This window comes from Leptosomus discolor, chromosome 9 (assembly GCF_034619465.1).
Source record: "Leptosomus discolor isolate bLepDis1 chromosome 9, bLepDis1.hap2, whole genome shotgun sequence".
In the NCBI taxonomy this organism is placed as follows: Eukaryota; Metazoa; Chordata; class Aves; order Leptosomiformes; family Leptosomidae; genus Leptosomus; species Leptosomus discolor.
The window spans coordinates 46,985,113-47,056,747 of NC_141399.1; the positions used below are offsets into that span (position 1 = coordinate 46,985,113).

The 71,635-nt window shown below is 45.2% G+C and overlaps 2 protein-coding genes across 2 annotated transcripts; one reads left to right on the forward strand and one right to left on the reverse strand.

Annotated features, from left to right (window-relative positions):
- Window positions 1–15,130: 15,130 nt before the first annotated feature.
- On the reverse strand, window positions 15,131–47,226 carry LOC104347290 (ubiquitin carboxyl-terminal hydrolase 12). Its single transcript, XM_086469929.1, has 9 exons — window positions 47,162–47,226; window positions 33,480–33,560; window positions 29,033–29,246; window positions 27,836–28,062; window positions 26,580–26,656; window positions 25,602–25,685; window positions 24,762–24,959; window positions 22,670–22,748; window positions 15,131–17,506 (listed from the first exon to the last, which is right to left on the reverse strand). Exons 1-9 carry the CDS (start codon window positions 47,207–47,209, stop codon window positions 17,405–17,407), a joined length of 1,110 nt encoding a protein of 369 aa, XP_086326055.1. The 5' UTR covers window positions 47,210–47,226; the 3' UTR covers window positions 15,131–17,404.
- A 6,305-nt stretch (window positions 47,227–53,531) lies between these two features.
- Window positions 53,532–62,304, forward strand: LOC104346926 (ras-like protein family member 11A-like). Its single transcript, XM_009951833.2, has 4 exons — window positions 53,532–53,676; window positions 55,087–55,143; window positions 57,552–57,634; window positions 61,837–62,304. The coding sequence occupies exons 1-4, from the start codon at window positions 53,532–53,534 to the stop codon at window positions 62,302–62,304; spliced, it is 753 nt and encodes a 250-aa protein (XP_009950135.1).
- The last annotated feature ends 9,331 nt before the right edge of the window (window positions 62,305–71,635 follow it).

Below are 71,635 nucleotides of genomic sequence, written 5' to 3' on the forward strand. Positions count from 1 at the left end.
CACATCGTAATTGTCATATTTGAGCACTGCACGTCGTATTTGTGATATCTGAGCATCTGCCTTTTATAGTTGCGTACGATGATCTGAGCTCCCGGGGTATCTGCAAGAGCATTTTGACAATGTATTAAATACGCTTCGTCTATATTCAAATTACAGGCTCAACAGTGAGGAGTAAAAATCAAAGGCACCGGCGAAAGCCTAACGGCGTAATTACACAGCGAGAGGCCACCAGCCTCACCTGGGAATGCCGTTGAGCAAGGAGAAGGCTTTCCCTTGTCACTTCCCATCTCCATCTCTCATCTTCTTCCCCTGCTTTTGGCCCTTGGGAGGAAGCTCAGCGCTAAACACCGCATGCAGTCCTCCCGGGGGGACGCTGGGTGCTGCCAGCCCCCAGCAGGGCTTGGCCTGGGTCTCACCCTGCCTTAGAAATTGCGCTTTTTTTGGTTAAAAAACAAGCAGCGGGCAACAGGGCTGCCGGGCAGGCAGGAGATGAACTTGGGAGCCGCTGAATCTCTATCCCTGTCTCTGACTTGCTTCGCTGCAGCTATTTCCATAGCCAGGTCTTCACGGCGATTAGGTGGCCCTAAGAGGGAGCCGACGAATGCCTGGGTGGGTTTCGGGGTGGCAACCACTAGTGACCTGGCTGTCCAAGGCAGAGCCCACCACCAACCAAAGTCTGCGCAGGGGCTGACGCTTAACAGACGTGAACGGGCGGCACAGAGCTCGCCGAGAGGAACAGCCGCGACGCCAGGAGTCTGCAAAAGCGGACGGACCGGCGGCATTTTCACCACCGTGGTGTTGGTTTTGCCAACAGCAGCGGAGACGCCCTGAAAACCACAGGCCACCGAGCCAGCGGGCAGCTGGGTTTAGTTGCCCCGGGCTACGTGGCGAGCTCCGCGCCGTCGCCGACGGCTGGTAACGCTGTGGGGCTTCGCGGGTGTCGTCCCGGCTCTGCAGCCATGCAGGGAGCCCATCTGGGCATCCTCCACTGTCCACCATGGGCTGTAATAAAACCGTGCTTGGGACACACATGATAAAACAGCTGTGATGCCATTCTCCATCATTTTTTTCCTGCTAAAACCATTAAAATCGGCTTTATTCCTTTTCCTTGCAGAAACATCATTACCTCCCTTGCAGCACATGAGCTTTTCCCACCCCAGCTCCCACTCCTGCCAGAGCATCCTGCAGCCAAGCAAACCCATGAGCTCACTGCCTTGAGACCCCCCCCCCCCTCCAAGACGGGCGTGCAAAGCTGCACCACTGGAAATTTCATCCCTGTATTTCTGCCGGCATCTTTCCCGCAGCGAGCGGACGCAGCCTTATTTCAGCGCCTCTGTTGTTCCCTGTTACTCCAACGGTGCTTGAAGAGCTATAAGAAGGAAAAGCGTGGCTATAATTAGCAGTGCTGACTAATCAGGGTGGCAAACAAGCCTGCTGCGCCCGCCAGCCTCCCCAAAACGGGGCCATCGGGGGCTGCGCGCTGCTGGAGAGCGCGTGAAGTCCTATATATTCAAAGGCTTTGCATAATCTTTGCGAATACGGGGTGGAAACGAGGCCATTTTCTCACTGGAGCGCAGGGACTTCTCCCAGTGCTGCTTTGGCTGCTGGGCTCCAGCTTCCCAGCCCAGCAGGAGGAAAGACTGGGGCTCCGTGGTGGGTTTGGGCGGTTGAGGTACCCAGCAGGCAGTGGAGGAGGTGGAGGCAGGCAGGCGGGAGCCTGGCTTATAAAATCAGCTGGTTCTGTTGAAAAACAAGTTGATTTGGCTGCAAAACCTCCAGGGAGCTGGAATGGGACAGTACGAGGCTTGCAGAAGCGACCTCTGCCATCCTGCCTGCGTCAGCACCGTTGCAACCCTCCTTTTACCTCTTGGAATGCTACGGGTGGATACAGCCGGCTTTTGCGGCACCGGGGAACACGGCTCCCAGCCTGCCCCACGCCACGGACACGTACGAGACCTTCCTGCACCAAAACGAGAGACCTCTGGGTTGTCCCGGCGTGGGGACGGGGGGGACATCGTGTCTTGCCGCACGGTTGCAATTTGACATCCAGTTGCTGTGAATGCTCCCCCCCCCCCCCCCCCCATTTAGCGGCAGCCTCGGAGGGCTGGGAGCACCGAGGGGACATGGGTGGGGGGTTCACGGCAGGGACGCTGAGCGCACCGCACCCCGGCTCGCACGAAACCTCTGCATTGGCAGGTCTGGCCCGGGAGGCTGTTGTTGGGGTTCCTCCTGTTGGGGTTCCCGCTGTTGGGGTTCCCGCTGCCGGGGTTCCCATCACTGGGGCCAGGCTCAGCCATGCTCCGGTGGCAGGTTTGGGCTCCCAGGGGCACCCCTGCTGGAGGACAGCCTGCATCCCTGCATCCCGCTGGCACCTGCACGGGGACAGGACCCAAATGGCATGAGCACAGGGACAGGCCCCCCAGGGTGGGTGAGCGGGGGCGATGCCAAGCCGTGCCAGGAGGGAAGGAGCATCCCTGTGGGATTTGAAGGCTCGCTCTCACTTCTCCTCCTCCCCGTTCCCACCAAACACTCAGGCCAAACCAGGGGGAGGATTTTTCCTCCTTCCTTCAGCGCTGTCATTCCCACCCAAATAATTTTGCTCCAAGCCCTTAAGCTCCACAGTTTGCCCGAGCCACAGGACCACGTGTTGAAGCACCTTTGCTGGCACACGCTGTGTCACCATATGTCAGCTGGCGAGCCGGGCTTCTGGGGCAGGGTGGTTTTTTCCGAAATAAAGGGCTTTTGCTCTGTGTTTTCCTTCTCCCAGGCTGTATTTGGTGCTCTGGCTGGCTGCCTCGTCAGGAGGGACTCTGTTTCCCCTGCGCCGCCATTCACCAAACCATAGGGAACACCGGGAGCGTGCAGGACGCCAGGCAAAATTTTAGGGCAAATGATTGTGGTAATTAATAATTAAGAATAACCTGATTTACCTGACGTGGTGCAGAGGTAAGGAAGGTTTTCTGTGGTTATGGAAGGGGCAAAATGAGAAAGAATCTTTAAAAAAAAAAAAGAAAGAAAATCTGGAGTCTTTTCGCAGCTGAGTGCAGGGCAGCCTTCCTTCCCTGCTGGTCTCCCGGCCACCCGCTGCCACCAACGTGAGCTTTCTAAAACCAGGCTTGGAGTGAGCTGCTCCGGAGGAGCCCGGTTGCTGCACCCACACTGGGACCACCACAACCCCCGAGCCCCGGTAGAGGCACAGCTCTGAGGACCAGGAAGGTCCCAGGTCCATGCAGAAAAGCCACCAGCTGCCCCAGACCCAGCGATACATCAGTGCTGAAAGAAACCTGCAGCCACCGGATTCGTGGCTCCATTGCAAGCGCTAAACCCCGGGGCTGATCCCTCCCAACGTGCCAGCACAGGGTGGGGGTGGTAGGCAGCCCACCCAGCAGGGAAAAGCCCCCCACGGCAGCACTCAAAGGACCTCCAGCCTCCCCAGTTCCTTTCCCGCTGGGCAGGAAGGACGCCAGGTTTCATAAAACCCGGGGAACAAGTTCTCAGCTTTGAAGTCGAGCAAAAGGCAGCTCTGACACCCCCTCGCCCAAGCACAGCCGGTCCTCTCTATTTATTGATTTTAACTCTGGCTTCTGACATTTAAACAGGATCCTACGTGGAGTCACGGCACCGGGCTCCCCTCTGAGCATCTCCCGAGCACGGGCACATTCCCTAGAATTAGGCTGGGGACCACATTGCCAGGATCCAGAGCCCTGGTCTGAAACATGGTGGGGGGCTAGGACTTTGTCAGAAAAAAGGTCACAGCTGCTTGCTGGTAAGTGAAATAATTCGTATAAATCGAGAGCTCGGCTCCGACTGGGTGTACGGTGGCGTTTTTTTCCCCTCTGGGCTTTGCGTTTTCTTCTTCAGCACCACTGCCCAGAGCTGTGTTTCAGTCGGGGGGAATTTCCCCAGGGTAAAAGAGAGGTTTCCAGGCGGGCAAACACCCAGCCGGAGCGGAGAGCTGCTAAATACACTGGGAATCTGCCTTCTCCATCCTCCAGGCTGGAGTTTAAACCAGGGAAATCCTCTGTTCCCGAAGACTTTCCCTCTTGCCCTGGGGACTTTACCCCAGAGCCGTGCCGTGCCTCTCCCCATGGTGATGCTGGAGGTGGCTTGGCTGGGAACCATCATCCCCCCGAGACTCCCACGGCCGACTTTACGGCAGATTCGGCAGAGGGAGTGAGAAAGTAGAAAACCAGCAGTGGGGGGGAAGACCCTCCAAATACTTTAAACCTGCCAAATTTGAAGGGATTGGGGACGTTTTGGTGGGAGTTTCTGGGAGCGGAGCAGCAGTTTCCCCACCATGTGCAGAAGAGCGATGCGTGGCCTTGGCAGAAACACGATGCCCGGCACGGGCAGAGGCAGGGTGCACGGCACGGGTCACGCCTGGCCCCAGGGACACGCCACCCCACGCTCAGCCACGACTGAGGTCCCGTACGCCGCACGGATCCTGCCTCCCACCCCGGATCCTGCCTCCCATCCCCGGCACGGAGCCACGGGGGATTTACACTTCGCAGCGCAGAGACGGTTTGCACCTGATCTGCCTTTATTTACCACCTGGGAGTCCCCAGGCAGGGCGAGGGCGGAGGGACAGATGGGGAGGATGAAACACGGGACTGGACCTTCCCATCCACTTTTGGGCTATTTCCCTTATTTTTCAAAATATTTTCCCCCTGAAAGGTCAGCTCTCTTGTCAGAGCTAGAAGTCGCAATCATCTTCCCTGATATCAGTGTAATCGTGTTTGATGAGTCACTTGTTTAACGGGAAGAGGCTGCTGGTTGCTATAGGGATGGCAGCCGAGGGGAGAAGATCCCTTCATTACCCTGATCACTGCCTGTGACGGAGAAAACACAATCCCCAACAACTCCAGGCCAAACTCCCCTTCGCTCCTAACTTTTTGACACAGTTTGATATGCTGGGCTCTTTCCCCAGCCATAGAGCTGCAGGGATGCGCAGGGATGCCCAGGCAGGTCCCTGAGTGTGGGACAAGCTCGAGTTTGGGGACATCACAGGGCTGGGAGGTGGCAGGGACCGGGGGGGATACGGAGGAGTGTGGGGCTCAATGTTGGGCTCAGGTACCATGGGGAAACCGAGAGCTGCAGGGGCTGCAGCAGTTTTGAGGTGATGGAAGGAGACATCGATGAGCTCCTCACCACCAGGTTGTGAAATACCCATCCGTCATTAAGCTGTTTCTTTATACCCTAGGATAAAACGTGGCTCCTCGAACGCAGGAGCCTTTGTAAAGCAGCCAGCGCCCGGATTTGCAAAGGTGAGATACTGTCAGCCCTGGGGAAGCCATGGCTGTTGGTCACCTTTGGAAACGAGGCCACTGGGTCACCAAACTCAGCCACTGAGGTCACCAAGACCCATCTCCTCCCAGCTTGGTGTTTGCCAGCCTTTTTCCCTGCAAGGTTTCATCACCACGGGGCATCCCCATCCCACCATCAGGCACCTCCAATGTCCTTCGCCCTTTGCTTCACCTTCTTCTCTCCTGTGCCAGACTGGGGGGATTTATTCCCCTGTTCGGTCCCGGAGGAGGCTCCTGGCCACTTCTACAGGGGACATGGGGAGGGATTTCTGCCAGGTCCATCCCTGCAGCCTCCCACCGTCATCGAAACACCCACCATCTGCGTGATGCTCATCAGAGGCACCGCTCTCCCCTGGGACACCCCTGCTTTCCCAGCTCTTCATTAGAGAACCGCTAATTACCACCGTAGTGTTCATTGATGCCGTTTCACCGCAACGCTCTCGTTTTGTGTAAATGGGCTATATTTAGCTCCGCTGCTCCTGCGGGGGATGCAGCTTGCCCACTCACACATTTTCCTCCGGATTGGGAGAATTTGGTGCCTCTTAATGCTGGGGAGGAGAGAGGGGAGAAACCTCCAGCCTTCAGCTGTGCTCTCCAAAAAGGTTTGTGCTTGTCCTCTCCCTCATGAGCGGGGTTTGAAGAGCTCCTTAATGGGCTCCCAGCAGCGCTGGGTTTAGCAAGGACCATCCTTGCCCCTTCACAAATCCCACTGTGAAAAATAAAAGGTGGGAAAATTAAGAGAAGGATGGCATCAGGAGAGATCTGAACCTCCTAGGTACTGGCCAGTCTGTTGCCTCTTTGGCCGGCAGTGCTTGAGGTATTGCAGAAGAGCAGGTTTTTGGGTGCTCCGATGGCACAGTTGCATTGACAGCCCTGGGGAAGGGTCTCTCCTGTCACATCTCTCCTCTCCAAGTGGCTGTGGCCCCACCGAGCCCAACCTCGTAAGTAACTGTCCCCCCAAGTGTTTTGGGAGTTATTTATGATGGCAACACCACGCCCTTGGATGGGGAATTACTGGGCTGTTGTGCCCTCTGCTCCATCCGCAGCATCCCACGGCTTTCCTCCATGCAAGAAAACCTCTAACAGAGCTGGTCCCAGAGCAGCTCCGGGGATGGGGACATCACAGGGAGTGGCTGTCACCAGAGGAGGTGCAACAGGGAGAAAAACTGCATTTGGACAAGCGATGGCCCCACGGGCTCGGTGATGTGGCTCTGCACATCGAGCACCCCGGCCCTGTCTGCCCAACCCATCTCACCCCCGGCTGCAACATGGGGACTGGCACAGTCACCCACATTTTGCTGCCACCCTCAGCGCATCAATCCACGGCGGTGCTGGCTCTGGCTTTGGGCAGAGCCCCCAAACCCTGCTGAGGGGGCTTGCTGGGTGGCCCGCCCTCACCGGGTCCCACCCAAGCGGTGGCTCTCCGCCTTTCTTGTCTGTTTGCAAACAGGCTGACGGGGATGGCAGCGTGTGCTGAGCTGCAGCATGACTCACGCGTGGCTCGGTGCCTCGGGGACCCGGTGGTGCCGCTGGTGCTGGGTCCGGCTGTCCCTGCCCGCAATGACCAGACCCAGCGCGACCGCCCCGCACGGGGGGACACCCGTCCCACCTGCACCAAGTGATGGGAAGCACGAGGGGCAAACCTGGGACATCCCCTTTGCTGGGGAGATGCCCCTTTCCTCCCACACTTGCTGCCTCCGACCCAGCAGAGACAACCGGGCGGTGTTAAGGAGGTAGGAAGAGGCTCAGCCATCACCACCGCTGTGCAGCAGCCCGGAGCCCATGATTTATTTCCAGGCACGGTTTACGCGGGTGAAAACTGCTGCAGAGATGACAGCAGAGATCCAGGGCTGGGGGTGAGCTGTGGAGCTGCGCGCAGCAGCGCCGGGCATCCTGCAGCACCCAGTGCTGGGAGCTCCAGTGGGGTTTGTCCTCATGAAACCCACGCTGGGCATGGCAAGGTGGTCACCTGCCAGAGCAGCTACCTGCTGTCTCAACTGCAGAGACCAGTGCCAAGGTCATTTTTATGTTTTATGCACTGTACGTGCCTTAGTGCTACACACAACCCCCCCGAAATGTTTTCAGACACCTCGGGGAGGAGGATGCAGGTGAATCGCCTCAACTCAGCCCTGTGCGGTGCTGCTCCTGCATCCGTGCTCCTCCTCTGCAGACCCCACTGTCCCCAGGGCCGGCAGGGCTGCTGTGGCCAAAACTGCCCTGGAGAACTCAAAACTCTGTCCTTTGGGCAGTTCCCCATCTGCTTCATGGAGAATCTGTTCCCAAACTGGCCTTGTTGAGTGCCTGAGCCCCCCCAAATCCTGCTCTGTTGGGTTTCTGAAGCCCAAATTCTGCCTCGTTGAGTCTCTACCCCCCAAATTCCACCTCGTTGAGTCTCTACCCCCCAAACCCCACCTTGGTGAGCCCAAACTCCGCAGATCCTGCCTCAGCGAATCCCTGACCTTCAAATCCTGTCTCGCTGGGTCCCTGCACCCCAAAGCCCATGACCCCAGAGGGGACAGCCATGCCCGCAACCTCCTCTGTCCTGTGGGGAGGGGGAGATGCCTCATGGCCACGCAACTAAATGATCATTAAAGCCCGGTGCGTAATTAAATCTGATCCAAAATCCTCGAGCTTGGGATCATCTGTGGCCAGGTGGCTATTTCGGCAAGGAGAACAAACCAACCCCAGCCTGCTTTCCCCATCAGGGGTTTCTTGAGACACACGAGAGGCAAACCAGGTTCTTTAAATAGCCGAGCACAAGTGGCAGCTCGCAGAGGTGGAAGCAGGAGGTAGCCGTGCTCCGGCGGGCTGGAGCTGCGGCTCTGAAGGTCGGCTCCGCACAAGGCCTGCGCCGGCTTCACGCCGGGATAGCGTCGGCGAGCGAGCGGAGAGCTATTTTTAGCTGCTTGGCTTTTGAAGAAAACAAAACCCCATCCAGGAAAAACACCGCTGATACCTCGGGAAAAATAAACCCAGCCCCGAAGCCGGTCCTCGGGAGCATCCTGTGCCCTCCGGGGAGCATCCCCGCGTCCTCCTGCGCTCGCAGGCGCTGCGCTGGGGTTGGGGGACTGGAACCCCAGCCCTGCCTCACTGCAAAGGTAGAAAAATATAGAGGGTTTTGCCCCAAGGCGTAGACTGTTTGGATTGCCTGTCTCTAAGTGGAAAGAGGGAGGTGAAGGCTCTGACCAGGGTCAGAGCTGCTGCTCGGTGCACCATGACAGGTGGGGCCAAGGCTGCCCCGTGAGTGCCCCAGGAGCCCCACCACGGCAGCCTGGCTCAGCCCTTTGGGGCTGGTTTGGATTTGGAGCCGTCCCTCGAGGGCTGGACACCCATCCAGCAGCTCGAGCCCGTCCCCGTGCCAGTCTGGCAGCCACGGCAGAGGCACCCCAAGGTGTTCCACCACCAGGCTGCCCATGAGCGCCTGCCTCCCTGCCGCCGCACTGACACCCCCAGGCAAAATCAGGGGCCTAATTTTTTTCCCCGAATTACAGTATTTTCATCCTCGAAACCTTTCAAGGTGAACGTGACCCTGGTGCCCACAGAAGCACGTGGAGAGTGACAAAGTCCCGGTGCCAAATCCTCACCTTCCCCACGCCCTGCAGCGGGATGAGCGCTGGCCCCTGGCCCCTGCTGCCAGGAGGGAACGTCTTAGGAGAAATGTCCCCCAAAACGGGGCGTTTTGGCTACATCTGATGCACCGGCAAGGGACAAAACCCTGGCGGGGAACAGGGCTGCGTCTGGGCAGCACAACCCGCTCAGCAGGATAAATAAAAGAAAGTTAATATACAATGAGAGCTGGCTGGACCTCCCTCAGCCAGACCATCCAGCTCATCCCTCCGTCCGCTGCTCCCGACTTACCGGCCGCTGACAGCTTTTGAGTCGCTGCAGCGAGGGCAACAGGAGAAAAAGAAAATGCCCGGCTTCTCCCAGCACACAAGGAAGAAGTGATGCTGCCCGGGCGGCACCGGGGAAGGCAGCAGCTGACGGTGCCAACACGGGGAGCGTTGGCTGCCGAGGGGGCGAGCGGCAGTTTGAATCCATCAAAGAGGTACAAGTCAAAGGGAGAACTCCCTGAACGCTCCCCACTACGCTGGGAGGAAAATCAGGGTGGAAACGGAGCCCAAAGCAAGACGGCGTTAATCATCCCTAAACCAGCAGAGAGATGGAGAAGGGGTCTGCGGGCCAGGAGAGCGGCTGCTGGGTGATTTTGGGGCACCCTAGCTGCTCGCATGAGCGCTCGGCGGGGAGCTGGCGCCCTCCCAGCAAGATTTGCCAGCCCGGTGTGTTATACTTTTCAGTGCCGAGATATAATTAGTGCCAGTTCTTCAGAAGCTGTCACTCACCATCACGCAACGTTTGCTTTTCTTAGGAATATGACTAACTGGCAAATGATTAAACACGCTCAGGGAAGGAGGAGGGGGAAGTGAGTTTTTTCTTTTTCATTTTTTTTTTTTCCTTCCTGGGAAAAAAATAATAAAACCCCTTCAGGAGCCACTTTGCAGTCCTAGAGAGAGGAACACACTTCGACGGCGCTCGAGGAGGGATGTGTGAGCCACCCTCCAGTCACACCGGGTGGCCCGCGGCTCCTCCCAGCACGAGGATGCTCAGAGCCACGGCCGGGGCGGTGGGAGTCACCAAGATGCTCGTAACCTGCTCTGCAGGGACGCGACCCCAACGTTGAAGTCAAGGCACGCTCCTGCCAACCTCCTGGTTTTCCCTTCTCGTTTCCCCCATCGCTCGCCCCCACGCACGGTGCTGCAGGGGATGATCTCGTTCGCCCTCCCTCCCAGCAGAGCCCTTTGAACACGGTGGGTTTCTCGAAGCTCATCTCCTCGCCAGCGTGGCTTCGAGGAAGGACGCGTCTCCCGGGGGCCGAGGGCAGCACCGCTCTCATTACTGCCCTTTCGCTGGGACCTGCACCCCGTGCTGCAGCCTCCGGAGAGCCCAAAATTGGACCCCACTCTTTCCGACGGGTCGTTTTGGAGAGGTTTTGTGTTTTCTTGGAAGGTATTTTTAGAAGAAGATAACGCGGTTGCCAGCTCCCAGGGGAATCCTTCTGTCCCCGAGTCATTGCTGTTGAAGCGCTTGGCTCAAACTGGGGAGAGACAGCGCTGAGAAACTGGTTTTCCCAAATCCAGTAACCTTCAACCTGCTGGGGGATGAATGGGAAGCTTGGGCAAAACCAAAGCCTGGCCTTTCTGCTGGGTCTGAGGCTCCAGAAACTGAGGCCCCAAAAATTTACTTAGGTTATATTCACTTTTATACCACCTATGAGAAACCAGGCAAATAAGGGTAAAAATCTCCGTTCAACTCTTCACTTAAATGCACCTGAAGGATACGTTAATGAAAACATTTCCATCTTGCTCTGTCTGGTGGCTTCACATTCCCTTTAGCGCTCCTTCCTGGCCTGAAGACTCACTCTCTGATCCATCCTCCCTACCCCACCCTTGTCCCCACTTCTCAGGGGACACCCCGAGCGCCTGGCAGGAGGCTTTGGAAGGCGCCAGTGCCAGGTACCAGTGGTTTGGCTCTTTTATGCTAAAGTGATGGCAAAGAAAGAATAAACAGGAATTTTTCCAAACTCGTGGCCTTTCGCTTGGAGAAATATTGTGACTCAAAACCTGAAAATGAAGAGTTTAACATTAAAAAAAAAAAAAAATTAAAAAAAAAACAACTTGGAAAGGATTGCCAGGAATAACACCTTTTCCCCACCACCACCCCGTGCTCTCTCATGCAATTTGCTGTGCCCTTGCCAGGAGGAGTGCTGGCGCAAGGGTGGAAGCAAAGGGACCTGGAGGAGTTTCGTAACAGAGTGATTTTTGGGCACTATGACAGGGAAGGAGGGCCTACAAGTGTGGCTCCATCTTGAAAAACACACGGCATTGGTGCCCCAGCTACAGCCAAACACCCCCTCTGCCATGGGTCTTGTTGCCCAGGGACCGTCTGCGATGCAGCGACGCGCTGCTGAGATGAGACTTTCCCCCAGCCCCCTGAACACGTGGAGTCCCCACGACCTGCAAAGACGCCGGCGCAGACCCGATGCTCTCAAAACGTCAAGTGTATTTCAGATGGTCCATCGCCAAGAGAAAAAGGAACAACAGACCCGGACCGTGGGAGATGCAAATGAGTCAAGACAAGGAGGTCTCGCAAGGTCTGAAATCCGCGCTGACATCGGCGTGAGGTTCCTGGCCAAAGACATCTTTGCTGCTGGCTTTGACCGGGGTCTAGCACACAAAAGACCTCTGAGATACCAACCTTCTGCTCCCAGCCGCCTCTGGGCACAGACAGCCCCGCACCACAGAGCTTCCAGATGTGGTTTCCCTCCCTTCGGGCCATCCCTTCCCTCCCTCCGCTTCTTCACAGCACAGTCCCTGCTTTCTGCTTTGCAGCGCTGCAGCGACTTGTTGCAGCAGATGCAGGCTGCTTCTCACGGAAGGAAGCAAATGCCCTATCGGAGTGCTAATTAGGATGCTTAATTACAAAGTTATTCAGCTCCTGCTGAAGACCCCCTGCTATTTTCTTTTGGGTCTACACCTAGGAGTAGACCGAAGAAAGAGCTAGAGCTGCATTTGACCTTATCTTCACCCATGGCTATGGGCTGGTGGTCAGTAGCCGTCTGAGGCTCACTCTAGCTGGTCAGTGGGAGCTCCTGTTGGCTTGTCCCTTCCAAGTCCAGGCCTTAAAGCCAAGTAAACATCTCTTTCCACCTCTACACTCCTCACATGGTATATTTTGCTAAAGCAGCTACACTCCAGATCAAAAACATCCCGAAAAGCAAATGAACTCTGGGCAGATCTGGGGACATTCCCAACTCCAAAGGCAGCTCTCAGCCCCCATTCCTGCCCTTCTCCCCTTCCTTTGCAGGCTTCTCTTGTGTACGGACCATGACTTGGAAACCACCAGGGAAGACCCAGCTGGGACTATCTGATTTTTTTTTTTTTTTCCCACACGACTTGCAGTGTCCTCTGTCCCTCCACACACACGCCCCGGCTTCGGTGCAGCTCCCTGGGGGTGGATCCCAGTGCAGAGGACGCATCTCAGCAGCGCGGCCCCAAAAGCACGTTGCCCTCAAAAAATCTGGGCCAATGTATCTAGAGTAGTACTTTAGGGGCTCTGATATTTTAAGGCCTTCATAAATCCTTTCTTAGTTTTGCCCTCCAGGTCCAACTCCTTCTCCTGGGATTTCTAAGCTACCCTCTATTTCAAGGCCCCGTCCCAGCCGACACTGGCTCACGGATCCAGTCCCCACCATGCCACGTGGGTCTCAGAGAGCATCAGTTCTCCTCCTCTTCCTCTCCCACGTTCCAGATTCACCTCCCCAGGCCAACATATCCCGGCACGGCATGAGGTGCCCTGACGAAGGGACGAGTCACCAACCCCAGCTGCTGGAGACTCCGTTTTCATCCAGAACTGGCACGTCCCACATCAAGGCAGCACAGCAGCGGCACGCTCTGCCTCATCCGAGTCCCCCCGCAGCTCAGCCTTCATCTCCTTCGGGAGGCAGCTAACACTGACCGGGCATTCGGCAATTCTGCCGCTCCCTCCGTCACCCCGTTCCTTTCGGGGACCGCAGCGGGAAACGGGGCTGGTCATGGCCATCCCTCACCTTCTCAGATGCCACACTCCGCCTCTCCAGGCCCAGCTGATCGCATCACGCTTTCTTTTCAAGACAAAGCTTTGCAGGAGGCAACCAGTTCTCCTACCACAAAGTCCTAAAGTCAGATTTTCATAATCTTACGCAGTTTTTAGTAGTTTCTGGACGAAAATCCAGAAGATTGTCCCATTTCAGGTAAAGATGAAGGGGGAAAACAGTCAAGTACATTGCTGAAGTGGTTTGTATTTGTGTTATAAAGAGTTTCTGCAACCACTGAACATGCTCCTTCTTCGCAACTCAAACAACGTGCTGCCCCTGTCGTTCCCCCTTCCCTTTCAGGGCATCCTCTCTCCCGCCGGGGGCGGCGCAGAACCATCGCCCCCACTGCAGCACGTTCAAACGAGTCCCATCCTGGGTGGGGAGGTGGGAGCTCAGGCTGCCCAGGGACCTAACAACGCTCTGCAGGTCCAGGCCGTGAGGTCCAACGCCGCTCCAGGCTCCGGTGGCCCTCGAGGGTCCCAGCAGCGGGGTCCTCGCCCTGCCCTAGGGCTGCTGGGTTCCGCTTTAACACAAAAGCAGCTTCCCAGAGGCAGCACGGGTCCCCTCGGAGCACAGGCCGCCACCGAGGCGGGGTCGTTAAAATGGTAGGAAGGATCAAACCATTTTCCTTGGCAAAGCCTCGTCTTCCGAACAAAAGGATAGGATGGCCCTCACGCTGTCCCACCGAGGCTGCTTCATTTTTAACCTTTCCTACCCCGAGCCGTCGCTTACAGACATCGAACCCCAGGCGGCCGCTGCTTTCAGGAACCAAACGAAGCGGGCTGGCTGGGGAGGTGGAAACCAACCACTGTAGACAGGACTGGTTTTGCCGGAGCGGGAGGGAAGCAGACAGAAGTAGCCCGAAGGTTAATTAGTGCAACAGCAGCCAGCGCTAGCAGGACTTTACATGTTGAGAATTAATGACGTTTCAGGGGATTGTTTCCTTTTGATGAACGCCGAGGACTACAATGGGAAGGTTTGACTTGTCTCAGGGGCTTTTGTTAGTCTATTTTCTTTCTTGTACCAATCAAATATGATTTGTTTTAAACACGTCCTAAACCGAGCTGGCACGGTGACTTTAAAAGCTCCTGCTGGTAACTAGAACATGCCAAGCACAAACACCAATTCATAAACAACCTCTGCTTCTGAAGTCTTCAGGGCAGAGCCTCTCCACAAACAAACTGTAGGATCTGCTGAATTAGAAGCAAAATACCAACGTGGGGTGCATTTTGCTTCAGCCGCTGGTTAGCGGAGACAAATAATCACCATGGGATGGCCTTCACCCTCGCTCCAGCGCTTAGGGGTCTGGAGAAGACCAGAAGTGACAAGACCAGCCCCCAAATCCCAGTACCAATCCTGCCTTACTGGTACTCAAAGCTAAAACCACATCGCTTTCAGACACTGTGATTTGGGTTGTTTGCCCTCAAGAAAACGAATTCTGGGTAAGATTCTTTCCAAAGCGGCTGAAAGTCAAGCCCACGTTCACCAGAGTTAAAATTAGCTCCGTTTATTTATTGCTAATGTGTGACCCAGCAGGACAAGGACCAGACAGCATTTTGATTTAAAACGTGTTTTACAAAGCAGCTGTCACTTCCCAGTCACTCCCAATCAATTCCCAATCCCAACTGCGTTCTGACCTAGTCCCATGAATTCCCACTCACGGGAGCAGCCTCTGATCAAATTTTCCCAGCAAACTCCAGTGAGCCACACAGAAACAAAGGCCCTGTCCCACAATGAACCTGAAAAGCTCCAAGGATACGGTACTATTTTTGCTTTTAAATCTCTCTGTTCCAGATCAGTCAGATAATATTTGCCACAAAGTCTCACGGAGTCCGACAGCGAGGGGTGAAAGAGGGAGAAGGAAAAAGGAAATCACAGGGAAAGGCAACGGCAGAGCTCCAGGGGATGAGGAGGGGATGCCAGCAGCAGGGTGGGTGTCAGGGGAAAAGGGCCCTGGCTAACCCCTCCTATATCAAGTATAATCCACGACACAGAATTACTCATGTCTCTTGGTTTAAACCGCTTATGCACAGGTTATACACATGCGGGGTCGGAATCCCTCAGCCAGCCAGCATGGAGGGAGAAGCACTACTCCTCCACGAGGGAGAAGCTAAGGCGAGCGAGCGACTAACCAGTTACTTCCATTTCTGTTGGGACTGGGACTGGGGTTCAAGGAAGAGCACTGGGGGCCATGTGCGTTTGATCATACATGACCTTTATTGGAGACAGGTGGGGTCATTTATTATACAGAAGCAACATCACACCATTCTCTTCCAATTTAATTCCTTTTAGTCTCCTTATAAATCTGTAGCAAAAGTGCACTTTTAAGAGTTCTTAATCTATAGTATATATCTTTCAATATTATCTCTCAGTCAGGTATTTTATTTGTAAAAATGTATCACCAGATATACAAAATACATGTCTAGCGTACTACATTAACTTTTGTACTTACTGTTTAGATTATTTTTAAATCAGTGCTCTCTTTTTTTTTTCATTTTTTTGCAAGACTTAGCGATGACAGTCTTCTGGTAGCGCCACCAGGAAAGGACTCACAGCTTGTGTGAACAAGGGGAGAAGGCTCTTAGCCAGGAACAATCTTCACACAATAGGAACAAGATGACAAGAACGTTTGCTGTTATTTGCCACGTCTCTTACGATGACAGTACTCTGTATAATAAAAAATAATTAAAAAAAACCCAATGTCCATATTTTATCTTCTGGAAGAGGAGACGTGGCGGGAGAATGGAACCTGTACCCAGTTGGAATACAATGGTAATGATTAATTTGCATTTTGAAGACAGGAGTTAATTGCTAACATTACGTTTCTGGTCATGGTAAGAAGAAACAGATACATACAGCCACCACGAGGAACTGTGAAATGCTGTTTTCCTGAGGACAATATTTTGGTAAAACATTTTATATCCTGTACAAGCCCCAGAATTGCATAAGTTACACGTCCTCAAGAACAACAATCACCGGTACACACCGTGAACGGCTGTGCTGGGAACAACCACACAGAGGACAGCTCTTGTGTCACCTAACAAGATGAAGAAAGGAAAATACTCATTTCCACTGGTAGTTTAGAGCCAGCTGCGACACGCTTTGGCACGGCAACAGGACTTTTCAAAAAGAGAATTACAGAAGACTTTCTGAGATTTCCTACAAACTTCCTTAGTCTTTTCTTCCTAGTTATCCTTGAGATTATAATATATACACACGTGACGGATAATTAATTTCAGTCTTCAAAAGACTAACGATTTCCCCTGTTAAGCAAGGCCTGTAGAGGTAAAACAATCAGAAGCATTTTGAGGGGGGTGTTACGATTCCCAGATCGATAGGAACATCACCCACAGATGACGAGGAACACTTAGCAAGGCAATGCCTGGGTTGGTTGGTTGGTTTTCCTTCTTACACGTTCACTCTCTTGAAGACAAAGAACAACTGGATTAGTTACAGAAATAATGCTTCCCTTGGTTAACCCTTCACAATTAGTGCTGTTTCTGTGTATTAGCATAGATTCGAGACGCTAGTTGCATCAGTTTACCAGGTATTGAATGAAACATCGAACAGATCCCGTTTCAGAATGAGGGCACTTTTGGTTTACGCAAGAGCTCCGAGAAAGGCTGTAACTTCAAGCTTTCTACAGCAACCGGTTGCCAGACATATTCTTCAAAAGGTAATTGTTTTTCTGCTCCCCTTAAATCTGCAGCGATGTGGCTTGGAGTCAAAACCTCTGCTTCAAAAGAAAAACGCACAATAGACTAGGCCGAATGTGGATAAAGTTCTATACCTTCTGAAGAAGAAACAGAAGAGTAAAAATAAAAAATATAAAAAGAAGCAGTGTTGTTAGTGTTATCTAAAACCAAGATAATCCATAATGGGGAAATTTACAATGCTGCAGAGAGTTTTTTTGTCTGTTTTTTTTTTTTTTTTTATAAAAATTACAGACTTGACATTTCCAATATGTCTTAGCTTTGTACTGCTTCTCAAGTCTGAGTCACCAAAAATATCCAGCAACCAGCTGCTGTTCATATCCTAAAATATGCCTTCAGCTGACACTGAATATTGAAATCATTCTGCTAAAATACAGAAAAACGACGATGGTAGAAACCAAGGTATAGCCTCAGGCCAACATTACATGGTAAAAATTCTACAACGCTACTTTTAAATCTCTTCTTCAGTTCATGAACAAATAAGCAGCCAGGTTTCAAGTAGAGGTAACACAGATTTTGGAAGATAGCACGTAAAAAAAAAAGCCCAGAAAGAAAACTGGAACAAAAGCTCTTCTTGTTACGGCAGTCAGCACTACTCCTCCACGAAATGGCAGGGAGAAACCTTTATTCGCCCTGCTGGATCTGTCCTGGTCCTACAGCAACAACGAGGAACTGCTTCTGCTGTCACAAATATGTTCCATTTGGACACATCTTGATCCCTTTTTTCTTTTATTTGCACACATGTATCTTTTGTCCTAGTCTCTTGACTGGTAGAAGAGGATATATCCAGATTCTGAGTTTTTGGAAATGTCTGATGTTAACCCATAGAATTCTTCAATGGCCTGGGCATCAATTTTCTGAAAATTAATGGGAGTTATAATTAGCCTCAGTGAAAACACCACCCTCTAAGAATCCCTTTCCCAGATAAAGCGTTATTTGCAGTTCTTGGAGGCGATGCTGGAAAGCCGCGCAGCATTAATGCAGCGGTATTTCAGTATCGTTGATTCCAACCAAATACAAAAAAAAAAAACCAAAAAACAAAACCCACTTTTTCCACTTAATACCTTATTCACTATTGAAAAAGAGGAAATCAAGATGAAATAATAAACCACTCAGAAGTGGTGCACTCTTAAGCCGGACTATTAAAAAAGGGATCCACGAAAATCTACCCGTAAAAGAGCACATGACATTTTGATTTTTGCTTTCTCATTCAGACTGGTGTTACCTTTCCTGACTACAGGTTTATAATGTAAATGAAAAAAAAAAAAACAAACCACCAGTCACTGATCAGCAAAGAAGATTTTCGTACAGTTGGGAGCACATACAGACCATCTTGAACAGATTTAACATTCAGCTAAAAGAACTCCAGATTTTAAAGGTCTTGTGACCCTCCTGCGCAGAGAAGTCCTGCAAGTGCTACTGGTAATTATACTACAAAATCTGTGGATCTCATCTCATTACGATCTTCTGGTCTCATGAGAGCTTTCCTTCCTTAGGATTTGCTGGTACAATGCCTACTGGAATATTATCACAAGGTTTGTGATGGCAGAGAAATAACTGATTTGCCATATTAATAGAATTAAACGGTCTGCTTATATCTAAAGTTGTGAACCATGTGCAGAACAGCAGTTTTTCATTTTCCACTCCAACCAGCAAGGCCTGTGGGGCATTTGAAAGGGCTTTTGAAAATGCAAGTTCTAAAGTCTTGATCCCGCTCTTGAGAACGAGTGGGTTCACGTTACTGAACTCGATCCTGCAGGCAGCGGAGAGCAAGCGCAGAGCCCAAAACACCCAAACAAAACGCTCCCAATGACCTGCGCTGCTCAGCCCTCCGCTGTGCTTTAGCATTTTAAAATACCTTTAGGACTCTGGGTCCACAGGGGTGAGAGGCTGAAGTGGCCTGAATTTGTTGCGGAGGACTGAAGGCTGACTAGCCTAAAGTATTCTTTGGGGAATAAAGGCAAAAAGTTGAGGAAGCAAAGAGATGTTCAGAATAGAGGCTTTGGGTTGAGCACCTGCTTTGATCGGGAGAGGGAGCAGCAGAGACCAACTTGTGCTCAGGTCTTAAAGGAAAGGGACCACGCCAGGACTCCATCGAGAAGCCCCCTCAGCTACAGAACCTATCTGGCAGCGCGCTGAACCACTGCTCACTGAACACACTTTAGCATCACCAGCGAACACAAACGCAGTGGTTTCTCTACGTGGCCCTGCCAAACCACCTGCAGGTTTAGGCCATCCTTTTCGCAGCCTCTTTGGAGCGCCAGAAAAACCAGACCTAGTCAGTAAGTTTCCAGAAGATGCATCAACTGCAGGACAGAGCTGCTGCAATTCTCCCTTGAATGGTTTTGTTAAACATTCTGCTAAAAAAAAAAAAAAACAAATCCCAAACAGATGTTTGGTGTCTGTCTCTTCTCCATTCAAGGACTTCAGAGAAGCTGAAATACCGTTCTGAGGGCTTTTACATTTTCACACAATTTATTAACATAATGTCTACTACAAACTGCTAGATACATATTTTAACAGAAAAACAGCAAAAGAACATTCTTCAATCCTTGTAATATATTTAGCAGACAACTCAAACATGTTTTATTTTAAGTGCCAACTAACTTGCCATGCAATCAAATCTACTTCCACTGCTCATTTTGAATGTAACTCAAACATTTGATACAGATTAATTCATCCTACAGATATTTTTAGTTTTACCACAGCAAAACTGACTTCCTTCTTTAATTTCACTATCCACAGAAAACAAAGTGGAACTGAAAGAGGATTGTGTAGTCTCTATTCTTCCCATCCTTGGCTGACCACATACATTGTGGCCAGCAAGGTTTTACCCAGTTGTGGCTCTAGAGTAATAACCCGTTGATGGTTTCATAACTCCTTCTAGGATTCTGCAGCCTCACCTGGCATTAAGACGATTTTTCCTGTTAACTGAGCTGAAATATCTTTTGCACATTTCCAGACAACTATTCTGGTTCCCCAAACCAAGCCCTTGTCTCGCATACCATTCATAGCGCTCAACTGAATGCTGCAAATCTCTGAACAAATATTTAAGTGAAGATATACAATCATTCTCCCTCTTTTCTCAATCTGGAGAACTCCCTGGATGGACGTTTTTCCCCTCTCTGTTTCACACAAACATTGTCATTGTGATGGATCACTTAGCTGCTCTAATGACAACGTGTCAAATTAGCCAGAGATCATTTACTCAGGTTTCTCAATTAATTTTGCTTGGCGCAGTTTCCCATTTGGACTGATTTGCCTCCTGGATTTGATGCAGTTGCTTTTCACATATGCTGTAGTATGTTTGGTTATCATCTATCTCCAATTTAATTGAAAGTTGGCCTTCCAACTGAATCCAAACAGACAAATAAATATGACTTCACCACTTCTGACATTTAGTGGGTAATAAGGACAAACTACTTCCTATTGACAGTTCAGAGCTATTAATTCATATCACTTGCCAAAAATGCAACAAAGCTTTCTAACCGTATTCAAGGGGGAAAAGCTTTCTCCTGTGACTTCTTTCAGTTGCAATATCTGTAGACAGCTACAAGGGCTTTGGATTCCTCTTCTGAAGCCTGCTGACTAATACCTGTTTTGTTACATAGCCAGTTCACACCTAGAATGTGAAGTCTCTGAAGCATAAAACCCCCACAAATCAAAAGAAAAAAAGCTCCTTTCAGGTTCTTAAGAGTCTCTGAAGAGTAGAAAGCTCCTGTGGTTAGCCCTAAACCCAGAAACTTATGCAGAATTCACGTTCTAGGGGAGTTGGGACTTTGGGCGTTTTTTGCCACTCCATTTTTGAGGACAACCTCTGTCACGCCATCCATAGCAATATATTTCCTATAGTGTCCCCTTCTGGCCAATCACCAGCAGCCTGATAACAGCACTCGGGCAAGCGCAGAGTAGATATTTAAACCTCTTTAGGCAGCAGATGGAACTGACAAAAGCAGTTGTGGCTTTACTTCACTTTTTCAGTGAATAGCCTACAGCACTAGTCAGGAACTAATTCTCAAGAGCTGATGACTAAGTGGGGAGAGAGAACAGATGAGTAAAACTGCAGCTACTTCTTTCCAGCAGCCTGTAGCATCAGGAGCAGAAGCGCAGTCGCCACTATCCTGTTCTCCTTCACTGAATCACCAGAAATTCAGGTGAGTTCTGGAAGGCTGAGGAAAGAGAAAGGGTGGCACTTGCTAGGCAGAGGGAGGTGAGAGGTAAGCTTCGTGCTCATCACACACTTGGAAGGCAGGAGAGGCCCAGTGGGTAGTGAAGAGATCCTCTGGGACCAACCCAGCAGGAATCCTTACGCTACACCCTTCGAAGCAGGTCGAGGAGCAACTGTTTATCAATGATCTCAGGTGACTCACGCGAATCTCTCACGTGCAGTTTTTCATGTCCTCCACTGGTAGGAAAAACAAAGCCTGTATCTCACAGAAAGCAAACACCCCATGCAAACGCCAGCCACAGAGAATCTTCTAGCAGGAAAGGGGATCTTAAACTTCTGGATCTGCTGCTGGGGCAGAGGCAGTGCTACAGGATAGGGCTGCGTTGCCAATCCTAATCAAGACACCGAAAACTCAAAGAACCACGGAAAACACAGAATGTAGAAAATTCAGATCAAAGAGCTTTATTTTTACAGCGTTTTAGATAAAACTCTGCAAAAGAAGATGAACTTAAAAAAGGAAAGCCATGATTAAAGTTACAAAAGCAACTTAAAGGAAAAAAAAAATAAAGCATCCCTCCAGGAGAGAGGAACTACATTCTAGCTTACTTGTGTCAGCCCCTTGAATTTATTGTCCAATAACAGACAGTGCATATTTAAAAGCTACTTTTTGGCACAGCTATAAAAGTGCCAACAGAGCCTGCAGATAAAAAGAAATTCTGGTTTGACCTAAAAGCTAAGCTACAACACAGAAGTGACTGATAGAAAATAAACACAGAACAACAAGATGGTTATTTTACATGTACTTTTAAAACGTAAAGTACTTTTTAAATGTCTTTTCTCCTGGGTAGAAAAGACAGTGAATACTTGCATTTTAAAATGTTGAAGTGAACACTATTTCCAAAATTAGCTGACACAATTACGTACTTCATCCATGACAGAAAAAAAAAAAAGAGGAAAATAACCCTCAAAATATAATAGCGGGAGAAAGGCAACTGTTCAGTCATACAAGCTATCCAAATCACCAGGAAGTCACTCCTGATGCTCGAAGCTAAGCAAAGATTTTAAAAAAAAACCACCCCAAACTGGAGAATGTACTACATCATCTTTCTTTCCACACAAGGAAGGATTTTGCTGTACCAATTTAGACACTTAGCATCAGGCCTTAACCTTGACCAAGAGATCTCAGAAGCAAACAGCACATTTTCATCTCTACAAGAAGCTGTTCTGCTGGGGTATTTGCTCTACTGATTGATATTAGCTCAGTAACTAGGTGAAAAACATGGCTATATAAATATTTTGGGTATTAGTCCTCACAGATATGTTAGTAGAAAAGGAAAAATTTAAGGAAAAACTTGCATGAGCAGACTGTTTAAACGTTACCACAAACAGCCCAAACATCTTTTTATACTCTCAGGGTCTTACTAGAGTCTCCCAAATTTTTATTTTTTTTTTTAATGTTTTTTCTATACTTCAATTTGTAGGGGAAAACTGCCTACAGAAAAAGGTCAGAAGTTCTTCCACACAGCAACGAAATGCAACTAGCGCAAAGCCAGTCAGCAACAAAAAGGAGCCCAAAAGGTGGGTTGAAAGAAGAATAAGTTGTGGTATTTCAGCCTGCACAGATGCACAACACCCCACTTCAAAACAGCCCTCGTGTTCCTTCGCCCTTTGGGACTTCTGTCACAAAGATGCACCAAAATGCTGAGGTTTACTTTTGAGACATCCCGAATTCTCCAGTGCACAGGTTCTGCTGAAACACTTTCACAGGTGCAAAAGCTAACCCCAGCCAGAAGGAGAGCGCTGGGCAGCGATGCCATCTACACTCGTTTGCACTATGTAATAGCATACCTACCTCTACAATGTCATCATCAAACAGCAACCAAAAGCCATGGCTCTTCACAATGGTGATATAATGTCCACGATTTGGACCACTGCCAGAAAAAAAAAAGGATTGAAGTCTTATTACTCACGTTGCCTACAAGGACCGCTGCTCTCCCACGGGATTCTCGCTACTACTGGCAGAGTTAAGATTTCCCAGCTCTTAACGTTGTCTAATACTACTCATAACGTTGTCCAGGTTCTTAGACTTGGCCAAATTACTTGAATTAAAATTTCCATCTTTGCTACTCACCCAATAAAACATATTTGAAATACACAGTTTTGTAAATATTTCATATAGTCATTCCTACATTCCAAAAAACAAAATGAAAAGCCTGTTATTTCAATCACTGTTTTGTTGCATTCACCACTGCTGAGTATTTCGACCACTGTTCAAAAATTTTAATAACTGTCTGAAATATCCGATTTACACAGGAGATTTTTTTTTAAATTCTTAGTGTGGTTCAGCCTACGGCTGACTGCAGACAGGCATCCTGTAACCGCTGTTCCCACTGTTCTGGTCGCAGTTTCCCAGTCTGACTCTACTGCCTATATCCTGAATGCTGACCTTGAAGGGAAGGGACAACGAAATGACCTGACTCAAAAGGAGATGGATCTGCAGAGTAAAGGCAGGCAGACCGCCCTGAAAAGGTAGTGGGTTGAGTAATAAACTACACGGATAGAAAACCACGAGCTATCAATCTACTAACCTCAAATTCTGAGAGAACAGTCCAGGGACACAGTGAGAAAAGAAAAAAAAAAAATCCAACCCCTTGGCTTTACTTTTTACTGAGGATCTACACAAGGCTTTAAAACAATCTATATTCATATCAGCTTTAGGCAAAAGAAAGTCCTTCTCTAGCCCTTCCAGAATTATTGATATACTTAAACACGTTACCTGTCACAGAATGAAACTTCTTTGTTTAGAGCAACTAAAGGAAAAATAAAACTACAAGGGCAAAATATTTAAAACTAGTTCTGAGACCTCAAATATTTAGAAAACACAGTTTCTCTTAAGTCTTTGGTAAGTTCCTAGTAAGAACTGAAACTAGAGTCACAGGATGCCTAGAAGCCTCACATAAGACAACAGGTTTGAGAAGAAAAAGCAAAGCTATTTAATTGATCTGAATTGTTAATCACCACTGTTAGAACATCTAAGAGCAGCTACAGGTACAGCAAAGTAAGCATCTACAGAAAAAACTGCCTAGGAAGAGATCTTAAAATGATAAAAATACATCAAAACCAGCACAACTGTACCACAACAGAAATCACCTAGAATTACAAGTAGGTAATTTATGTACCAAACCTATGCAATATTAGTGGGTTGATTATATTGTCTTGCTCCTCACAAAGAGGTTTCAAAACATTTGCGTGCTGTAATAACTTACTACTTCAAAACTCACACTTCCAGAAGGCAGTTATAAATATTTTTTTTTGCCCTCCATGACTGCTTTTTCCCCAAAAGTGCTAAAAATTTTTCCTCTTTGCTTTTAAAACCAGAATTCAAGCCCTAACAACAACAAAAATTAATAAAGAGAATAAGGGTAGTCTAAAAAAGGAGTACACAGTTTATTCCACATGGTGGCACCAGCTTCTAAAAAACCTTCAAATGGTTTAGCAAGTAGCAACATCACAACTGCAACTTAATTCTATTTTAGTAAGCGGTTTTCCAAGATCTGTTTTTATTTCATTTAGCTTTCCTGGAAAGTACGGTGAGGGGTGGGGTGTTTTTTTGCTGGTTTTGGGTTTTGTTGGGTTTTTTTTAAAGACTGCCCTTACTTTGCTACAGCCCAACTTGTCTGAACTGCTACCATATTTGAAAGGTGATTGAAGAGCAAACCTTAGACTCTGTGTACTCAGAAAGCAAAATTTAAAAGAGTAAAAAGGCCAAAACACTTTAAAAAAACCCAATAAATTTTCGGACAACTAGCTCTGACGCTGCTCAGCATGCTCCCATACTGCCAGCTGCTGTACTGTTATAAAAATGGCACATGACTGACAGACTCCTTTCAAATTTCTAAGAAAAGCACTCAAAGAAAGGTCCAGAAAGCACAAACCCAACATACCTGCCACAGTGAACGACTACAGCCACAAGGTCATACATTCTGTCAGGATTTGTAGCATCTCCTGAAGTGTTAAAGAGCCGGAGCTCCAAGGGAAAGACTACACGGTAGGAGAGTTTGGTGTATCGATGCAGCTGGTCCATGTATTTGAACCTTTTTAAGTGCAGAGCTAGAATCATGGGCAACTTTTTCACTCTCATTCTGCATCACAAAAATATGTTAAACAAAGAACAAGGTATCAGCTGATCACCTGAAACAAAGCTTTGTTAAAGAACAGTTTCAACAAGAAGCTACTTAAAAGGCATCCAAAATGATGATGAAGATTTTCAAAAGGCTGCTTTTCTCACGTGTATTCCAGTGAGAAAAGGCGATATTTATTCTGAAAGATTAACTACGCAACTGACATCTGTCTATGTTGAAAACACCAATTTTTCGTCGCATCAATGGGAAGAAAGAGATGGAATTAATCTGTCTTGCTGCTCTGTCTGGGACCAAGTATGAGGTGAGAAATAAGATTTTTTGTAGACAGTATTCACAGTGAAAGCAGATGGGATGATTTTCAGCGGCTTTAAGCTGATTAACGCTAACTGGGGAAAATGTGAATGTCTGGAAGCAGCAGATATAAGCTCTTCTGGGAGGAATACAAAATTAATCTCCTCATTTCTCTCCAATAAGGTTGCCAGAGCTACTTGGTCTCTCCACTCTTCCTTACTCCCTTCCCCACCAAACACAGACCTAAACAGTCTTACATTTTCTTTTTTACTGAATTCACAAGGCGTTTTTTCCCCAACAGCTGCCCGTTTTCAGAGAACACTTGTATTAGCCTGAATATTTGAACCTTACCTCTTCTGTGCTTCCTGTTTACTGCGGCACTGCTCACAATAGTATTTATATTCACTGCATAGAGTTTCAGTATTACTAAATCCTCTGTGGAAATGAAAGAAAAGCCAGATAAGCAGGGATATTCAGTCAGACTACCCAGTTAAAAGTTACCACTACTAATACCGAAAAAACCCCAAAGTACACACAGAAGATGAAATTCCTCTTATTCCACTTGAACCTCCCGAACACATTTCCAGTGTATTTGTCCCAGTCTTGGGATCTAGCACCAACGTTCAGCTGAAAAAATGTGGAAATTGCACCTTCAAGCATTAACTGCATTCTTTCTGGGCAGAAGTCAAACATGATCGGTAACAAACAGCAATAAGGTGACTGTGGTGTTTCCAGAGGTAGCCACTCCACGTTTTGCTCGGTGGCAGACACTGAAGGTTAAGACCTATAGCCACCAGCCATTGACTAGCCAAAGTCCGGATTATCTTCCAGCTCCTAGCAATTACAGATCCGTGATCAGCTATGAAGAAGCCAGAAGCAGTATCCTAGCAGCTGCCAAGCCTTGGAGCTAGCAGTCAAATACTTGGAGCAAATTTCTGTCAGAAAAAAAAAAAAAATCTGACCACAAACATCAGGACCAGAGAACTGACATGCAGTAACAATATCAAAATAAACAAGACTTTATTATGAAACCAAACATACCATGTTTAGTTTTCATAAAACCTGACTATACGATGTAACAAATCCCCATAAAAGAAAGTGAAAAAAATCATACTGCTAAGAAATCATCATACTCATTAACTACTAAAAACCACTAAGAAACCAGCAGCTTCAAAAACTCACGGTAAAGATAAAACGAACAGCACTGAACAGAACATATTTCGCCATAAGTCACAGCCTACAAGTGCTGCCCAACAGAGCAACAAAGCTGGGCTCTTTCCTTCTGACCAAGGGCAGGTATTTCTCCCATTCCCAAGTATTTTCGTTTACCTTAGACAGTGCGTAATTGATGTATTTTGTTCCACATCAACTGACAGATCCAGAAAGTCCTCGTCTTTGCTACTAACCTTGAAAAAAATAAGAAGAAATATTTCATAACTGTTTAGAACTGGCAGATTTCTTTTAATTGTTTCTGGTGCAATGTCCTCGTTGCAAATAGAGAGCTTCATGATAAAAAATAAATATACACACACAGAGGCCCTTTCTCGAAGTAAATGAAAACTGAAGAAATAATCTGATGTGTTGTCACGATCCAGAGAGGAATATTAAAAACAAACAAACAAAAAACCCCAACAAACCCAAAAATCTTTTTCGGAAAACATCTCTCCCCCTTGAGACTTCAAAACACATCTGCTTACTTCACTGGCAAAACCCAGTTTTTAACCACTCAGAGCTCTCAGAGCTGGAGAAGCTTTAACTGTGTTCCACTCTGCAGCTTCCCGCTGCATCTCAGAGTTTAGCAGTAAATACTTAGAGGAAACGCAGAAAAAGCAGATGGGTTTTCAATTAAACGGGTTAGCAGTTAGGAAAACCATCGTTCCGTTTGTGGAACAGTCCCATTTAATTTCAAAATTCTTGAGACAGAATCTTATTAATGTCATTTTTAGAGCTTCTCTTTACCACATAGCCGTAACTTTTGATTTAAAATGCCAAGAACAGCCATTTCAGTTGTGATCTTCTCTTTTTTTTCTCTCCCCATCTGGGTTTTAATTTTTTTTTAGAAGTGTTAAATCAGACATAGCACTTGACTAACTACAAATTCCTGGTCTGAAGGTGGTGTGGTTCTTCTAATTCTAGACTTCGTAGCACTTCTTTCGCTCTCAAATAGTGGCTACGGACCAGCACCAAGCAGCACAGGCCTCCAGTTCAAGAAATTCAGTTAATCCCAGAGTTAAATAAATAGCGAGCAACTCTCATGTAGAAACACAACATAAAACTATCAGTCACTGACACAGGGAATAACAAGACGACAAAAAGGCAGCTTGTATCAGCCAGGTGCAGACTGCCTTGATGGAAACAGGGAGGAGAAACAGAAAAAACACTACGCTTTTTCTGAGAAACATACCTTAATGAGTATTGGTTTGAACATAGAGGTGATACAGTCATAAAATAGGCTATGCTCCATATTTTAATAGAGAGAGCGCAATTTCATCTATCCTAATAAATGAAAAAGTGTGCTTAGTATTAGGGAAAATGATCCAGAACCTGTGAAAAGTCTAAGAGGTTTGGTTTTGTTTTAAACGTACAGCCTCACAGTTAAGACATCTGGTTTCATTGGTTAGTGTTCCTTGGAAGATTTCATGGACCCACGTCAGATCAGTCTTGTCTCCTTCTTCACTCTCAATGCTGCCGTTCTGGAGTTTGCCATTCTGCTTCTCCTGCTTTTTCTCCTCTTGTAGTAAGTCAGCAATAGTGTTAAGTAGGTAGTTTAGGAATTCGTGTGCATCCTGCTGCATATAATTATCAAATAATTCTGGAAAGGAAGAGATCAAGGAGAATGAAAAAATACAGATACTTCACAGTGCCAAGTTACGACGCTTTTAGCAATCAGTGCGTGCCCTTCCCCCTTCTCTACCCTGTTATACAATTGTGGGTTACACTGTTAAGAGTCTTTGAAGAATTGAACATTGCTGTTCTCACAACAGATGTTAGGTTACCCTCACCTACTCCTCAGGTTGCAAGAAACAGCCTGCTGAAAAATAACATAAAGGAAACTTAGTTTGGGCATTTCTTGGAACTGAAGAAAAACCGTGATTGGTTTTGGGACTTCTGTTGTTGTTGGCTTTTCCTTTTTTTCTTTGGGGAGGGAGAGAAATAAAGCAATTCAGATGTATTGCCTTGAGCCATTTGTTCATTAAGTCCAGCATCGAGGGGCAAAAATCCCCTACTACACGTTTGTTATCTTTTCAAGTTCAAGCAGAGATGATAAATCAACATACTGAACTTTTCCTCACAAAGTAGCCCTGGGAAATAACCACTAGTTCTCACCATAAGGAATTTATCCTCCCGCAAATGTAAGAAAGGAGGCTACGAGTGGTTAAGTCTCCTTGGAGAGTTCAACTTTGGCCAACTCCATGAGGTCTGTTCAGCCCACGACAACCTCTAGCAACGACCCGAAGCGTGCTGACTTGCAGCAGACCTCTACGGAACACGATGCCAATGTGAAATAACTGGAGTACTGAGACTTGTGCACGCCCTCTGTGCTTGGTCTAAGCAAGTTCAGAAACAACAGATACCTCGATAACCCTCTTAACAGCACAGCACGCTTCTGATACAATCTCTGCTCCTATGCTACAGAGGTGGTGAAACTCACACCGCAAACAGGAGCTCAAAAATCTTCCAGAAATCTGTTAAAACTTGACATTTTGGACTCACTTAAAAAGGAAGTTGTGTTTACGTTTTATATGCTTAAATCTGCATAAAAATTTCATTTATTCATTTACCATTTTCTTTCCTCAATCTGGAAATAAATTTCTTGGGTGGGATGACTCCCACCTTCTTCTTTTGCGTAGCAATACTGTTGAAGAGATCAGAGAGGCATGTCAGGAGGCTTTCCTTCTTTCGAGGCTGCACTTTGTATGCCAAAACTTTTTCCCGAAATGGACGACAAAAATAAAGTGCCTGTAAGACTGAGTTGCAGTAGCAGGTATTGCCGAACTGGTTAAAACAGAACAAAAGGAAAACAAACGTTTTCATATTAGGTCTGTTAAAAAGTAACAACAGAAAGAGGTTGCTCATTAAGAATGTCACACACTGAAAATGGAAAAGCTGTGCGTCAGAGTTCACTTACTGGGGAAATACTAGGAGCCATGGTGTAAAAGACTCACCCTTGTATCATCACAGTTGCTAACGGCAAGAAAAGGAAGAGAAGACAACAGTCACAGTAATTCTGGGCACACACACACAAAAAAAAAAAAAAAGGCAGGAGGCCACTGACCAAAAAACCCAACAACTGAGGGCTCATCACAAAAATCAAAATTTCTGGAGACACAGCATGAGCCTAATCCCGCTAGGGGAGATCCTGCTGATCCTGACGTGGAGGGGTGCCAACGGTACAGCAGAACAGAGGGAAAGAGAACAGAAAAAGGGAGAGAGAGCATCTGGCAGCATCGCCGCGTCTCAACTGCATTGTACTCACAAGAGGTCAACGCACGAGCTCGTATGTCAGATTTGCCCGTGTCAGACACACAAAGTACATTTCAGAGATAGTTAGCAAGGTACATGTTAAATATTTCCTGTTTATAATGAAATATTATGAGAAGTACATGATGCAGGCAAATGCAAAGAGCAGCTGGTTTACATCTGCCATATCTGAAGGCAGTGTCATTTCAGAGAAAGGAGGACAGCGACAACAACTTCCAGAGGCAGTGTTCCACTTTGCTTAACAAGAAGGAACACTTGGACCGCTGACATATTAGCTTATCATCCACAAGAAATACACCATGGGTTGTTTTGAGCCGTCTCCTCGCAATTTATTGTGCAACCGTGTTGTACCACGCTGTTGCTTCAAAAAAGCAAAACAAATTCTGGGTTTGCCAGTCCCCAGATATTCTGGTAATGAGATTCTGCATCTCAAGAGCGTTCAGAGCAAAGTATTTTAAATAAACAAAACGAGCATGCAAATCTGACTCCAGAACACAGGCTATTTTGTTAAGTGGTACTCAGAGAATATGGCCACTACTGATTACCAAAATTTGGGGTGATCACTGCAGCAGAATGCTGTCAAGTTAATAATCAGTTTGCCAACTGAAACAGAAAATTAACAGTTTAATTCCTACAGCTAAAAAGGTTACAGCATTATAGCTACATTAACATTAATTTATACCACATGTGACCAACATAGAACAACAGTTAAAACTTACTGACATGAGGAAAACAAACATGCAAGCTGAACAAACACGTGAATTAGGGTAGAGCCTAACTCATATGCCTGTTAGTGACCTAGGAAAACAGAGGAGCGTCGTGCTAACTACATTTGCATACAAGACAAAATAGGCAAGAAAACTACCAAAAGCCTGACTAAATATTCCTGTTTTCAGATGAGGTATCTATTTCTCTATAATAATCCCAGAAAATTAAGAGGCAGAAGAAACTAGAAATTAGCCACCTTAAAAAAGGAAGGTCATGGTGCATCTTAAGTCAAAAAAATTTACAGAGCAAGCAGTTAATGAGATTTCAGGACTGTACTAACGGAGAAATCATGTCAAAAAGCATTAATTCAACTGGTTATACATGTCCTGCTTTGATCCTACCCACACAGAGAGAAATTATTAAGAGCCAAACTAGATGGAAGAGTTAAAGAATTAAAATTCCACCCAAATAGCTTTCAAAATTCCTGCCAGTAAGTAGCAAGATGCTTTGCAGTAGTCAAACTGATACGGTGAAAAATCCACTTGCTGGCATGCTTTAGTTAGTTTTAAAAGTGTCCTTATAAATAGTATTTCAGCTCTCTGTGTTTGCTACCTCCTTTACATAAATTAATGTGGAAGAACTTTTATTCCTGCAATCAGAATCTTGCATGTTAGTATTTTAGATATTTTCCTGCATGCCAAGTACTTTACAAGAAGACCGTGTGATGCATTTTATTTCAGCAATTCTGACTACTTTTCATGTTAGAACAAAATCCTTCCAACTTTGAACAACTCAGGGCCTTGGGAAACTTCTGAATATCTCAATTATTGACCGACACTTCTCTGTAGTGGAGTTCTCCACAAATAAACAGTATTACATAGAAGTGTCGCACTTTAAAACTGCAACTAGTTTGCATTTAGAAGTACAAAGCGGACAGGTCTTTCCAATCACGACCTTAACTCTGCTAGAAATTCTGCCTGAAAAAAAAAAAGAGAGGGCTCTAAGCATTCGTCTTCAACAAAACCCCAAAAACCAGGCTGGCAAGACAGCTCTCAATGGGCTGGTGAATATCTGCAAACCTGGAGCTACATGTACAGATCAAATACACCAACAGTGTATAAAGTCTAATATGACCTAAACCAGAAAGGAAAACCAGCTACAAACATGTAGGTTTTAAAACCTTTTTGTCATGGTTTCTCTGGTATAAATCGGTATTTTAAATAGACGCAAAAACATTGGGTTTTTTGCTTAAAACTGACTGTATTTGGAGTCACCATTACCTAACTTTGTAAGAACTTGCAAAAAGTTACACTTTCAATGTAAAAACAAAGTTCGAAGGCTTATTTTAAGATAAAAACTTTTTAGAATGAAAACGGAGATGAAATTCTGGCATGAAAGCATTGTTCCATCCCTCTTGCACTTCAGTTAAAATAAATTATGGGGTAATGTTCAACAGGCTGTCAGAAGGAGCAGTCAGACCCTTCTCCCATACACTCTGCCGTGGCTTTAGCAACACTCTGACTGCAGGCAAGCTGGTTCAGCTCACTGATCCAAAGAGAAAATAACCATTAAAATAGAATTTTTAAGCTTCTCTTGTCCACAGGTTCAACACCTGATCCTGCTTGCAGCGCAACCCCACAGGTACTAGTATTGATGCTGAAGCCATGCAACTGCCCTCCTTAAAGTGCTCCAATTAACTTCCAATCACAGCAGAACTAGAAATAACTTAGGAAAAAGCGCCGCAGGACAGCACCATGAAAACAATCATCCTAAAGTAATTGGTTGCAAGGAATAAAGCACCACAGTATTTGTCATATTTTGTCCTTCAAAACAGAGAATGGATGTGGTTATACTAATTCTGGTTATTTTTAGAATGCTATTTTTCCTCTTCACACTATTCACTGCTCTGCTATTTATGTTACAATTGGAGATGCCTTCCATTTTTCTCATTATGGCGCAAACCTCAGCAGCTTTGGAATGGCCATTAACGCCATACTTAAGGAATACAACTCAATGTGTTGAGATAGTTTGGTGCCTGAGAACACAAACTGGTAGAAACCCACACAGAAGTCAATTAAATGAATTTGTAACGAGCTGTGACAAGTAACACACTAGTAGCTATGTTAACCTTATTTGGGGTGTCAAAAGATGGATCATCTTTCCGTTTTCCACAAAATGTACCTAGATGACCAGCACACAGAAGTACTCTTATGTTTCTAGAGAGTTTTGCCAAAATTGTATTTTCACATCATAGCTATGATGCCGCAGAACCACCGTTTCTATTAACTAACTTCCCGTATTCATCGGGAAAAGCTGTCACAGGCGCCACAGCTGCCTTACTGCTCCAGAAGCACTGGCAAGGTCAACATCAACGCTCCACTCTCTCCATAGTTAATTGAGGTAGCCAATTCTTATTGCCCCACAGATCCCAGTCAAGTCAGATCCATACAAACCGACAGATACCAAAACCACATCTTTTTACAAGGATTCACTGTTACACAAGGCTGTCAAAAACAAAAAAAGGAGTATTACTACATGCAAGAAAATTACCAATCAAGTCAATGCCATTCATCTCCCGGCTATGTCCTCGCCTAGAAGAACTTCCACTAATCCCACGAGTAGTATGTTTTTAGAAAAGTAACACATTTTCATGTTAAAACCTCAAGGCTCCCATACACTGCAGCATCAGTGTAAAATCAAATTTCTCTTCTCTGGAGGAGCATATGAACAACATACACGCTCTATTAGTTTATGTCTTTTCCAGCTAAATACTGAAATCCTGTAACTAGAAATGTACGTAAGTAGGAAGGTTTCTCTCAAAAGACTTTAAAATAGAGATAGCTATTTTTCTGTATTTAAGATGAAAATTATATCTTTGTTAACAAGGCATAGCACCATATTGCAGGATGCAGTGTCTATGCAGAGTCCCACTTGAAGTCAGAAGTGCTCATAGATAAAGTTCTCACAGAGAATCCTGACGAAGTCAAAATTAGGAAATAAATTTAAAACCAGCATTTAAACCACAGAAAGTTCACTTACATTGACCAAGCCAAAATAATGCTCATTCACAGGGAACTGTTCAGGACCAATCTCTTTCTCCAAAGCAGAGGCATTGGCGCCCTACAAAGAAACAGTGTCAGACTGTTAGACCAAAAAAAAAAAAAAAATTCCTACAAAAATCCAACAGAATTCCTACTACTCCTATAAAAACAAAGCTGCTGAGAAAATAAGTTACTTCCTTTGAGAATTAGCACCTCGTGTTCCCCATGTTCTTCAAAATGAAATCAATATGACATTTTATTATTATAAAAGGTACCACAGTTTCACTTAAAAACTCAACCTCATCAGCAGGAATCAGAGCTACCTCATCTAAGAGAAGGGTTTTGCATCTGAATTTATTTGAAAGTTAACAACAAGAAATTTATTCTCACTTAAGACTTCAGGTTAGTCACAGTGACCTAGAAACACCAATTTAAATTTAGCCAAGAATGCATTGTAAAAATAAAGAAACTTCTAACACACAGAGAACTTTCAAACCCAGAAGACAGAAACCATGTGGGCTACAAATCCCATGAAAGAAAAACCGACTTTTTGTGATTTAGACTGCACAAAAGGTTTGATGTGGCTGTTTACTATTTGCATCTCATATAAAGAATTCTCGAAAAAAATCTTGCTTTCACTGACATTAGAAATACAAACATTTTCTAAATTTATTTCTGGAAAGTACTACAGAGAAGCGAAGCATGATTACAAAACCAAAAAGAAGAGAAAGAAGAATTTTATCAGCCACTCCTCAAACTCAGATCACTAAAAGTGCTTTGGCTTTGCTGCCTGTAATTAAGGACAATGTATTAAGCTTACGGTGCGTTTTGATACAGCCTTGAGTCCCCAGCAATATAATAAGGATAGAACTTGCTATTTCATATACAGCTGAAAAATACCGCTCCACATCCATATGGTCTTACCTCTCACATAAAACAAGAACTAAAGCACATCAACATTTTGGTTCCAATTTTAAACTTGTGCACATCAAATTCAAAGGGGTTTATGCATCTCATTCCATTTTTCTCCTTTTATTTAATCCCCCAATACCTTACAGCTAAGCTACCACCTGGGGTTTGGTACCTTCCCTTGTAACACTCCATCTTGTTCTCTAACGTTTCTTGCTGGTCTTCCAACAGTCCTTAGCTGCATCTATGTTGTTATTTGAGGAGTTAACATCATTCAATATAGAATCCAAGCACTTTGGATTCTTGACTTGTTTTAAATATCCAAGTCATTCCCATCTATAACCTCCTGCAACCAGCAAACAGAAAACCTTCTGCACAGGTGAGCCATCTTAAAACACCTCAGAAAAGCACTAAACAAACAAAAATTAGAGTTGAGCAAAATTCAAGTCATCTACTTCCCTGAAGCTCATAATGTTTGTTACTTGCTGAGCAAATATTTCAATCATTTCCCTTAGCATTCTGCTATTCAGTATAAACCACGGACAAGCAGAAACCGTACAGACAGTTCCATCTAGACTGTCTTTAACAAAGAAATAACTACCGTTTTTCTAAAAACCAGGAAAGAAACCAAGAAGCAGGAGGAATAGAAACTCTATAGTTGGAGCTCCCACATCTCCCACATTTACAGTGAATCATATATATCAAAAAAGGCAGAAAATGAGGAAGGCTCAAAGTTGGGTACTATAAAAAACACAAAAACTTTCACTAGGTGCTGACAGATTTACAAGCAAAGACTCTTTGCAAGCAGCAATTACACAGAAATTTCTTGAGGCATCAATGCCAGTTCAAGCAGCTCCTCTCATTCGTTTCCCCACATCCATTCCCTGCTTCCAAGTACTTCTTTTTCCCTCCACTATATCCCCACAAAAAAAAAAACAACAAAAAAACCTAGAGACAGAATTGCTGTCTGCAAGGAAGAACTGCTGATACAGCTCTCTCCAAATGCTCCTTCAGCTCTTTGCTTACATCGTTCTGATCAACACTGACTTCAGGTAATGGCGTAATGGGAGACTGTAACCTACGTGCCAGTAAATGCACAAGAAGGTGATGCTGGTTTTGAAAAATTTTCAGTCTGGGAATCAGAACTGACTGCCGAGTGAGGCCCCTTTACCCTTACAGGCTGCTCACTCTGCGATTAAGGAAGGGCTAGGTGTAAAGTCTGCAAGCTTGGGAAGTTCAGTTTCTATTTCTCTCAACAGCCTTCTCACCTCCTCCGTGATCTCCCATATTGTATTAGAGAAACACGGGAGAATGAGACAACTAAAGCAGGTCCCACAACCTACAGAACCAGGGAAACTAGACAACCTGAATACTCCAGTCTGTAAAGCAACACATGGAATAAACATCTGAACAAAGAAATACAAGCATAAGAATTATAATTTTTAATAAAAAGAATAAAGAATGTAATAACCTACCATAAACCAGCGTTGCACTTCAACTAAAACCACTAAGCTGTATTCCCCACACATCTACCCAGCTAATCTAACAGGTTACATGTGCCTTTTTTTCAAGTTCTGCCTTGTACCTACCGCCCAAGCTTTGTAAATCAGGTAAGTTAACTGCAGGGGCAGATAAAAAAGTAAGGTTTCTTTAACCAGTTAAATGCTAAAGCAAAGTCAATCAGCCACAGAAGCATTTTATGATGACAGCGCAAATTGGCCTTGGTCATGTTTCAGGATGGAAATACGTGACACGTTTGGGAGCAAGGCTGCGTAACTGGAGTCAAAGTTCAGCTACTCACAATCCACAATCTTTGCTACTAATTTTGCAAACAGAAAATTAACCAACTGGAGATCAAACCTAGTGCAGCATGAACCGTGTCTTGCTGTAATGAAGCCTGATAAGCAGCTTTGTTTTCAGACCGGTAGGTGTTATACACATTTTCCTACTTCCACTGAACAATTTTTCCATCTTTCTGCCTCAGATCACGTAAACATTTGCTCTTAAGAAACAATACACACGTCACAATTTTGGAAACATAAAAGTCACTTTTCTCATCTAGAAACAAAATCCAATCAAAGCGGCAAGTGTCCAAAGTATGAAAATTTCTATTTGGTTATTTGAGGAATCAAGAGAGATGCATCTCTCCTGGGGTGCCACAGACAAGCTATTCTGCATCTTACAGTACTTTATACATCAAAAAACATAAGAGAAATCAACACTGTTTCGCTAAACTATGACATGCATTGTGGGAGCAATAAAAAATGACAAGAAAAACCATCACTAATACATACCAATTGAGTTTGCGTGGCATATAAAAGCTAAGCAAGTAACGTACACTAAAGTACAGCTAAATATAAAGCTTAATGCATGAGATTAGATCTGACTTCTCATTGCCAGCGCAAGACAAAGAAATACAGCCTATAAAACCCCCGCAAGTACATCCTTGAGGCTTCTAGGAGGTCCAAGAAAATGTTCTGCTACGCCAGTTCAGGAAGAGATGATAAAACTTTCTGTACGCAGCTCTGTGAGCAGGAACAAAACTCAAATTTATACAGTCAACACATAATTACCCAAGGAGGAAAACATGCCCCTAGTTTAACTAAACTGGTAATACTGTTTTACTTACATAATTACACTCTCAGAGAGATGCAAATTTAACACTTCCATATTGGTGGGGGAGGTGACAACTAAAGTTTCGGCACCTTGTAATTTTCTAGAAAATCACTGCGACTTAAAAATGTTGTCTCAGAGGTTGGTTGCACTTTTCCAGAGCTCCCCTGTTCTGCTCACACCCGCGCTAGCAGAACGGGCTTTGGATCCAGAGAGCGAGCAAGCTTAGCCCAGCAGGTTTCCGCAGTTCCAGCATTACCAGTCAACTAGAAACATGGGAAGCTGCCTGGCCCACCTGAACGGTCACCGTTTTAACAGTTCAGAATAACAGATCCAGCTAAGAATGGCCAAGATGACCCGAACAGACCAACAAGAAATATTTTGTCATAGCTGCAGCAATTTTACTTTATGCGTATTAGCTGATGAAAAAAGGGGACCTATCCAAGAACATTTATGCTCACTGATTTCCATCAGAAAAGACAAAGAACATCCTTAAGAAAAATCCTATATGCTGAATTTTAAAGTATGAAACAAAAGCAAAGGGAATTGCTAATATTCAAGTTTTCCTCCATTTTTCATACCAACTGAGGGACATCACACCAACATCAGATACATACAAGATACAGGGATGACGGGATTAACTGAGTAAAACTAGTATTTACCCCAAGAACAGCAAAAGGTCTCTAAGGCAGGTTTTGTTGAGTTTGGTAAAACAAAAAGCGATGGTAAAGTACAAAGGGGTGTGAAAAGACCAGTTCCAACGACTCTTACCTGAGGCTGCTGTCTAACCAGGTCATTGCAGATGAAGTGATCCCACAGCGCAGCTGAAATTTTAACTAACAAGTCTTTCAACTTGTAAGCTGTGAGTACTTTTTGCTCAGTAGAGATGTCTTAAAGATTTATTTCGAGTTCAATATACCATGCAAGTGGAAAAAAAATAATAGCAGACTTGATTTCTTAGCCAGATTACACTGCTAACTCATTGCATCACCAAAATGAGCTATGAAATAAGAACACTTAGGCATTACGGTCTCTTGTAAGCTCTACAGTTTATGGCTATTCCTGCAAAGAAAATTAGCATTTTGCCTGGTGTAGATTTAATTGATTTCAGAAACTGGAAATGTATCAAGAGTTTCCAAGGGCTTAAATACTTCTATGCTCTTAAACTTGTTTGAATTTGTAATTATTCTTACAGATAAATGGCTTATAGATTGCGTTCACCTATCTGACAAGAATCATAAGAAGAAATTATTGTCGGAAGATGAAGAAAAGTTATCACTTTTCTCTCCACTATATATAAGTAGCTTTACGGTAGAAATTACAAAAAGGCCCAGCACTGAAGAGCTCTTCTGAAGCTACCCATGAACCGAGGAACGGCTGGGAGTGATTAGTAACAAACTACACAGCTCAGAACATAAACTACGGGCAACTGATGAGAGAAATCCACTGATGAGAGAAATCCACACGTCCGGCATCCACGCGGTTCTTGCTCCAAGTTATCACTTTTTCCCTTTTTAGTACTACGAGTTTTACCAAGTTTCAGCAAAACCCTGATCCTCTGCAAAACCTGGCTGAGAATAAGTGGACTATTATTACAGACTAACCAACGCTACCAGTCAAAATTTTTATCCTGAACTAGCACTTTCACACTTCAAAGGAATTCACACTTCCATTTACAAGGATCTACTTTTTGCTGCTATGAAGGTGACTTTGCAGACGTGGGAACGGTTATAAAAGCAACGTTGTTCTATCTTGATAAGCACGCAAGCAGACCCTACGAGCACGAAGCAGCTGCTGCTATCGCTTCAGTAAGAAAAGGACCAAAATTAGCACAACATTGGGTCAGTATCCTTGCTGTTATTCAGAGCTCTTGTCAAAAATAATCAGGTCAATGCCATACTGCTGCCGGAGCAAACAGTGAGCAGAGAGGCACTGAAGCTACGAAATGAGAGGAAAAAAACCCACAGAGCAGATGATGGGAAAGGGTTATGATGGGAAGATCCCAGTGTCCTCTTTGCACCAGCCTGGAGATGCGGTGAGGGGAAGCAGAGCAGTTATGGCATTTACCGTTGCTAAGCCGCAATTCTATCGAGGATTAAGACAGCGCACGAGGAGGGCTCAGGCAGCTGTCCTGCACGTTTTGGAGGGTGCTGGTTTCATATCTGCTTTGCCTGAATGGTGGAGGGTCTCACATTAGCACAATCCACCGGCTATTAGCAACTGGGTGTGTTTTCTAAACTGCAGAGGTGGACGTGTGACACATTTATGGGATCGGCTGGAAGAGAGAAAGAAGTACAATAAGAAAATGAGAAGAAACTACAGTGAAAGAAGAGGGACAGTAAGTGAAGGTGCAAAAAAATAGAACCATTAAAGCAGTTATTAAAGGTGGCTCCCCATGCAAGCAGCATTTCTGACATGCTCTAATTATACAGTGTTTTTGAAATTATGCAGGAAAATCCCTGCAACAGCAGATGGTCAATGGATTTAGTACCATTCCATAATCATTTATCACTAGTTCAACATAATGAGATAAAAAACTAAAGATTTGTTTGGTTTCTCAGAAGGGCACAGAAATTCAGATACACCTGAACAGACAGAACATTTGTCAAACAAATGCCATTAGAGTTTTTTAAATGCTAACAAGGATGAAGCAGTTGTGTAAAGTACAAGAAAAGAGAGTAACTAAAATCGTGAAGCCCTTCTCATCTTTTCAAAAAATACAACCCCAAACTTGCAGGTTTTTTCTTTATTTTATACTAATGATCCTGACAAAATCTACAAGAAGACCGAGTAAGTCATTGCTGTGATTATTTTGGGGCACTCTGCCATTTTAGATGCTCCATTTACAGTTCATTTGTAGACAGCAGCAGATTTTCAGAAGACAACTCTTAAAATCTGGACGAATATGTATTACTGCTCCCAAAGTTCCACCAAAAATTCCTATCTGAACATTGTTTAATGTTTAAACTGCAGTTTCCTATGCTTGCTTATATTCTTCAGCTGCTTTAGCCCTATCTAAAATACACACAAGACTAATCTCATCAGCAGATTACTTTTAATGAGCTAGAGAGACTCAGTTATTTTAAAACACTCTCCACACAGTCCAAGGAAATCTGAAGATACCAACCTTCTTCACGGATAAATTACTATTTTTTTGGCTCAGTGCAAAATATTAATTTCCACATTAGACGCTTCTTACACAAGCCTTTTACCCTTCTCCCACTGCAATTAATATCACTCAGTTCAAATGAAGTAATTAAAGCACTGCAACTTAGGATATCTCTTAGCTTTTATTACAGCTGCGTAGCACGGTTGGCATAGCAGCCTGTTGAAATAAAAATCCCTTATGATATACTAGCTTGGGCTCAACACCACACTAACTCAGCTTCTGGGCTGGAACCAGCTTATTCCCTCTGAGCACACAGCACACACCTGAGACATTTCCCTTAAAGAATGGCAAAAAAGGGAAAAATACGTAGGAGATGGTTCAGCATCCAGGACGTATCTGGTACACAAGTCTTGCTGAAGTCTCTAATCATTCCTTTGACTCTTTCAGAGTCAAATCAGAGTGGGGTAAGATTCAGCATTTGAAAAGAGCTGGGAAGCAGCTTTCAAGTTGGGCAGAAAGGCTCCAAGGGACACCACCACGAGGCCCTCAAGAGTAGAAATGCTGGTTAAATAACTGCATGACTGAGGAGAGATTTTCAAAGAGTGAACAAACCAACCAAACCAAAAAGGAAAAAAAAAGGCCGGGGGGGGGGGGGGGGGGGGACGACACACAGGGAGAATAAGTAGGAAAGAAAAGAAATCTGAATAAGACAATGCATTTCATGAAGTTTGCCTGCTGTATTAGCTGTGATAATAGTTCCAGCTTCAGGACTCTTAAAATTACCACGTGGGGGAGCGCAGACAGGAGCAGAACTGGGGTTGTATGTCTGAAAGGTTACAGAACATACCGTCATGATTTCCTAAACACAGAATTAAATGTTGCTTGCCCGGCTTTTAAACCTCCCTGGCTGTGTAGCACTGAAGTCAAATAAAAAAGAGCTGTCAGCTCAGCTATCACTCACTATGATTTAGGGTTTGAAAGGATCCCTTTTCATGCAGCCAGGAAGGCTGCCGTTCTAGGCATAACAAATTACGGTAAATTGAACTTGGGATTCCAGCACTCAGCATGCTTATGCAGGCAAAACGAGCTGATAATCTTGAAAGGAGCAGGTATAACACTGTTACAGACATTCCGAGACGCCACGCTTCAACACTACAGAATCTTCTTAATCTGCACAACCATTCAGTGCACGCAGGAAAGGCTGGCTGTGCCCACTCTTCAACAGGGAGTAAAGCTTACGGAGCGTGCTGGCTCCCGCCAGTATCCCGGAGACCACAGCGAAACTAGAAAATGCTGTATTTCACAGTAAGTTTACTACTATGAAGTGATTAAAATCTGAAGTCTTAATTAGAGTGTTTTTTAATAAATTCATACAGAATGGTTTGTAAACTGTTTCACGTAAATGTTTATTCAATCAGGAGCTGGTCTTGCAAGGTCCACAGGATCTATGCCTCACAAAGGTAAAGAAAGTCATATACACTTGTGAATTCTGTAATTTTACGCTTTTTAAAATCAGACAGTCAAGCTAGGCTCCAGTAAAAAGAACATATGGAAAGAACGCTGGATTAAGAGTAGGAAGTACAGAAACTTCGAGTCTCGACCTTTGTAACGTGGTACTGTAAGCAACCTATTCCCCCTTCTCCGAGCATTCGCAGCTAGTTCATCCACCTGAGAAGAGCTTCCCAAGATTTCTCCCGACCTTGGGTTTCTCTCAAATGACCTAGTAACACACATAAGAGTAGATGTCTTGCTAGTACAGCTCTCAGATATTTTACAGCTGGTTCACCCTCTAAAAGAACAAACACAAACAGATCTAAGTCTGTACTCAAGTCCCCGTGTTTACCAGCATTGTTCTTCTGTGAACTGGTAATAAGATTTTATCATGACCTTCCCACATCAAACGGCAGAGGAACAATACAGTAAGAAGTGAGGAAATGGATGCTGACGGAAGGGAAAACATAACACTACAGATTTATGAAGAGGTTGTAACTTCAGACAGGTTAAACAGGCAGAGGTATGGCACCTGGATCTGAACAAGTATATATTCACAACCCAGTGCACGAGAGGTTAAGTGGATAAATCATAGACTGGTTTGGGCTGGAAGGGACCTTTCAAGGCCATCTAGTCCAGCCCCAGTGCAAGGAGCAGGGACATCTTCAGCTACATCAGGTTGCCCAAGAGCTCCATCCAACCTGACCTTGAATCTTTCCAGGGACGGGGCATCTACCACCTCTCTGGGCAGCCTGTGCCAGTGTTTCACCACCCCCACTGTAAAAAATTCCTTCCTTATATCTAATCTAAATCTCTCCTCTTTTAGTTGAAAACCATCACCCCTTGTCCTACTGCAACAGGCTCTGCTAAAAAGTTTGTCCCCATCTTTCTTACAAGCCCCCTTTATTCACTAGTTGAAAATATAAAATACAACATGAGACACAAAACGTAATGATCCTCAGTGCAGCCCTTTATTTTGGCAAGAAGTCTAGGAATCTCCCAAACTGACATCTGTAAGAGCAAATACTGGAAGCCATTTATTTTTTTAACAGGAACAAGATACTAAGCGATGTGCATATAAACATACATGAATTCAACATATTAAAAGCATTTGTTCTAAATTCTGCTTAAAGAAAAAAGGAAGAACAAAGGAAGAACAATTCAAGAACATAGAGCACCTCTTGAACTATCTCCACTCTGTTATTTTAACGTCTTTTCCCAGGTAGTCATACCTTATTTTCAAATTATAACAGCTCTGTAGTAGAGGTCCTCTAATTAATATCTAGTTTCAAACTACTGAACCACATACTGCCCCCAGATTCCTCAGTACTCCATGGCACAGTTAGGATGTCTCGTTTTCCCAGGGACAGCGAAGTCAGTCATGAAGTCTTAAAAGTTTATAGACAAACTGGGATCAAAACAGGCACCAGAACAGCAGCGAAACTCATCCATGTGGCAGTTCAGGACTCCTGTAAAATCCTAAAACCCAAAGGAAACCTGTGGACTACCATCTGAGCTGGTTGTTAACCACGGGCTGGCTGGCTGTTTTGCATAGGGTACATCTCCAAACTGCTGCAAGTCCCAAATCTGGAGCGTGCATCAGTAACTACCCGTCACACACACACCGGAGTACAAACGGCACGCAGAAAAACCTTGCACAAAGTGACCTACTAACTGGTTTGCACAGGGTTACACACTTTTTTCTTCCCCTAAAACAAAGCAGGTTATTCTCAAGCTGGGTTTTAAGATGGGTACTTGTTTCCTTCAGCTTAACAAGTCAGTCAAGAAGCAGAGCACTGCTGGAAAGAGAAGGCTGCTTACTAGCTCTGCTTTTACTCTCCCTTCTTTCCACTTCCTCAGTGATACCTTCCCAGCTATTTCTCTGATACAGCCAAGACAAAGTTCTACAAATATAGGTGAAACAGCAGTAAGGCAAACATTACACATCAGTGGCATGAAAGCCCTGCTTGAACTGAATAGTGTAAATTACTCAGCTGACAAATGTACATTTATTACTTACAAATGATTCAGTCATCTCTTCTCTAGCACTGAAGTTAATTACTATATCCACGCTGCACTGATTCAGAATAAGAACGCCACCAATTTGTACACTGGATGTGAGCTCTTCAGGCATGTTTTACTGGTTTAGCAAACTATTAGACATAAATCTAGGGGAAGTGTCCCTAATTAGCCTAACAAGAAACATCAATACTTGTGCTAACAGCTTACTGCAGATTTTTCACAAAATCAGCTGTCAAAGAAGAAAAGATCCAATCTGTGCTTCACCCCTTGCTCCATCCTAGTGTTCTAGTTTGCTTCTCCAACCAAAAAAAAAGTTATTGTATATGCAACAAAAAACCTGACGCCTGACTCCGAAACTCAGTTTTACAACTCACTGCCTCAGGCCCCTGGAGCACAGCAGGCAGGCTCTGGATCAGATAACGCAGTCAGACCCATGGAAATTCAGCACTCCTTGCTCTCTCGCCTCAGTCAAGAGAGGATTCACACCTGTCCATCGCCACACACATGCCACAGACTGCAAAGATACCACTTTTAAGTATTTTTGAAAGAGGAGCTAAACATTTTTCAGGAAAGGTAACAAAATGCCTCACTAGTGCTTTCTATTTCACACTCCCAGGTAGTTTTGCAGTTGCTTGCAGAAAGAAAACAAAACCTCCTAGAGTCCACGGCAAAGGTAAGGGCTGGGAAATAAAGTTAAGTCAAAGGGACACAGCAGAGAACCAGAGCTCTCATCAGTGGCTTGGGCTATGGATGCGTCTTGCCGTGTGGTGTCGGTGGCCTCACCAAGAATGAATCACATCCAAATGAACCGGTATTTTCCCGAGTCTCCAACCTTCGCAACGCTGTAGTTGCCACATAAATGTTATGCAATTGCTGAAAAAGGGACGGTGCTCACGTAAAGGAAACGCAACGATCATGAGGCACGGGAGAGATGATCCACAGTACAAAAAGCTGGAAGTTATTTAAGGGAGGGGGGTATGATTCAAGTTATAACCACGTTACTGTCTACTAACGAGATCAGGCACTGAACTTCATTTTGAAAGAGATTAAGAGGGGAGCATCGGAGACGGAAAGTCAGAAACACCAGTCCCTGTGATGCTGATTGACTGAGGGGTCTGAGAAGGTCGTAAACCTGTGTTTCAGTTTCCCAGCCTGCAGCACAGATGACGACTAGAAGCGTTGGTAAAAACTGCGTATTTTACTAAAAAGATGTGAAGTACTGTACAAGCACTCCATATTAGCATAATCCTGAAGAAAGTAGTTTCCCAAAGGGACTTTGCTAATGTAATTAAATGTTTTAATAAAGAAGGCTTAGGTTTTTCATTATGACAAAGCAAACAGTATTTTTACTTACTGGACAGTACATGCAAATAAACCAATTCAATTTTAAAATACAGCATCCAGACCATAATTTTCCTGGGCTAGCTGAAGAAAAAAAGAGTGAGATTGACAGTAAGTTTAGTCAAGCTATATATGCACCTAAAACACTGAGAAACAACACAGCATTTGATGAAACAGCCCTACATAAGAAATTTGGAAGCGAGTTTTGCACAATTATTTAGCACTAGCAGCACTGCTCCACATTTTCTGCAGAGAAACGGAACAGTTCTCCACTCGAAACCAAAACAGTACGGAGAACCTGCTTCCCCAAAGCTGCAATATTGTAAAAAGTGTCCTCTGGAAACAAACTACAGTACTTCAGAACGGACATCATCAGGCTACAGGTATCTGCTGAGCTTGCTTCTATTATCCTAACCAAAATCAAGGTAAGGGCAGGAGCAAAAGCGAATCCGAGACTGAACACGTATAGCCAAAGTCTCTAAAACCAAATCACAAACACTGGAAAGGCTGTGTTCAGGTTTGGCTGCATACTCACAGGAAAACGCATTGCCTTACATTTGCCCTCTTAATCTGAGGCTCAGTCAGCTGACCTCAGGAATGCATCCAAAATATTATATGGGATTGAGTCAATCACTTGCCTCTGGGGTGCAGAACTCCACAACGAGCTCATGATTCAGCCACCTCTCATGACCTTAATTTCACCTGTGTTTGTGATGGGCAATTAAAAATACAAAGTATGTTGAGATCAGTATGAAGTTCTGGGAAGTCTTCTGCAATATTTAGAACTTTAAGATCAGGTATCCATTGTCAGAAATTAAAAAAAAATAATAATAATCTCTCTTGTTAAAAGTATTACTATGAAACCACAAACACTCAGCTTTGTACAGCACCACTGTGGTTCAGTTCAGTTGGACCTCAAGCTAATCAAAACCAGTAGTCAGCACCTACACGGAAAAGAAAGGGAAAACCCCTGCACCCTTCACACACATGTGAAACCAGTCTCAGCAAGTTGGTATGCCAGAGCCTCTTTTGACACTGCAGCCTACTCTCTGGTTTGCTGCCGTTTCAAATGAGATCTAAAACTGAAGTTTGACCACTCAGAGCAATTACAATGTGGGACTATAAAACCTAAGATACTAAAACTGAATACCCCCAGCCTGATTCTCAGTTGGATTTTGGCAATTCAAACCCCTGTTATAGTTTACACTGATTAAACTCCTTACAGTAAGAATCTTTGTGAAACATTTAGAGGGCGTATCATCCACAAGATGCAGTATTTTATTATGAGTCAGTTGTGTTTCGGTGCTAGACAAATCACTTACTGGCCTCTATTTACGCAGCAATGTAACTTCATTAAAAATTCTGCATAATCATGCAATTATCAGTCTCCCTCCTGCTAGATTTTCACTGGCAATATGGATGATACCCTGCTATATGCACTCATGCGAAATGATTACAGGGCTTCTACAAACTAGTACAACAACCTTTAAATTGAGCCTGGTTATCACACCAAACGACCGAGATCTCGGCCAGAAGAAGAAGAATTAACGTTCAATAATTCCCTTAGTTCCTCCCTCTCTAAAAGCACCCACCTGCCCTGGCCATATTTCTGCAACCAGGCCGGCAGCTAACACACCCACCCCAAGGGAGCGAGTTCTCATTCCTGCAAAGGGCTCCGTGCCCCCCCCCCCCCCAGCTCTCCCCACCCGGGATTAGGGCCCAATTACTCCAAACCCCTCCAAACAGCGGCGCAGAGCAGCCAGGCGGGCACTCCCCGGCTCAGCCCGCCTCCACCGACTACCGCTTCTCTTTGCCCCTTCCCTGGGCACAGCCCCTCCAGCAGCGGCCTCACCCTGCTCCCAGCGCCGCCGCGGCCCCCTGCGAGGCCGCCTCGCTCCCGGCCGTGCCTTCCCGGGGCGGGGGGGGGGTCGGTACGGGCAGCGGGGCGCCCCGCCACCTCCCACAGACACCCCCCTAACCCGGAGAGGCGGCGGTGCCTCCTACAAACCCTGGGTTTTGGAAATTATTTTTACTAATTCTTATTGCGCCCGGCCGCGGCGGCGGCCCCCCCCTCCCTCAGCGTGGGGCCGGGGCCGCTCCCGCCGCCGGGGACGGCAGCGGGGCCCCTCACCGGCCGCCCCCGCCGCCTCCCCGGGGCCCCGGCACGGCGGCGCCCGGCTGGCCGCGGCTCTCACCATGGTACAGATGGAGGCGAGTCTCCGGACCGTCATCAGTATTTCCATCCGCCCGACGCGGCCCCGCGCCCCGCGGCCGCCCCCGCTGCCGCCGGCGCCATGTTGGGACGCAGCCGCCCAACTGACAGCGGCAGCCGGGGCCGCAGGTGGCGCAACCGGGAAATGGGGCCGGGCGCCGCCGGTGCGGTGCCCAAACGGCGCCGGCTGCGCGCCGCGCCGCGCCCCGAGGGGTTCCCGCGCTTTTCCGTCCCCCTCTCCGCAGCCTTCGGCCTTCCCCGCTCATCTCTCCTCGACCCCGGGCGGTCGGACCCTGCGAAGGCCCCTCGCTGGAGGGGCCGGGAGGGCGGCGTGTTTGCAGGCCGACGAGGCGTCGTCCCGGCGAGGCCTCCCCTCAGGGTCACCGCGGGGCTGGGCTGTGGGTTTCCCCTCTGCCGAAACGGGGCCGGGGACACCCCGGTCCGTGCAGCCGTGGGGATGGCGGGGGGTGAGAGGTGCTTCGGTTCCCTCGGTCCAGGGAGGTGGCTGGAGGCCTCGGTGGGATGGGTGCTGCGAGTGGCAGCGGTGAAACTGGAGGAAGGTGCCGTCCCCACAGGGATGGAGCTTGGGGGTCATCGTGAAACCCCCCCAGTGCGGGAAACCATGGCCACCCCGAAGCACCAAAACGCCTCGAAGGTGCCTGCTGAAACTCTTGCGTTTCCTCCGATTCTTTTCAGCGGCTGTGAGCACCCACAAGCAGGTTTTTACGATGATGCCCTGTGCGACGATGGAGCCCGACAGTGGTTTTGCACCATGTAATCCTTTGCTGCTCTGCCGCACATGTCCCTGTTTCAGCAAAATCACAAAAAAGGCTCTTTCAGACCGCAGCGCTACAAATGACAACGGTGCCTATTGTAAACCCAGGAGGAAAAGGAGTGAGAAACGTTGCCGAGTCGCCATATAGCGCTTCACGCAGTGCATCCCAAAAGCAAACGCACGTCAGAGGAAAACATCCCTCGTGAAGCCAGGGATGAGAGTAGAAATGTTGGTCATCTGGCCGATTAAGAGCTACAGAATTGTGTCAAACCTGGAAGGAGCCTGGCTCGTACTGTGTATTAACTATAAATCGGGCGCTGTTGAAAAGTGCTGATGCAGGTGGCTGGAAGCCCTCTGCTCACGCTGGGCAGGAAGAACACTGTCAGCGGCGATAAGACTATTTCCACACACCGCTCCTCACTCCAGCCCTGACCTTGTGGGAATATCTGCAGGGGAGGGAGGATGGTTCAGTTTCCAAAGCACTCACTTTTTTTTTTTTTTTTCATGAGGCCAAGATGTTTCCATTCTATTTGAGTTGCTCGCCTGCAGCGATGTTCTCTTATACACTTTGTACTTTCCACGTCATCTACTACAGGATCCCGAGGGAGAGTATTCAGCAACTTAAAAAAAACCCAAAAAAATCCCTACAAAATATGCTAAAAGTGAAAAAGGACACGTGCTCCTTAGAGAGTTTCCATCGACAGCAATGCAACAAAATTAGGGGCCGGAAATACAGAAATAGTGGAATCTGTACAGTGTTTAACCAAATTGAACTATATATGTAAATGGTCGCCTCCCTTACATCCCAAAATAGAATCAAATACGATTTAGTATGGCTGTCGCAATAGCATCTGAGGACACTTCCTTCCCCTTTGGCCTTGGGATCAGAACAACTTTGCGCTGGGTACAATTATGGTGCTAAAATGGCAGCCTTGTCCCCAAACAACATCTTCTGAGGTTACTGCTGAAGCACACGGCTGAGTTTTTAACACGTTTCACCCATAACCAGGCTCTGCGCAAGGTGAAATCCCAAGCAGACAGAGAAAGGCTGGTTCCTCGTGCACATCAGGTGCAGTTCCGCTCCTTTCTTATCTCCCGCAAAAACGCTTTTTATTTGCCTTTCCCAACGATGAGGGTATTCAGTTCCTGGGAGCAAAAAGGTGGTTAAAACACTACTTTTGTCTAGTGCGCTGTGAGAACTGGCCTTTGGGCCCCCAGTTTGCAACAAAGAACAAAGACGGTCAGACAAAGCTGCAAAGATCAATCTGTTGTTGTTTGGAATACACTGAGGAGCGGGGGATGTGTACACAAGCTGCCAGCTACGAGTTGGGTCACAGCATCTGCTAAAGCAACCGGCATTTCTCCAGCCCCACATTTGGCGTTTCTGCTCAGAAATGAGCCGTGCACCTCCAGCCCTGTCACCAAAACATCGAGATACTGTACAAAACCGCCTGAGAGGTGCCGGAGGTAGATGTAACCGTTACAAATGGACTTTTAGAAGAAAGATCGTTGTTGCCAGTGCTGGGCAGAAGGGGAAAGAGCGACGACAACCGCGATTTCCCCAACGGGCTGGGATCTTAGCAAGATCGCTCTGGCTCTGCTCATCTGTTACTCCTTTTGTGGAATGTACGAGGAATAATTGCATCCAGTTTTCAAAGCAATTTGACATCCTCACACAAAAAGCACTATGGTAATGGCAAATATTTTTATTTTTAGAATGCTTCATCTCTGAAGATGTGTAGGAGTGCCAACAACAATAAAAATAGAAAATCTTATTAAAACCATAGCCAAAAGCAACACAGACCAATAAATAAATCTGTAAAAAATTTGGTGTGGAAATAACATAAGCTCTGTGCAACATGCAAAGGCGCATAACCCAAGGAGTGGTTAGTGAAATCTCCAGAATCATCCAAATGTTTTCGAAGTTGCTCTAAGTTTTGCAAACATTCTCCCTCTAATTTAAGCTATTGTTTTTCCAAGAGAATTTGAATTTTAAACACGGTTTTCTTAGCTAAATATAAGTCCATTGTGCACAAACAATGAAAATCTCTTTTAAAAACAATTCTTATTCTGCATGCCAAGGGTTATACAAGCTCAAATAGGGTGAATCCTTCTGCGTGGTTTCACTCAGTGAGAAGACTGTTCTGACGATCTAGAAAATCAGTTAAGGATCAGATTTGAAAACCTCTGGCTTTGATTCTATATCTTACTTGAATTCTTTCAGAATTAGAGCCTAAAAGTTAGAATTTCAGGCAGCGGGGCGGGGAGGGTGGGGGTGGGCAGAGCTTGAGAACAGATTTAAAACTTTTGGAGAGTATGTTGCTTTTTTTATTACTACTAAAACCCATTCCCTCTGGACAGAGATTTCTGCCCACAGTGGAAAGAAGCTTTGGTTAGAAGCACAGGACGCCTGGGCTAGTGCATAAGAAATTTAGGTCGAACCATATTAGCAGCGGACCTAGAAGTCAGTTGGTCTGCTTCCAAGATGCAGCCTAAAACCGCTTTCACATTTGTTTCAAGCGACCAGAAGCCACCAGAGCTGCCAAAAGCAGCAGTTCAACATTTCCTCCACCGCTGGCCTTTCATTCCTGCCCCCACGCACCTCCTCTCTCGTTGTCAGCACCAGCATCCGTACAAGCACGTGGTGAACAGCTTTTCCAGCCTCTCCTCACGCAGCGCTGCTCCCCGCCCGCGATCGGGTTTGGAGCCCCGCTCTGCGCCTTCGCAGCCCCCACTGTATTTTTGAGCTGCGGAGAGCCGCGGGCCGGGCTGGCCACGGGGATGCTGTCAGCAGCAAAATGCCACCTTACGTCTCCTCCGTTCCCCTCCCGAGGATGCCCAACATTTACTGAGCTGATGAGTGGAACCGCCAGCGATGACTCCGAGGTCTCTTTGCTAATTTGTGAGCGCCACATCCAAGTTCAGCACCATTGAAGCACAGTTTATATTCTTTTTTCTCTAGATGCATTACCTTACATTTACCTAGACTAAAGCTCACCCGCCGACTCTAGGTGCGCTCGCTCACTTTTGTGAGATCCTTCTGGCGTTCCTCAGCACTGGCATGACATTCGGTTACCCAAAAGGACTCGGACTTTTGTTTCCATTGAGTGCGTTACCTCTCTTTTGGAGCGAGCCAGCAGAGCCGTATTCTTCTAGGAATGTCTTTGCTCACGTAGAATATTAATATTCTCCATGATTTTGCTTAACTTATCTGGCTTTTTTTCCTGGGTTGAAACTCTTCTGGCCACCTAGAAACTGAGAGATATATTACTGGTTGTTTTCATGGGAGGACTATTGTGATGAATACTTTTATATTACTCACTAACATATGCTTTTAATAGCAGATGGTAACAAAGGTTCCAACTTCCTACCCTTAAAGAGGTGGACAGTGACATACTACTGCTAGCTAATCCCAAAATTTATGTGTCCAGCTCAACAACATATTTCAAAGTGCCCTGTCAATTGACCACAAGATCTTGAGCATTTTCCTATTCCTCCGCTCATTTTCCCTGTTCTTACAAAACTTGGGTGAGATTAAAGCACCCTGGTAATGAAATTTCCTGGAAAAGGTTTTTCAGCGTTCGGGCGTTTGCAAAAATCTGGAAGCACATTTACACTGGAAGATTTGAAAACTATTCACATAGGAGCCATCTCCCAAAAGACACGTGATCTGGCGGCTCCCTCCCGGTACCATGCGCTGCGGAGCCCTCCAGACATTTTGTTCCGCCTCTTCCTCAGCCGATTGTCCTGATCGTCGAAGCAATAACACTCGGTGATCACACAGCAACTCTGCACAAATACTACTTCAGAAGTAGTTTTTAGAGGGGAAACTGAGCCTTAGAAAAGGGACGCCTCCATAAATATTCTGAACCTTGTGCTTATTTCACTGGACTGCTGCGCGCCAAAGCTGGGGTTTTCTAAAGCCGGTTCACACTCCGCACGTCCTCCCCGATGCTGGCGTGGAAACTGAGAGCGTTTGACAACCTGGCCCCCGGTGCCTTGGGAAAGGGGTAGGAAGGCAGAGACCTGACCTGCTTTCCCATCCTCTTGTGGTGGTTTGCAGCCGTGCCTCTGGCCTCTCAAACCTGCTGGGGAGAACTCGAGGCGTGTGCTGTGATTGAAAGCAATGGCGTGAAAGCAGCTGGGCAGAAAAAGCCTTTTTGGTGGCTGCAGCCACTACACAACGAGCCGTGCCTACCTCCTGCCTGCTAGGAGCGTACGGAAGACAGGAAAAAATCTGCATCCCCAGGTCTCCGTGATCTGTGGGTGGATTAGCTTGCGGTGCCACTTGCCGTTAATACCCATGGCTCCCACACAGCGCACGTCTCAGAAGTCTGCTGCCTGCACCAGGCTGGCCTCTTGCCCACTGCTGCCTAAAGCTGCTCCTGCCCCTTGCAGACCTCGCTGGAGAAGTTTGTCAAAGATGAATGCTCTAACTCTATTTTCTGTAGTTTTACATCTGTTTTATATTACTCGCAGTTTTGCTTTATCTGGGTCATTCCCTCCCCGCTGCTCTTCCCTTTTTCTTCCCTCTCCATTATCCTTGATAACTGAGAGTTGATTGTAGCTAGTGTACAGTTACATGCTGTCATCCCAACAGACCTTGCAGCCGCCAGCTGTCTCAAAACTCCGCTGAGTTTTCCTATAGAATTCATTCTTCCTTCATTCCCTCTGCCTGGCTCGCCCCTCTGAAGGATACCGAGTCCTTCCTCAGCCTTCCCAACCCTGTTGCCAGCCCTAAATTCACTTTTCCATGTTTGGAGAAACTGCAGTGTCCCAACCCAATGCTAACCCACATTCCAGCACGCCATTAAGACGAACAACATGTATAAACCAGCAGATCAAATGTATCCTGGAGGACACATATGTGAGCTAGCGCTTTGGAATAACCCACAGCTGCCTGAAAACTGGGGGGGCGGGGGGGGGGGGGGTGGGGGGGGTGGGAAATGTGTGTGTTTCCCTGAAGAGGAGTGTCCCATCAGCTTCTGCACCCTGAAGGGGCCCAACCGTGGGACACAATAGGACAGGGAGAACAACAGAGCAAGGAGTTGGAGCCAATTGAAAATGCAAAGAAACTGGACAGGCAGAACGGGATTATTCAAAGTGGAATCAGAGCAGAGCGTGGGGGTGACTGTATCTCGCTGCAAGCGCTACCACGATGACTGTAAACCAGAAGAATCTCGTTTTAGCAAAGAGCCAAGGGGCAGCACGTAAAACAGGCAGCGGGGAGAGATAAAGCGGCGAGCGAGGGAGCGAGGGAGTGTGGTTGATGGAGGCACCCGCTCGGTGCCCGGCTGCAGGAATGTCCTGGTTTCACTTGTGATTGGCTGGGGGATGGAGGAGTCAGTTTTCACGGGGGCTGATCAAAAAGTTTCCTTTTGCTTTCCGAAGTTGCTGTCTGAGAGGAGGCATCGGGAAGAGGAGGCCGGTCGCTCTAACGTTCCTCAGGAAAGCGACTTCAATGAAATGAGAAGGCTTCTCTACCCAAGGACATACAGCCAAGAACAGCCGCCGAGAAGCTGTTTTCCTTCTTTTCTCCCCCAACTCCTCCTGGAGTTGAACAGTTCTCGTTTCTGGCATGCGTCTCATCTCTCAGGATACTATGTCACAGTATTCTACTAACTTTCTCTTGCTCCCCATACCAGAGTATCCTGTGCTAGACTGCGTGCCCAACAAAATCATCAAGCTCGTGGTACTGGGTGGCAGTAGCGTTGGCAAGACAGGTAAGTCCACAGGTGGAGTTCCATGCTTTTTCTTGCTGCTGTACTTACGAGCTCATTTGCAGCTCAGATAGACCCAAAGCTGTGAAAATTCTTTAGCTCTTGCAGCTTGAACGTTTTAAATGACTTTTTTTTTGTCTGTTTTTTTTTTTTTTTTCAACGCGCTGAATCGTGAGGCAGATTTGCTGTAGGTCTGTGTGAGCAGCCAACGAGGTGGCAGTTGAGAGGAGAGGGCGCTGTGCTGGGAGCTCTGTACTCACCGATGATTCTACCTGGTCTTGTGCAAATTATTTAACCGTGTCTAACCTTCCGCACCCCAAAAATGGGACTAGTGGGTTTTATTCCTCTGTTGTAAATGTTTTATGCTCTGCAAACAAATAACAGCGTACAACATGTGTCTTCCTGTGTTGTTCTCCAAAGGAGAGGAGAAGAAAAGAGCATTATTGCTTTTGAACATATGGTTCATTTCAGAAATTATTAAGGCCAGATCTGTCTTACTACATCTGAGGTTCCACAGGACTCAGTAAAATGTTTGATTGTTTTGGATTTGAAGCAGACACATTTTCGTGTTAGTTTTAAGCAGTTTGCTGACGATAGCTGCACAGTCGGTTTCATCTAAAGAGGTGACCCAGTATCCACTGTGAGCAAAATGATTATTTTAAATGAAATCTATGATGGAGTTGTTTGCAGAATAAACCGTTTTATTTAGCTATTAACTAAGTGGCTTTGCAAATGATTAGGAATCTGCTGAGATGAAAGCACCACAGGAATATAAGTTACTGTTGCCACGATGGGATTTTAAGTGTTATAAAGTGATCAAGAAGAAGGAACATGTTCCAACCCCACAGTGTAAGAAAGCACTGCAGGTTAAGGTGAATGCGAAGGCCCAGGGCGCTGCAGCATGACCCGCGTGCGCGCAGCACATGCAGTTTGTTTGCTGGGTGTGATTAGATAGCACTGATGGGTTTCACGAGGAGGACTGAGGATTTTTAAGGCTGGGAAGAAGCATTACACCCCTCAGCCTCGCACAGAGGTCTTAAATGTGGTATTGGGATTCTTTTCAGTTCGCTGGCTTGTTTCTCTTTTGCTAAATTATTTCAAACCAAAGGTCAGATTGTTGTAGCTGCAATCACAACAAACAAACCTCTGTATCCTACACTGAACAGCCACACTGAATCTAAGGGGTAATTTCCAATACAAGTTGTGAAAAACTCTGCATTAGGTATCACAGCCTGGCCCCAGCTCTTTTTCTGTTAGTGCTGAGAGAAGCATTTGCAGAATAATATGGGAGCAATTCAAAGATTAACTTGGTTTCGTATTATACTAACTCTTCCAGTAAGATATTACATGTGTTCTGCAAAGATTGATTTTTGGTTCGCATTGAAGACCCGTATTTTTTTCATTGTTTTACAGCCCTGGTTGTGCGCTTTCTCACGAAGAGATTTATTGGAGACTATGAAGCCAATACTGGTGAGTCTGCTTTCTGCTGCAGTGCTGCAGACAGCTTGAAAAGAAACCTACTCTGTTTTGTGGCTGGTGCACGTTACAGGAAAGCCAAGCAGTGTTAGATGTCCATAAGGTGCATATTTCCAGTTAATAGCCTCAAGCTATGAAAGCAATAAATCAAGGGCTCGTTATTTATGATCCTTTTAGCTGTTTTTTTTTTTCCCCGACTGGATGGAAAAGGATTAGAGTAAAAGGTTTGCTTGGGGACACACCTATACGAAAATGCAGACCCAAGGAACAACTTGCATATCGACGAAACCGCGGAAACCCAACGCTGCTCCCTCTGCAACCCCAGGGAAGCCGGAGGAATTCCAAAGTGCGTAAAAGGCAGTTCAGAACTTTTTTCTGTGTACTCCCTTTTTTCGGTGGCTTTTATGACAAGGAAGACTTCCAAATGGAAGTCTCCTTTCCATAAGCTAAGCAAAGGGACCATGCAAACTGCTTCTGCTGCATTTCTTGTTTGAGCCTGACGCCTCAGAGGATGTGCTCGTGTGAACTGTCTAGTTCACAGCCTCTGTTCCAAGAAAGTGCCAACTGTATCGGCCAGTGTCGTAGAAAGGCTCTACGTACACCGTGCTCCTACCTACCAGCACATCCCACACGTAGGCTATCTCACAGGTTTTGGGTGAAGGAGGAGAGGATTCCAAGCGGTGATTGCTTCCCTTTGGAGCTGCATGCTGAATTCGGAAAGATGGGTCAGGAAAGGAGATGGCAGCACAAAACACCTTTGATCTCTGCCTGTCTGATGAAATACAATCTGAAAGCTCCTCCTTACAGCTCCCTCTCACTGACCCTAAGTAACCTTGATGGTTGGCTGCACTATTTCTCTTTCTTTTCCTTCCTCTCTTCTATGGGAGACTGTACATCAAGTTAGACTTCTGAGCTTCGCAATGGATTGCTGCCAGACACATTGCTGAGAACCACATGCTTTTCTCATTAAGCTACCAGCCCAACAGCCATGCTGTAGAAGAAACAAATATGCCAGAAATAAGAAACAGGTGGCAGTGTATTTGTGATCGTTCAACCATGCTTCTCCTGCAGTTGGGTGTCAGGCAGAGCAGAGCCAATGTCTGGAAGTACCTGCTCTTTTTTCTGCAATGCCTGACAGAGCAGGAATAATATGTTGTCTGGTGTGGGTTCAGGGGTGCAGTATCTTCCCATAAAACAGTAGCATCCTTTCAGCTTGAAGTCTGATCTGTTTGGTTTTTTTTTTTTAAATAAATCCCAGAAGGGCTAGGTCACCTCACAGAGTCAGGATTAAAACATAAAATGATAATGTTGGATTTAGCTGCAGCAAACTTGGCCATGCTAAATTTCCTGAAAGTTTCTGTGCGCTCAGACTCTTTTCCACTGGAATAAAAACACCTGTTTCCTTGAACAAAAGATGATTTTCAGAAGTGATGACTTTATTGTCACTAACTGACCTCCCTGTTAATCTGAATTCCTTACTCTCCAATAGATGGGATTTCTCGATGTTTGAGATGAAGTACATTGTTTTAGATGCAGTCTTGTTCTCGGACAAGACTGAAAGGCTGTGCACAACAGCTGTGGATATAGGATTTCTCCACACATCCATGTGATTTGCATTAAGTTCTAAAGAAAAATGATGATGGCATCAGTTTCTGAAGCTGTCCTTATCACAAGTACAGATAGTTCATAAGAACAAAACTGAAGTTTTCATTGTCATTTTACCCACGCTCCGGTAATGAAATAAAGTTCAAGCCCAAAATAGTGATGGCTTTGTTAGAGCTGAATCAGTCCTAGATGGCTTGAACTAGCACTTGGCCCTGAATACGTGTCATTCAGATTAACCAGAAGTCAGTTTCAAAGTGTCCAGTCTTTGGGGATTTCAACCAAGCTCTGACTGCTAGGGTCACACAAATCCCAAGGAGCATCTGGGTGAGTTGTCTACAGCCAATTACTCTGTGTCCAAAACTAGAATACTTTTCTTTTCAAAAAACTTTCAGAAAAAATGCAATAGGAAACAGCTCACTCCTTTTACAGACCACACCTGGATGTCTTGGTTTGAGACTAAAAACACATGCCGTCCCCATTTTAAAAAGTTAACAATATGGATTGAAAACCCGAATGGGATTTATGCACCCGCTTTGACTATTTGATTCAATACAAAGTGCCACCTTTCCCAGCTACCATCCTAGCTATACATTCAAAACATCTGACCACACTGCAAATACAAACCCACTTTACTTAAGTAAACAGCCACACAGCCACTCTGGTGCCATTCACGTTTCTATAAGCAGCCACATACCATAAGCCTCAAAATTCTGCATTTCAACAGTTTCATTTTGCCTTTGTGTACTCTTTCTTCTTTGTTACAGTCACTGACTCTGATGATCTTGCTTTTCCACCAGGTGCTTTGTATTCAAGAAAGTTCACCATAGATGGGGAACAGATCTCTCTACAGGTGCAGGACACTCCCTTTGTTTCTTTGGAGGTAAAACATCTGCTCGGTGCATTGGCACTTACAGTGCAGTTATTGTGTGTTGCCAGCACTTCCATCTGTAAGTAACTCCATTTATCAGGAGAAAAATACTTAGGCTGAAACCCAAATGAACACTAATGGGGGTACCTTAAGCCCCATCAAAACGAGCCCTTGAAGAGGTTAAATCAGGCTGCTTGAAGAGTAAGTCAAAATTAAACCAAACCTATTTCGAACACCTTACTGCATCCCAAGCCTAAATAGCAGTAAAATCATAGTCTGTCTCGCTCCTGCCAGCTCCCTGATTGTTTTATTTCCTGTCAAATGTTTTCTGTCCCTGCATGGCAGAAAACCCACCTGCGCAGAGGCCCAGCTGGCTCAGCTTAGACCTTCCTACACACCCAGGACCTCCCTTCTCTAGAAAGGTGTTTCCTTCCAAGGGGACCGGCCTCACAGCATTTGTCATTTCCAACTAGGGTGCTTTTCAGTGGTTTCCTTACTTTTTCAAAAATTTATTTTATTCATTCCTTATTTTTAAGGTGTTAGCATTTATCTACACCCCTCTTTCTATCAGTGTTTTAGATATTGTAGATTTAATATTTTACTAGGAACCTGTTTCTAGAAATATTTTTCCAAGCAGGATCTAAGATTAAGATGTCTTTTTTTGAAGATCTGCTTTGCATGCAGAACGAGAGGATGAAAATAGTGTCAAAGCAGCAGGAAATGTAATGAAATTTGTACATGAATGGTGGACATCTCGTGAGAGTAATAATTCCCATGGGATAGCTGAGACGTCATGATAAGATTCGGTATCCTCTTGTCACCATTAAACTTCTAGGTTTGGCCTTAACCTAAGCTCAGACTTGGTCAAATATGTGTCTGGATGGGAACACCACCTTCTTTCATCCTCTTTCAGGCAAGCCCTGGACAGCTCTATATACCTTGCCTTGTCTGCACAGACCCGTGTGTGTATGGGCTCATTTCTGTGCTGGAGAACTGTTCCATCCTGAGTTCACACAACAGGATAAGCAAAGCTCCTGCAGCCTCAGTTTCCATTTCCATTTTCTCTGATGACTGGAAGTAGATTTAAATGGAAAAGCTTTGACAAAGTTCCACACTCTCTGCTGCTGCTGGGGGTGCACGGAGCAGAAGAGAGGACCCTTCATTTACTCTGGACACTAAAAAGCAAACAAAAGCTGCTATGGAAGTCCTCCAAATATTCAAGTGGGACTTAATGGTACAAAGGCCCTATGCCAGCTTGCTTAGAGAGGACCTGCAAAGAGAAGCTGTGGGTGGTGATTAGGCACAATTGGGACTGCCTGATAAACACTTAACAAAGGGAATCCCCTCTCTGTTCTGTCCCACGGAGAAAGGAGGGAGTGAAAGAATTTAATTCCCTCTTTCACAGCAGATACATGTTTATTTTCTGGTTTCCTTGTTTTAATTAAGACTGTGCCCTATAGCTCTCTGACTGTAGCCAGAGCTCCACAAAATTTAGTAATGCCGACAGCTGAGGTTTCTTAGTCAGAAATGATTTCGATTTAGTTAGGAAGGAGTTTCATTTACTTTGTCCCAGTCAGAGGTCTGCACTGTTTCAAGAGTTCCCAGAGACACATTTATCTCAGCCCGTATCTCTGCTTGCATCAAGTGATGTATCATCTGAAGTCATTTGAAGGGACTGTTCCTGAACAGGACTTGTTAAGACTGCGAATAGGTTGGATTTTCTGTTAAAATCCTTAAGGAAGAGAGTTTCTTGCGCTCTGCAGGCCAGTACAGTGTTTGGGAAGGAAGTCATGTGGAATCACTCAGGATTCTAAAGCCACACCGGAAACGTTAATGTTTAAGAGAGAAACAGAAGCAAACAGATAACTGGTTTTGTTAGGTGATTCATTGCTGCCCGGTCTATACTGGCAAATGACTGTGTGTTTCAAAATTCATTCTAGAGCAGAGATTTCCATTTAAAAAGTAGCCCATTAGCCTTTGATTTTCCTAAATAAAGCATTCCGTTGGGGATTATCCATCCATCTCGCTACTGGGTGGGCCTAGCTGGAGTAACTGAGAATTTCTGCTCATTAGGGCTCTCTGAATGTACACCTTCTCCAAAAACATTTTCAAACGCTTGCCAGAGCAATTAGTTCTTTTTCCCCATGAAAGGAGTTTGGTGGTGAAAAGAGGCTAGCAGGACATGAAGGGTGGCTAATTATCTACTGGCTGGCTGCAACTCAGACATCAACAGTGCAAATTGCCCTTCTTCCCACAGTCTGCCCTGTCCTAGCTTGAGTTCACCCTCATTAACTTTTTAAAGAAGGCTGCTAGAGAGGATCCTTCATCATTCCACGTGCAACTGTTGGGGTTTTGGGTTTGAGGGTTTTGGGGAGCTGTGATAACCGTTAAACAGTTTTGCTGGTAACAGGATTTAACATTACTGTGAGCTGGCAAGGGCAAAGGACTACTAGATGTGATGAGCCAGTGTCTCTATTGGCAACACTGAAATATTTACAAAGGACAGTTAGTTAGCAGAACTCCTGTTGCAAGCCTAATTTATACACTGAGCCTTCAGAAATTCTGCTTCCTTCTGCTCACAGAAGAGCCTTGTCGGTAGTCCTTTTTTTACTGCCTGATCTACCATAAAAGAACTGATCAGTTTTACTCATTCTTTTCCACATCTGCTTCCTGAAGTTAGGGTTTGGTTTGGTTTGGTTTTGCTTTGTTTTTTCCTACCTGAACATGAGGAAAAAATTCTTTACAAGAGGAAAAACTTGTTGACTTTGAGGATGACAGAGCACTGGAACAGGATGCCCAGGGAAGTTGTGGAATCTCCTTCTCTGGAGACAATCAAAACCCGCCTGGGCGTGATCCTGGGCAACATGCTCTGGGTGAACCTGCTTTAGCAGGGGGCTTGGACTAGATGATCTCCACAGGTCCCTTCCAACCCCTGCCATTCTGTGATTCTATGATTTATAATTCATATTTAGGTGTCTAAATAAAAGTAACCTGCTTTGGGAGACTGCTGAGCACATGCAGATTCTGTTGAAATGAGTGAGAATGGCAGATACATATTGTATAGATAAATAGAAAATGGACCATATGTTCTAACAGCCTTACTGAAGCTGATGAAGATTTCTTGAATAGAATTTAGCAATCATAATAAAAGTTTGGGCTCTGTATTCATGATGTTGAACTCCCCCTAAAACATACAAAAGCCTCTAATTCCTACCAACTTCATCAAGAGCTGGACGCTGAATATGCTTAGCGCCTTGTTGGATCTGAAAGAAATTACAAAGTCCCAGAAAGCCTGTAATATTGACGGGAAAGTCAGTACTTACAACCCAAGCATACTGGCAATAACTGCAGCAGGGATATCCCTATCTGGTTGGGTTACATGCCAGCACGGATAACAAAGAGTAGAGGATTAGCTGAAAATAGCTTAATCTTGAAAACTGAGCTGATCTCTTTTCAAGCCCCACAGCATTGTATTTAGTTTTATACTCCCAGCGCTGGTGATTGTTATGGCTGTCTGAGTAGGAGTGGTGATGGACTGAACAAAAGTGTGACCAGCAAAACAATCATATAAACCCGTTGCTGCTGTAGAAATGAGCAATGAGATTTCACCTCATTTTCAGCACCAGAAATTTGTTTTATTTGTAACAAATTGCTGTTTAGAACAAACTTTACCTTTGACTGTCTGGAGACCTACACGTCAGAAAAGCCTGCCAGGCTTCACCACACAGGGTTAGTGAGAACCCCCATCCGTGAAGATGTTGAATACAGAATTGGAAAAAGCCCTAAAAAAACACCTTCGGGGACAGCTGTTCACTGGCAGGGGTGTGACTCGCCTGCTGAATTTATAACGCTCTTACCATGCCCATCACCATTTTATCCACAGTAAAAGCGCTGGTTTCTGCCACGCTGCTTTAGTACAATAGAACCAAATTTTCAACATCAGTATTTTGGCCATTCTCTTATTTTCAACCCATTTGCCGTGACCCCTCTCCACTCCACGTTACTGCTTACCTGTCATATGTTACTGACACAGCGGAAATTTCTCCCGTCCCTGGTACATTCCCCGGCAGCCAGAGAGGTTTCTCCCTGTACGCTGAGAAACAGCCACGCGTTAGACCAAAGCGCTGAGCAGCTAACAGTGCTGTATGACTGTTTGCTCTGTCTGCTCCCTATTCTCAGTTTTCTAATCTCACACCTCTTGGTTTTGACGGCAGGATGACACTGACAGCATCTGCTGCCAAGAGCAGATAAACCGTTCAATCTACTGGGCAGATGGCTTCGTTTTTGTTTACTCCATCACAGACTATGAGAGCTACCGAGTCATCCGTCCCCTGCACCAGCACATCCGGAAGATTCACCCGAATGCTAACATTCCCCTGCTTCTGATGGCGAACAAAGGAGACCTTCTGCGAGCCAGGCAGGTGTCCTCCAAGGAAGGACTCCAGCTGGCCAGTGAACTGGGAGGTACTTACTACGAAGTCTCAGCCCGGGAGAACTGTGAGGGAGTGCACGAAGCCTTCCAGCAGCTTTGTCAGGAGGTCAGCAGGATGATTGGGAGCTGCAACGGAGAGAAACGAAGAGGCCTCCACCTTGTCCGACCCAAGTCTCCAAATATGCAGGACTTAAAGAGACGTTTGAAACAGGCCCTCACTTCCAAAGGGAAATCTGCCACTACGCTTTGATGTAGCCAACAGAAATTGTTTTCCACAGGCCTGAAAAAAAGGAAAAAAAAAAAAAAAAAGCTGGTAATAAGGGGCATCAGCTGCAATTCAGGTTGTGTGAGAGGCTTTTTCATTTTGTCTTTATATCTTCCTTAAAAATCCCATGCTCATTCAGCAAAGGAACTTACAGAATTTGCTCTTTGGGGCAAGAATTTAGAAATTGTGATTTAAAAAATAGATTGTCCCAAATTATTTCTTTTTTGAAAGGGACACAGGCAAATAGTTCAGGCTTAAAATGCAGATTTTTATTAATAAAAATAATTAAATCCTACTTTTAAAAGAAGTGACTTCTCTTGGGGATGGCTGTATTCCCAAACACAGGCAATAAGCTACAGCAAGACACAAGGAGAGTGACGTGAGCTATACTGAGCAAGCAAAATTTACCAGATTTGCTTAGTCACAAGACTGGAAAATAAAGGTAAACCACGTAAATGAAGAGCATAAATAGTGAAAAGTAGTAATTGAAAGCTTTTAAATTGCCATTTAGAAAGTGTTCTTAGCAACTTCAGGAGAGATTTGATCATATGTGAGCTTACCACCTTGTAGTGTCTCTTTACAGGAAGATTTTTTTTTTTAATCACTATTTTTTCAGGTTATTTTTCTTTAAACGCATATTGACTGTTGCTGAAAGTGATTATATGGGCAAAATACATACTTGTAGCAGCATCTTGTAGTCTGTTTCCCCATGGCATCCTTCTCATTTTTCTGTAGGTTTCCTATATGCAATGAGAGAGTGATGAATCGATTAGCGTGGTTTAAAACCTGCAAAAAAATGGACTGTATTAATCAAGAGCAAGGAGGTGACCTAAAAGTATTTAACTTTTTGTTTTTCCAAACTAGTTACATTTCAAGTTCAAGACACTGTTTTAAAGAAACAAGGCCTTCACATAAAGTATATTTAATGCGTTGGATTTTTTTTTTTTTTAAGAAGATAAGGTTTTATGATGCCTGAAATTTCTGGCTTTGGGAATTCATCATTTTGTTATTTGCCTTAAGACCAGACTTTGCTCAATACCTTGGAGTGCATCCAAATCAGCAGTCAATCAACACATATTTCACTGGCAGCACCTCACTGCATTGTGTCCCAGCATGTACAAAGGGATTTGAAGCTGTATCCTGTGAGCTGGCCCGTTTTATGGTAGCAAGAACAACAACATGAAGCATCCATCAGCCTGCTCTCAGTGAGAGTGGAGAGAAGCTGGGTTGGACCATGTAAAAGCCATGATGCAACAATCTTTTCTTTAAACAGACCCTATGAGCAATTCACAGGACCAAGAAATGAAGTAAAGCTCAATGGTTTACAGTCAGGAACACAGAAAGGAAACCCCTGGTTTGGTGGATATAGAAAAATACTCCCAGCTGCAGTTTCAGCTTTTTACTCATTATGAGCAGCAAAAATGTAAATGGAATCTGATGAGTATTTATATAGCTCAGGGCTTGAAAATGTATTTTTTATTTTTCTTGTCCCTGTATTAAACAACTCTAGTAATGTTTTTCCTTATCACCTGGATTTGCTCTATCTACAGCTCACTTTCTGTTTTATTTATTGTTTTCCACAACTGCTCATCTGAGAATGTCTTGTCTTCCGATTAATTTAAAATTCTTTTATTTACACAGAAGAACTGCACTTTCTAAAAATGAGTTTCAAGTGGTAGTAGGAGGGGAAAAGAAAGTTAGATCATCCAAACAAGGACTCAAACAATATCAGAGGATTTCTACTTCAGCTTATGGTTAATTAACAATTTGATGTTTGAGCAGTGTCATTATTCATTGCAGACACTTTGGTACGGTGCTTATTAGCACAGAATTTCAATATTTTAAGTTACTAACAGGATAGCTCAGACATCGAATCTAAGGATTCGATGATATGAAACAGAGCAAACGGTTTGCGAGACACACAAACTGAAAGTTGTTTACATTGGAAAAACTTTCACCAATTTCTAATAGGAATTAAATATTTTACCATCCCAGTACTGTAAAATAAGGGCTAAATTTGCTGAAGACAATTTCCTGACAATGTTTGTTTTCATAAGACCCTAAGAGAATTAGGTGCTCTAGCTTGTTAAATTTGTGACTTACTCTTTCAGCTCTAATCCTTCCTTACTTGGGAAGAAAGTTCAACAAATTTCAAACCTGTCAATGTTTTATTTTCAATAATGACTAATAAAAACATGCAAGGTCTTTCCTGAGTCGTGTATAAAATGGCTCCTTTACATCTCACAGCTTTAAATGTTCCTTATGTATACTAGACTTAAAATTTGGGGTTTTAGCTTCTTATAACCTAATATACCCTGCTTGGGAAGTATACACAAGTATTCCTACATTTGTACTCGTGCATAAGTAAGTATTCCCACATTCCTGTGGCACTAGTGGGGAAGAAAAAAGTCTACATTTTAGCTCAGGCCAAAAAATATTGAAACATTTAAGTCTTCTCCTAAATACTAACATGTGGCAAACATTTATTGTGCTACAGAAACTCAACTATAGTATTTCCTTTGTTCATTGACCAGCAATACAAATCCTGTAATAGCTTTGATACTGGTTTTAAGCCAGGACATACCATCTACAGAAGACAATAGAGCTCAGCATTTCTATTAGCGGCGCAGTACTTAAGCACCAGAACACACCACTCTGCCACTGAAGCTAAGCAAGGCTGAGGAAGGAGAATGGGAGCACGAAAAGCAGAGAGAAAAGAATGCTATAGAATTAAGTGCCTAAAAATAATCATGTAAAATATCAAAGATTAGTCATGTAGAACCTGATCCTGAATTAGAATCTTCAGGCTGCCAGGGAAAAACATGTATTCTACTGAAGGTTTAAAATTAGGCCTCTAGAGAGAAGGTGCTTGACACAAAGTCAAGAGAGGAAAGGGAAAAAAAAGATTTGAGGGTGAGGCTTTATTTTGGATATCAAGGCAAATTCTCTGCTCAGTTACATCGGTTAAATCCAGATAACTCCATTGGAAGCAATACCAACAGCAACAAGCTGTAGAATTCACATTTTTTTTCCCCTCCCTCCTCATTCTCCTGAGCAGTCTAAATTTGTGCACCATCTGGTTTTCAAGATGGTTTACAGCTGGGTTTACTTGGGCACAAAGCAGTTGAGTGATTTGCCCCAAGGTTACACAGCTGAGCAAGTACTCGAGAGGAACTCAAAAACTGTGTCCTTTATAATTAATTCCCAACTCTTTACAACAACTACCAGACCATACCACCTCCCTCAAGGTATGCACAAAGCAGAGTGAGCCGTATTACACAAGAATGTAATTAAAAGTTGGAAAAAGTTACTTAAATTACAAGCTATGCTAGGAACTGGCTGAGCAAAGTATTACTGACATGCTGGCACCGTGCACAATTATAGTAATACCAAGACTGGCTTATGAGTTATTGAAGATATTTGTAAATGGTTATTTTCTGCAGTGTTTCTGTCACTTGCATTTCTCACACGTTTCCAGTGATTCCCCATGGAAATAGAGTGTGACTTGGGAGATGGGAAAATCAGGCTCCATTTTTAACTTTTCCTGTGACTTGCTTGATGTTCTTGGCCAGTTCTCTTAATCGAGGTTACTGTGTCCGTAAGCAGAAGGAAGGATATGGACAGATAATGGCCACGCACGTGAGCATCCACAGGAGAGCATCGCCGATGAGAGATAAAGGAATTGCCCGCATTTGTGGTAGGGATGGCTTAAATCTTAGCATCTGCATTCAGATCTTGATTCCGGCTTCCTTAAACTCAGAGTTGTTTGGACCCCACGTTTACACTGGAAATGCAGGAACAACACGGAGGGTTCAGATCTTGATTCCAAGGAACAGCTCAGGCAGAAATATTTGTACCCAGGGTACCTGGCTACTCACAGGACTGATGTCAGGTGTACAAATGAAGAGGAAAGAGTAACTTTCTGAGACATCAAAAGAAACTTAGTCTGCACCAGAAAACAATTGTCTAATCGCTTTGCAAGGCCAACGGGAAGGCTGCCAGCTTATAGTTACTGCTGGATTTCCCTTTGCCCACTGGCAAGCTAGAAGACTTTGGGTCAAAATCACACTGACTAAAGCTGCAGCTATGTTTGCAGAGCCAGCACATGACCCTGAAGCAGCAGAACATAATGACATATTTGCTAGTATTTAGTCATTCGTGTATTTTCAGAGTTCTTATGAACTGTCCCTGTCTCCTTCGGGGCTAGCCCAGGAAAGCCATGCAATTAAAAGTTAAAAAAAAAGATCTCCAGTTTCACTCTAAAAACCTCAAAAGCAGGGACGATGGTGCTAGAAAAGGCAATCCAATCTGTCACCTCTGGAGACAAAGCAAGGCTCTTCCTCTGATAATTTTTCACGCCTGTTCTCACTGGCTCTGCCCTTCCTTGTCTCTCTCCATTCACGCCTTTGTTCTCGTTTAATTTAGCAAGCAAAAACTTCTGCAATTGTTCTTCCTTAGGCTTAGAAATTTATTTTTTGCTGTTCAGTTTAAAATTTCTTTCCAAATATTTTAACCCCAAACATGGTTTACAGCAAAAGAAGTGTCTGCTTAGCCTTTTGACCTTATTTACCTAAAGCATTTTAAAGCACATCTAAGTGAAGTCAGTACAACTCTGCATTTAGACAAACCTTCGAATTCAGGCTGTTTCTCCCCAGCTGCTCTCACTGGCCTGGGCCAATATTTCCTTCCCTTGTTTTGTGCCTACACTGTTGAGCTCATTTGTGTTCCATTACATCGCTTACTTAAACCTGCTTAGCTCTTGTAAAGTTTTGCTGCTCTTCTCTGAAGTCTCTCTGGTTTAATCAAGCAAGTTCTCTTCTCTAAGCAGCTGTGCAAGTGGTAGGTGATCTCACAACAGCTGGTGATTTTCTGCTCTGTTAAGATTTTTACCCATTATTGAAGATTTTGCAATAAACAGACAAATGGAGAGCAAAGCAGCAAATCCAGTTCTAGTCTCCCTTCATCTGTCAGCCTCCTTTGGTGACAATAATTTTATCTCTCACGAAGTGGACAAAGTTTATCCTAAATGATAGTGTTTCAGCACGGGTTCCTACAGATGGAAAAAACACCAAATATGAAGCAGAGGGATGAGTTGATAGGCTCTGTAAACCCTAGGATCCAATTCATTCAGGAGCTGTCATACCAATCTTCTCTTCTTTAGAAGATACATTTTTTACATTTTCCTTTTTATCCAAATGGGTTTCAAGACACAGCCTCTGGATCTCATCACACAGACACTTACTGTCTCCTCTGTAGCGGGTCAAGGGGAAGCTGCACATTTTCTAAATATGATGGGTGAAACTATGCATGCCTTGTGCTGTTATTATGGATGATTGTGGAGACTGTTCCTAAGGATAAGGGGTTTTTTCTTTCTGGGCAACAACGCAGGATGCTAGCAATCAGTAACTGGTCATTTTGAAAAGATACTACTTTTGTTCGCTGAATCTGGAGACACACTGTACCTTCTCTGCTGGTTAGAAAGCTCACCAGATAACCAGGGGTTGAGCTTTTTCTGATGCAGCCTTTGAACTCTCACAAAGAGAGGTGAATTATGTCATTTTTCAACTATGATCCAGGTTTCAAGATGCTTGCAGGAGCCGCCATTCTTCACAGTGTTCTGCATTGTATTTCACTTCAAAACTCCCAATATTTTCCTATGCCGTGATGAAAAAGCAAGACAACTTTGGAATATCACACCGAAGTGCGACAGCCTGTTCTCTTGCCTCCCTATTTTTGATGAAGATCATGGGTGTCTGAGCTGGCTTTACATTTTGGGGGGGAGTACAACTCGTACTCATGCTCAAAGGTGTTTATGATTTCAAATGAACAAGACTCCTCCTTATTTAAGTAGCAGAACAGGGTACACTGTCGTACACCTCAGCAGTTCTGTGACCGTCAGTAAGGAGCAGTGGGACAGGGGAATGAAAAAGAAGCATAAAATCTTTAAATTAAACTCGTGTGTGCAGTTGATTTTCACCAAGACAGATGGACTCTCCCTCAAACACTGAAAAAGGTGACAGGCTGGTGGCAGTGCTGAACATAGAGAAAGTGGCGATGGCATTTCTGGCTCAACGATTTGTGCTCCAGTCCCTCCATTTGGGGATGGTGGGGGAGGTCAACATTGGTGAGAAGAACTTCCCAAGGGCACAAGCAGGGGATACTGGGAAACCATGGGTTTTCTGAGGCACAACCAAAATGACATTTCTGTGAACGACACGTCTGGAGGTGCTCTGCTGAAATGGGACACCAGAATCCGGGCCTTGGAGAGCCGTTGGCATTTCCCATCTACGTCCTTTCAGGGCAGTGGTGAAAATCCCTCATCTTTGTCACATTCCAGCCCGTGCGGTTACATTATGCTTATGTCAAGGTCACTTCTTTTCCTAAAGGACTACAGTAGTATTGCTGGTCTCAGTGTAGATGCTGGTACAGCTCCAGCAATGAACGGAGGGTTTGGGTTGCCATTCTTATCCACCTTTTTTAGCTGCCAAGACCACCTATGAAGTCCAGAGTCCAAGAGCTAGTACCAAATACCAAATATATCTGACTAGTGTTCATCAGTCTGTACTGGAGAGCAGTAACTGGCTCTCAGGAGAGCCGTAATCTGCCAAAAGAGCAGCTTTTAAAGCCCAGAATACATATTTGTGTCAGGACTGCAAAATAATACATTTTATATGTAAGTGCTGTCCTGCTAGTGTTATTTATTACGCAGCTTTAAAGAAATCAAGAAGTTTTGTTTCTAAATCCTGAATGCTAACCATCGAGATTCCTCATTTTATCTATTTTTATATTTTTAATTTTAGCCATTTGCACTTACGAACCTCACACTGGGGAATGAAGCAAAACAAATGGAGCCAAAGGTCCATCTCTCTACACGTTTGGCAATGCACATTTTCCCCACACCGCAAATATGTCTCAACACTGGAAGAACCAAGAATCATGACTAGGGCTGAGAGAATACGTTCAGTTTGCAAAGCCCAGCCACACCCCTATGCTGTGGTTACTGGGAAGGCACGACTATACATCTACAAATCGTCAGTGCTCACCACCTATTTACACATGAATTACAAGGAGCTTTAAACCCGAGGCTTCACGGGATGAGGGGAGAAGGCTGTCAAAGGGTTAAGTGTTTCCTGCCTTTAATCTGAAATCACGTAATGTGGAATGAATGTTTCAGCTCAAACTGTTTCCTCACTCTGACAGTTTCATGGTGTGAGGTCAAAGTGTGGGAGAGATGGGAAGAAAAGAGGGGGAGCGTGGAGTGGCGAGCTAGTAAACCCAGAGAAACGCACAGACACCCAGAGAAATAAAAAGGATGGTTTCTCCAGCAGCTTCAGCCCCACTGGAAGGGCTGTGGTGGAGCCATGGCAAAGCGTGTGTGACTTTAAGCACTTCCTGCCCCAGGCTGCCTCCGCTTCTCCCATGTGTGCGTGCTCCTGCTCTGGGCACAGTTCCCACGCCACATTGCAAAATGCGCCTTGAGTTTCTCACAGTATCGCTGCCCAGGCACAAAGTGCAGCTTCAGTCCTCCCTGCACCCTGCAAATTCAGGAGGTGGGACTCCTTTGGGGATACAGCTTCCTCGATTTATTTTTCCTGCCCGCGCGGATCTTTTCCTGTGCTACCAGATCTGTTTCGTGCACCAAAGGGCTCTGCCCGATGCGGCAAACTTCCATTTAAAAACTCATCAGATTTCAAATGAATTTGATCATTTGGACCAACCTGATCTCAGATCACTTCTTACACAAAGAGAGGGACTGGCCTGGTTTGATTTCGTTTGCAGCCCTTCCTACAAGGACCAAGTAATCACTCATTCGTAACTAGCACGATATCAAAATATGTTTCTACAGATCAGTGCACCACAGTTGTCTGTTTCCCTTGTAGCTTTCACTTCCTCTGCCATGGGCAAAGGTTTCCATTTGGGGAATTTTTACTTATTTAATTTCTTGCCAATTAACATAAAATTCTAATCACTGATAGAGGGATTAAGGAAAACAGGAAACATAAACAATTACACAAACACTTAAGTAAACACATTTCATTAGGCCTCCTCCTTAAGCCAAACACAAGTCTCAACCTCCCTGTTTTCACCCTGGGTTACACTCAGTCCACCCCAATTCCTTGCTTCTCCTTCTTAAATACATCTGAGCAAGGGCACCACGTGCTCCTTTGGCGGGCTGATGTTTTGACATGTTGGACAGATGTTGGAGCTGCAGGTGACAGGCAGAGGGCACTTCATGGTCATCTCCCCCACGGGTCGTCTCTGCAGCCCCTTGTGTGCACTGGGTGCTTACCCATCAGTGCAGTAAACCCTATAATTTATGCCAAATACATTCCTCCCAAGTAGCAAAGATAAGGACACCCCGCTCCCCAAATGGTGGCAGTAACACAAAGAGATTTGGTAGATCAGCCTGCTGCTGAGAATACTAAATTCTGCATCTTCCCACCAAATGATAACAAATGTCTGAAGGGAATCAGCTGACAAATCCTCTTGCTCAACACCACTCGCCCCTAAGCCGCATGAAAAAAACAAACTCCTTTCATGGCAGGAAATCCTCAGGCCAGTTTGTCACCAGGATTCAGAAAGATTTAAATAACAGAGCTGCTAACAGTAGATTTTGAGTGGTGAATGATACAGCCAGAAAAGCTGGTCAGCAAGCACTTCTGTGGGCTGACAGGTACAAATCCTATTTTAAGCCTATCGGGCAAACATGGGTTCTAATGTTTTCAGGATAAAGATGCGGGCTCCTCCAAAGAGGAGGACTCTAGAACTCCTTTTAGAAGTTCTACATGAAAACAATTTCTTATGATTCAGGAAAAGGTCAAACTCCTGCCCACAGCTCCAAACATTTTCTTTCTAAAACGGGCCTCGTGCAAATTCCCTAGGTCAGACCTACGTTTTCAGCAGGCAGTTGCAGCCTTCGAACTGAACTGAAAGATCCCAATTTAAGTCTTTTTTTTTCATGTTACTATGTGTATTTTGGAATGTCCTTTGTGGGACACTAGCTGTTCCTCTAGTCCCATATCTTCTTCACACTCCCGGTCTCTCGGGCGTGTTTTTCTGTGAGCACAGCACGTAATGGGGGACCACAAACACTGCAGGGTGTTGCTCAGGCTGTCCCACCCCTATGCTTCGGTGCCGATAAAATGATATTTCCTTCCTTCATGAAGTGTTTTGAGCTCTATTGATTAAAACTGCTGTCTGTAAGCCAGGTGTCATACTGATTTCAATATTCTCTTGCTGCTCCCTTGGGTGGAGAAGAGCTGATGGTTTGTTATTAATAGAGCAGGAAGTGGGGATTAAACTTTGCTCTCTAATT

Coding starts and splice junctions, on each gene's coding strand:
- LOC104346926 (XM_009951833.2), top strand. CDS start 53,532: ATGCGTCTCATCTCTCAGGATACTATGTCACAGTATTCTACTAACTTT. Junction 53,677..55,086: donor CAGTAGCGTTGGCAAGACAG/GTAAGTCCACAG, acceptor ATTGTTTTACAG/CCCTGGTTGTGCGCTTTCTC. Junction 55,144..57,551: donor AGACTATGAAGCCAATACTG/GTGAGTCTGCTT, acceptor CTTTTCCACCAG/GTGCTTTGTATTCAAGAAAG.
- LOC104347290 (XM_086469929.1), bottom strand. CDS start 47,209: ATGGAAATACTGATGACGGTCCGGAGACTCGCCTCCATCTGTACCATG. Junction 26,657..27,835: donor GATGTCTTAACTGTGAGGCT/GTACGTTTAAAA, acceptor ATTTTTTTCAAG/GTTAGTAGCAAAGACGAGGA. Junction 22,749..24,761: donor GTAGTCGTTCACTGTGGCAG/GTATGTTGGGTT, acceptor TTTTTCTGGCAG/TGGTCCAAATCGTGGACATT.